At 39.3% G+C, this 72,089-nt stretch overlaps 3 long non-coding RNA genes across 4 annotated transcripts; 1 reads left to right on the top strand and 2 right to left on the bottom strand.

Moving 5' to 3' along the window:
* Window positions 1-12,172: 12,172 nt before the first annotated feature.
* LOC122968730 lies at window positions 12,173-15,961 on the bottom strand. Of its 2 annotated transcripts, XR_006398874.1 has the most exons (4): window positions 15,922-15,961; window positions 15,453-15,543; window positions 13,942-14,052; window positions 12,173-12,371 (listed from the first exon to the last, which is right to left on the bottom strand). It is a non-coding gene; the product is annotated as an uncharacterized LOC122968730 (long non-coding RNA). The 2 variants fall into 2 exon arrangements; XR_006398875.1 differs by lacking the exon at window positions 13,942-14,052.
* Window positions 15,962-41,042: 25,081 nt separating this feature from the next.
* Window positions 41,043-57,154, top strand: LOC122969031. Its single transcript, XR_006398918.1, has 3 exons — window positions 41,043-43,499; window positions 43,603-43,674; window positions 56,769-57,154. It is a non-coding gene; the product is annotated as an uncharacterized LOC122969031 (long non-coding RNA).
* LOC122969032 lies at window positions 51,524-60,741 on the bottom strand. Its single transcript, XR_006398919.1, has 2 exons — window positions 60,001-60,741; window positions 51,524-54,681 (listed from the first exon to the last, which is right to left on the bottom strand). It is a non-coding gene; the product is annotated as an uncharacterized LOC122969032 (long non-coding RNA).
* Between the last annotated feature and the right edge of the window lie 11,348 nt (window positions 60,742-72,089).

Here is a 72,089-nt window from a genome sequence, read left to right as displayed (position 1 = left end):
TGTTCATGCTAACATTAGCTAATCATCACTTAGCTGAGGCTGAGGGGAATGTCATTGGTATTTGCTATTGAACAAATAAAGTTTTGACCACATGAAGGGGCTACATGAACAGTCAGAGAATCACCAGATTTATTACATTCAGTTTATTAGCTCTGTATGTAGTAGTTTTCTCTGGATTCAACTTGACTTCACACACACACGAGATTTACAGAACATGTTATTCTGTTTGTCATTTGTTAGTGATGAACCTACAGAGAATTATCAGTGACTCTGCAGCTCCTCTCGGCTTTACAGAGCTTCATAGTGAGTTCATTGTTTATCTTTCCGGCTGCAACTTTACTGTTCTTTTTGTTTTCAGAGATAAAGCTGTAAAAAGCCACTGTACACTACCTGCTCAGCACCAAACAGACACAGTTAGCTGTAGACTAGCTGGTGAACATAGTGGAGCATTTAGCAGCTAAAGAGCCAGATATTTCCCTCAGGAGTTGGTAGAGAGTAAAAACAGAAGCTAAAAGAGAGTGAATATTGGACTCACATTCACCAGGTGGACAGAAACACGACTCCAAATGAATGATAATGTTGCTAAGTAACTGCTGGATGCGGAAATAAAGTCTTATTCACTACTTGTTTAGTGGACAAAACATCAGTGAATGCAGGTTTAAGTTATTCTGTTTATTTCTCATTAGTGGGAACCATCTTTGTGTTTAACTAAATTCGCTATTTGCATTCAGTCCAGTTTGTTGTGTGTTGAGTTTCACTAAAGTTTGTTATGAATTATTTAAAATAGTCTAAAAAGAGAATGATAATAGACTAGTTAAACTCTTTGTGGGATTGATATTCCTAAACTTATAAGTGGACGGTGGCTTTTATTGTGAAGCAGCCACACAGGAGACAAGATGTTTGTGTAATTATTCTGTTTTTTCAGGGACATAGTGAAGGTTAAGCCAATTAAAACTCACTTTACACAACTTCTTCTTTCAACTGTGGTGTTTACCTGCCTGCTCAGGACGACATGATTCATGAGTACATATAATAATAACAATAATGATAATAATAATAATAATAAGTAGCATTAAACAGGAAGTTGTTTGCCTCTGCTGCTCTCTGGGATTCTTCTTATGTAAAAAAACCAAACCGGGCTGAGCTGAAGTGATTACTGAAGCATCTCTTCAGACCCTGAGACGAGACAAATTAAAACTTTATGCTCTTTTTCTGGAACCCAGCCTCATTAACGGTAAATATTATGTTTGCAATGTAGAGATTCATCAGATGTAGGCCAGTGGCCAAATCCCCGAGGACACACACACACACACACACACACAGAGAAATCCTGTTTTAAAGAAGAACTACATTGTTAGGTGCATCAATCATAAATTGTTTTTAATTCAAAGATGAATCTTATTCAATTTGAAACTTTTCAGAAGCAAATAATAGATCAATACAGACTGATTCTCATTCAGAAGAAGCGTCATTGTCTGTTTTAATCAATAACTTTCATAAGTGCGACAATGTTCACAGATAAAATAAATTCAAGCAAACTCCAGGAAGTCTCAGTCTGAGAATCGACCTTTTTTTTTTCCCTGTTTCTGTGTTTGAAAACATTTCTAATAAATCCAATTAAAAAGTATAATTTATAAAAAGGAATCCGTCCTTTCATCAATATGGTGAATGTTTCAAACACAAAGCAAATTTCTTTGTATTTGTCACATATTGAAATAATAATAATAATTTTGTGTTGCAGTTATTGTTGGATGGTTTTATGATCAGTATAAAAACCCTCCAAAAATATTCAGTTCACTATCATCTAAAATTCTCATACTGGAGATGTTTCTTCTTTCAGTGATGTCTGCTTCAAAAATAATGAATTATTCTAAAAAGCCTAAAAGTTAATTATCAGTTTTAGATGTGAGTTCGTCTCTTCTTCATACTGGAAAAAACTGTACAGAGGAACAACAAACATTTGCCATAAAGGCTTATCTGACATATCGAAATATACGATATGATCATTAAAAAGCATTTTTTGTTTTAAAAAGGGGAATTAAATTACAGTTTAGTCCATAACAACAGAAAAGTGAGAGGAAGGCCGGGGCTCCTTCAAGGGTAAAAGATCAACTTCTTTATCAGACTAATAGACTAGTCCCCCCCCCCCCCCAAATCACAAGGAAAGTGGTTGCTCCCAGCTGTATACACATGAACATGAGGTAACTATGTGTTTATGTGGGTGCATGTTAACACCAAGCGCCAAAATGAAGGTGCTGTAAAATGAAGCCAATGCGGAAGTGCCAAAAACTGCAGTTCCTTGAACGGCCACTTGAGGCTCCAAAAGCGAGTCAATCCCCATAGACCTCCATGTTAAAATGTCCAACTTTACAACATGTTCACTAGGGATGTGCAGAGAGCCCAGTATTTGTATTTGTATTTGTTGAGGCAGCAAAATTATTTGTATTTGTATTCGAATAAAAGTGGAAAGAAAGAAAGAAAGAAAAATCCTGTTTTTGTTTTTATTACGCTTTTAATTTTAGGAAATTAAAGTGTTACAATAAGTGTTCATGAAGCGTGTGTCAGTAGTTCAGCTTTATCTCTGGGGAACACTCCCAACTCCGGGAGTGATGTCCAAATTAGGAAATGTGCGTCATGTAGCAGGTGGATGTGACTCCCCTCACTGAGACCTGCTGATAGACGTCACAGCGGAGCAGAGGAGAGACACTGAGATAGCGATGTAACCGACCTGCTCTCTGGTGTTTGACATGGTTTATTTTTCTTCCTGAAAACAAATAATTTTTGAAATATTTGTATGAAACAAATAAATATAAAAACCCACTATTTGTGCTTTGCCGAATAACGTATTTGTATTCGGGCACAGTCCTAATGTTTACAGCGTGGTACAAAAACGGTTTTGGTCTCTAAAGATAATTTCCTCTTTCATGACAACTGTACGGGGGGTAAATTATTTTATAACTCACCCGTTTAAATTTTATTAAGCAGTAAAGTTCTGCATAATGAAGGACATGGCTGCTTTCAGTGACAGGTCCGCCAGCCACTAGGTGGCTTGTTTCAGCCATTCGGCCCGCCTCTTTGCCCATTTTTGATTGGATGGGAGTTAGGCAACGTCACGCACTGCCAAGATGGCGACGGCCGGAGCGGCTCACTTTCAAAACCGCTCTTCAGAAACCAACGAGTGACGTCACGGCAACTACGTCTATATTTTTTATACAGTTTATGGTTTACACGCACGCTTGGTGAACTTGGTGCTTTTCTTTCACTACACATCCCTCCACAGACACCATGTTTGTTCACTACTGGTGTCACGAGTTCACAAAGGTTGTGTGTTTGTGCCGGCTGGTCCAGCTGTTGACATCTGCGTGGAGCATGTTAGAGGTCTTACCCCTTAAAGTATGATTCCAGTTTATTAGGAGTCATTATTAATACTCATTAATATCGACATTAAAGGAAAGGTTCACAGTTTTTCAAGTGTGTCTTACGTTACGACCCCTCCCTTTTCTGCCCGTAGTGGTTTACCTGGCCACTTCATGCGGGAGCTGGCAGTCAGGGAGGGTCGGGACACCTGGATCGGCCTCCTGTTTTGCTATATTTTTCTTTTGCATTCAACAGAAGCATTTACACATCTCACTCATCCACACTCTACACACACAACTGATGCAGTTACTCTACACACCACCTCATACCTTTTGTATATACTTATTTTAGTTTCAAATAAAACAAATAACTGACACCTGAACCTGACTTGCTTCCCGTCTTTGTCACACTCATTGAACCGGTTTGTGACACTTAAAACATCAGTCAGGTGTCCATGTGAACCGTTTCCTCGCTGTAATCATTCCTCTTGTGTTTGTCTGCACTCGGAAAACATTAAATCCTTCCAGAAACATGAGGAATCTTTACAAACGATGCGTCTATTTCTCATGTGTGTGCTGCTGCTGCTGCAGTTGTTTTTCTGTTTGGCCTTGAGTGAGTGAGTGAGACTGATCTGAGCCCGACTCTTATCTCAGATCGATCAGTTAGACAATAACGCAGCCTTGGCGACTATTGACGATAGTTTGAGCTTTTAACTCTCACTCGCTCTTTTCTTTCTTTCAACTTTTTGGTCATTTCTCTCTCTCTCTCTCTCTCTCTTTGTTGTCCACCATTATAACTCGGCCCTCGCTGTCGTCTCTCTCTCTTTCTCTCTCCTCCTCCTTCATCACTGCTCTCTGCCACTCGCCTCCTCGCCTCTTCTTCTTCTCTACTTATTTCTGACAGTTGGACAGGTCTGTAAGATGCTGCAGCGTTTCACACAATGATACCCATTTACAGTGTGGAGTGCTCATAATGACTTCAAATTGTCTATAATGGCTCATAATAGGCACTTCTATCCCACTTGTGCAGGCATTTCAGATGTGCACTGTATTCTCTTTTTTTTTTCTCTCTTTAACGGCATGTTAAGATGTGCATGTGTGTGTTCATACTGTATACACACACACACACACACACACACACGCTATCACAGTGTGTATATATACACATACATACCACATATGACACTTCTATATCTATTTTATTTCTCAATTAGCTTTGTATGAGGTTTACAAAGGTAGATAAGAAAGAGTAGTACTTTGTAAATAAACTTCAATGACTTGGCATGAAGGTTTCATGATTCAAGGTTCTTCCTTATTGTACATACTGTAACTGAACCCTGTGCTATAGGAGAGAGAACATTTATATCATGTCTTAACAACATTATATGATTGGATGAAGGCATGTGAGGTTGTGACATTGTTAAAACAGGAAATTAAAGCTGAAAAAACAAAAGCTTTCTGAAAAAGACATCAGACAATTAACATCCAAATGCTCGTGTGAACTTTTGAAAGGGTTAAAAATGCTCAGTGACAGTCATAGAAACCATGTTTGTGCGTGTGAACAGTTTCTTCCTGTGTGAAAGAGAAACATCTGTTCATGCTGAAGCAGATCCTGCCGTTGTCTGTAAGAGTTAAAACCACACATAGACCAATCACAACAACTCCTGGAGGCTGGTGTTAAAGAGATGAAAGACTCTTCTGGGCTCGCTCCTCTGCAGCAGCTTGTGTGTCTGTATCCAGTGTGAGTGAGTCTGACAATACTGTATTCAGAAGTTGTTTCTTTCCTCATTGAAGTGCGAGAGGTGGATCGCTACGACAGTTCACGCAAATATTTTGTCATTTTTCGTGTCATCAATCGAGCGCAACATCACAAATGTTTTTGAGGACTGACCGGCAGATCCACGGGAGGATACCCTGTCAGTGTCACGTTTGCCTCGCTTGGGCGTGAAAAGTGAATGCCTGTATTAGGGGTGTGCCCGAATACAAATAGGTTATTCGGCAAAGGACAAATAGTGGGTTTTATACTAATATTTGTTTCATACAAATATTTTTAAAAATATTTGTTTTTGGGAAGAAAAAAAAAAAAACCTGTCAAATACCAGTTTGCAGGTCGGTTACATCATCGTCTCAGTCTCTCTCCTCTGCTCCGCTGTTACATCTATCAGGGGTAAGTCCCAAGGGACTCTCCATAACCTGTTGTTCACCTTCTCCTTTCCACAAAGTTAGGTTGTTAAAAAAAAAAAGGCAATAAATGAAAAGTGCAAAGCAAGAATCACCTTTGAAGTTCTTCTACATGTCAAACGCTGTGCTGTCACTGTGTTATGAGTGTATAAATAGGTAGAGGTCTGTCTGCAATAAGTCGATGAGTAAAGTTTTATCTCAGTAGTCAGCGCAGTCGTCTACGATCTGGGAGACTCCAGTTCAAGACCTGATGTGTGGACTTCCTTCATAAGGTAGTTTATTCACAAACACTTATTGTAACACTTTTTATAAAATTAAAAGTGTCATAAGCCTCTTTCCACTTTTATTCGAATACAAATACAGATACAAATAATTTTGCTGCCTCAACAAATACAGATACAAATACAAATACTGGGATGTCTGCACATCCCTAGCCTGTATGACGGACGCCATGATAGTAATTATGACCCGGAGAAATGATGCAGCTCAGTTGACGTATTTAAGGTGACAGATTTCCTCATTAGGAGGCGGCAGGTTGGTGGATGGATCGATAGATAGATGACAAAGAGTGGACTTAGCTGCAGGAGACCACTGTTCACTCCCAGTTTCTAATCGTGAGTCGAGACAGCTTTTTTTAAATACGATTGTCATGGTGTTTACTGTTGCCATGACAATGAAGGTTGCCTAACTTGAAAGAGGCAACTTTAACCCAAACCATCTTTCCCTAAACATAACCAGACCTGAACCACAGCGTTATCACACCATAAAACATCATTATTTGCAGGCATCAAAGATACTCGCGTGTACTTTTCACTTTTTTACTTTAAATTAAGAGGCTCTAAATCGCCTCCACAGTTGCTACAGGTTGATAAATTATCTTTGCACAAATTCAGATTTTATTATGTAGTTTAATTTGAAGTTTCACAATTTCTTGACACTTTGAATAACTGATTTAAAAAGCAGAAACATAAACTGGCTCCAAAATATCTGATTTACAAATGTTATAAACACTTTTAGACGTTAAGATCTTTGTTTGTGTCTGGTAGTGTAGCGTCTCCTCTGCAAAATTTTCCAACAGTGACAACAAACAGCACTAATAATTATAGTTTTTTTATACACAAACCACATAGTTCGTTATTTTAAAACCACATTTTGTTTTACATTTTGCAAAATATCAGCACACAAGCAGCAATCTGGATGATCTGTTGGGAGTTAATGATAATAACCAGAAGTTAAAGCAGTTTTAATGGTATATTGTGACAGCTGCTTTGACTAAAAGTTGTTTAACTCACTGTGTATCACTATAAAACATATAACAAATCTAAAACTGAAGAGCATCAGAGGAGAAACAACATTGCAGATAACTTTTCATGTTCAGAAAGAGAGAGAAAGATGAAGGCGTTATAGACTCCCAGGGAGGCAAGACGGGATAATCTTAAAAACAGGAAAGCTTTGTCATGATGCGTGATGGGATCATGAAGGGATCAGTTACCAAAGCAGGAGGTAAACATGAGAGTACAGATCTACAGGTTAGCACAAAGAGTCTGCAGGTTCAAAGGCAGTAAATAAGTCTAAGAGGACGGAGCTTCTGCTCTCACTTTCGTAAAACCAGTGACTGTAAAACACTTCTGATCTGGTATTAGGCGTCTATTTTTGCTTCATCTGTGAGGTAAGAAACTGTTGGATGGATTGCCATGAAATTTTGTTCAGACATTTGTGCTCTCCAGTGGATGATGTTGATGATCCTCTGTGACTTTTCTTCTACCACTGTTGGGTCAAAGTTTCAATTTGCCAAATAAAGAGAAATAAAGTGTGAGATCCGTTAAAAAATTCAAATGAATGTTTGTTTCCATCCATTCCTGTTGTGTGAATATCAGCAGATAAACTAATTCTCCAGTCGGTGCCATTAACCTAGGGACGTGCAGAGAGTCCAGTATTTGTATTTGTATCTGTATTTGTTGAGGCAGCAAAATTATTTGTATTTGTATTTGTATTCAAATAAAACTTGAAAGAGGCTTAAAAATCCTGTTTTTGTTTTCATGACACTTTTAATTTTAGAAAATTAAAGTGTTACAATAAGTGTTCATGAATAAACTACCTTATGAAGGAGGTCCCCACACCGGGTCTCGAACTGGAGTCTCCCAGATCATAGACGACTGTGCTGACTACTGAGCTAAAACTTTACTCATCACCTCATGCAGACAGACCTCTACCTATTTATACACCCACAACACAGAGACAGCACAGCGTGTAACATGTAGGGAGGAACTTCAGAGGTGATTCTTGCTTTGCACTTTTCATTTATTGCCTATTTTTTACAACCTAACTTTGTGGAAAGGAGAAGGGGAACAACAGGTTATGGAGAGTCCTTTGGGAGCACTTTGCATGTGTCAGTAGCTCAGGTGGATGCTGGTGACTTTTTTTCCCCTTCCCAAATACAAATAATTCAAATAAAATATTTGTATGAAACAAATATTCGTAAAAAAAAACAAAAAAACAAAACACTATTTGTGCTTTGCCGAGTAATGTATTTGTATTCAGGCACACGCCTACATTAAACCGTTGCAGAAGAAGAAACAACCAGATGATGTCATTAAAACAGCGACAGTCAAAGCTCAAACGGTGGAAAACATGATGGAAATATGACATTTCTGTTAGTTTCATGTATTGATGTGAGGAAGGTTACAGTCTCCTCATCATCGCTCCACACAGATCTGATGTTTTCAGCTCTTCAGTCACATGATTCATGTACGTCATCATTTATTCACTCAGTCTGTTTATATTTGATTTTTATCCACAGTTACTGTTACACCTCAGACAAGTGTAAAAATGTTTATGCAATATTCCAAGATTATTTTTTTTTAATTTTCTGTCTCCATTCAAGTGTTTTTGCACATAAATTGAAAATGTAAATAGACATTACATTCTGCTAATTCTGCTTCCTCCCATCATCACCGTCCTCCAGCCTGTGATTGATCGTCACAGTCTGCCATCATCAAGGATGTTCCAATCACTTCAATGTGTCCCAGTAAGAGGAACCATCAGCTGTAATGGAAACAGCTTTAGTGTATTATTAATAATATCATATCATCTAAAAACTGTTGATTAATCAAACTACCTGTGGAGGAATAAATAAAATGAATAAAAGCACAAACTAAGCAGGTTTGAGGTTTTTCTTTCATAGTTGTTTTTATTTCTCCCTTACATCCGTTCTGTTTTATCAGTAATAAACATGTTTATGGAGCAGCAGTTATCAGCTGTTTTCCTTTGAAGCTGATCTTGTAACTTTATTATTTCTACATATTGTGCATCATGAGTAATTGTCTTCAACTCAAAATGATGCTGAAGTGAGCGAGGACTTCCTGTTTGTTGAGTTGAACTCCTCCATGCTGAATGAAGAACCTCGTTAGCACAAGTTATCTTAATGAAAAGTACTCTTGATTACTTGTAAGTGCATCTATGCACAATTAAGAAATCACATTTTTAAAAAAAGTGAAAGAAAATAATATTAATTGACTGACTTATCACTCTGATAGAGTGACATTTTAACACCAACTGCATCAGTGAAGTTAAAGGTTAATAACGGTGCTCATTTACACTCCCAAGAACAAACAGCCTACAAGCTTCCTGAAAACCTCCTGAGACGGAGCGAATCAACACCTCCAGTTACAGAGAAAGAAACTTCTTCATTAACACTCAAATCTGTGTGACGATTTACTGAACTGTTACTGAGCTGTTGCTTTGCACCTTAAAAAAAACAACAACTTAAAAAACAGACACAAAAGAAACATTTATAAAATTATAAACAAGTTCATAACCTTTTATGGGGTGATCAAAAATTGGATAGGGGTTAGGGTTAGGGTTTTTTAACACACAACTATTAGGATGAGAAAGGAAAATAAAATACCTGTTAATACATTATAATTTCTCTATATATATAATTGCAATAATAATACAAAAAAAAAAAGATACACATTAATTTATAATGTAATAAATAAAGTTATCATATCTCAGGTTGGTTCAGACACATATGTTTGTTTTTCATAATTAAACCACTTTTTCCATTTTCATTCATGTAATTCTTTCTCTTAATTGTTCTTAATTTAAATGTAATTTTCTTCATGGTTTGAATTTTCCTTGTTGTTTCCTCCCAGTCGTGGATGCACAGATATCTTTTCTGTGACAATAATTTAGTTTCAAAGCAGAAATCCTTAAAATTATAAGTAAATATATATAATTCTTACACAACATTTTGGTTGGTAATCTACCCAGTAAAACACATTCTAAAAAAATTAAACATTTTTAAAAATATAAACAAAAAAATCATCATAATTGATAGGCTTTACAATATTTTTTCACAGAATCACATTAAATATTGATTAAAGCAGAGAATAGACAGACTGCAGACATGTTCACCATCAGCAGCATCAACACACCAGTCTGCTCTTTGCTTCACTTTTACACATTTGTGACACGTTTTTACCAGCCGCAGAAGAAAAAAAAAAAAAAAAGCAATATGAAATAAATAAAGCGTTCTGACAATATTCATTAAGTGCATACACATTCACTGCCCATTACCTCCAGATTGGTTCAACTGTTCCCGCTGTGCCGACTCTCATCTCCTGTTTGTCCCTGTATTATAAACACACATCTTTAACACTCCCAGTCGTCCAGAAAACCATGAAGAAAAACTCACACAGGTCTTCTCATAAAGAAAAATAATCCACAGGGCCACAAAACCAGTGTTAAGAACAGATTTCATTTGGAATCATTTTCTATCAGCAGTGAAATAAATTAATTTCTACACCGTGTTTTGCTGCAACTAACAGTTATTTCCATTATTAATGAATCATTGTCTATAAAATGTGATAAATTAGTGAAAAATGCCCGTTATAAAAATACATACATAAATACATACAAACAGCATTTTATAAATGCACCAGGTTGTGAATACTGCTGATTTTTGTTTGTTTGTTTGTTTTTTTTTCTTTCTGTATTTGTGTTTGCTCTTGTGTCGTGGTTTTTGGTATGTCTTGTCTTAATTGTAGGTATTGGTAATGTATTATGTTGTTGAAAATTAATTTTAAAAAAAAGAAAATGGTGAAGGATGAGGAGATCATAAAAAAAGAAAAATGCCTGTTATAATTTAAAGAGTCAAATGCTACGTCTTTAAATGTTTACTTTGTCCAAACAACAGTCCAAAACCCAAATATATTCAGTTTATTATCATCTATCACCAAGAAAAATGTAAAATAATCACATTTGTTGGTACAAGATGATAATCAGAATAGTTGCCGATTAATTTTCTGTTGCTTGAATAATTGATTTATCGACTATTCGTTGCAGATCTACTGTTGAGTTTTCAAATATAACTTGTCAGTGACGTAAATACAACAAATGAAAGTCCATTACTGAGTTCCTTTGTCTTTCTCTTGGTTGTTGCCTTTGATCAGCAGGCTTCTTTATATGCAACGATTAACCATTATCCTCCATTGTATCAGAGTTACAGTAACGTATAGCTGTAAGGATTAGTCACTTAATTGATTTGTCAATTGAAAGAAAATTAATCACCAACTACTGTATAAAAGATGAATCCATTTGAATAATTTTGTGAGAGAAACTGATAAAAATTCTCTGGTTTCAGCTTCTTAAATGTGAATATTTTCTGGTTTCTTTAGTCTTCTGTGACAGTAAACTGAATATCTTTGAGTTGTGGACAAAACAAGACATTTTCAATTTAATCTTAAGGTTTTTTTCAAAGACTGATCAACATTTTTCACCATTTTCTGACATTTTATGGGCCAAACAACTAATCAGTTAATAAAGAAAATGATTAACAGATTAATCAATAATGAAAATAATGGTTAGCTTCATTAATAAACACACATGTGATGCATTGAAGGAGTTGCTCCTTTAAAAGGCCAAACACAGGCTGTAATAACGAGCGAGAAGACAAACTGAAGCATCAGCTGCAGATTGTCAGGGACATCAGATATCATGATGTATTTATTGGTATTTCTACTCACCTTCTTATTTTCAAATCCATCTCTATGTTCGATAAAACTTAATTTAAATGATCATTAATCAGCAGCGTCTGGGTTTTACTCTGACAGGTGTTTTGCTGAGCGGCAGTCTGTAATCTGTTTTTCATTTTCTGCCGATCGATTGCTCGCTCTCTCTCTCTCTCCCCATAATGTCTCTCGTCCTGTGTTTTAACAGTTTATCATCTGTTTATCGTCACCTCTCTGAGCGTCGCTGTCAGCCGGTTTAACGTGCACACACCTGATGTGATTTGATGGAAAAAATGTCTCCTGCGGGAGCTATGAAACAAACAACTCAAACTTACACCTTTACACCATGAAAAACAAGTTATCTCATCTTCATCTGTCTGCTCATATGAAACATTCCCAGAATGCCAAATACAGTCAACACATCCCTTTGAATTTCCTAGTAGCTCTAAAGGAATAGTTATACATTTTAGGAAATATGTGTATTTGCTTTATTGCTGTTACGTCCCTCTACAAACACCTCGCCAACAGAAGGCCCGACATAATTAAAAGCTGGTGAGCCGGCCAAAATTAACAAAAAGAAGAGGAGACACCCAGACCAGCCCACAAAGGGCACGTAGGATCCACATAACTAAACCTAACAGAAATAAAGCCACAAACTCACCAACCCAAACCAAGAAACTAACAAAGGCAACTGCAACATAACAGAACAAACATAAAAAAAACAAGCTGCTGCTGCTGATCAGGCTGGGAAAATGAGAAAGAGAGTCCAAGACCTTTGTTCCCTCTTTATAGGCTCTCCCCACAATTATCCACTCCGGGCCAGCTGGGAGAGAGAGCACAAACAAAAGGGTCAATAATAAGGTTATACATATCCCATCCAGCAGGGGGGGGGGGAGTATGTAACAATTGCTCAGAGTTAGATGAGAGGACTGATACTCTCTCATGTCTGTATGGTAAATATACTCAGTTGGCCTGCTGCTGTAGGTTGTCGCTGTTGTAACTAGGGGTGCACCCGAATACAAATACGTTATTCGGAAAAGCACAAATAGTGGGGGTTTTTTCTTTACGAATATTTGTTCCATACAAATATTATAAAAATGATTTGTTTTCGGGAAGAAAAATACAAACATATCAATCTCAGTGTCTCTCCTCTGCTCCGCTGTGACGTTTATCAGCAGGTCTCAATAAAGGGAGTCACATCCACCTGCTACATGACGCACATTTCCTAATTTGGACGTCACTCCCGGAGTCGGGGGTGTTCCCCAGAGATAAAGCTGAACTATTGACACACGTGAAGGGACTCTCCATAACCTGTTGTTCCCCTTCTCCTTCCTACAAAGTTAGGTTGTAACATCAATGGTGCTGGAACATGTAAGTTCTTTATTAAAGCAGGTTGATTACAATCAAATGTGACGAACAAATCCTCTGCATCTCTTATATGAAACCACAGGTGGTCAAAGATGTAGATCAGAGCTGAAATGATATTTTTGATAATTGATTAATTGTTTAAGTCATAAGGCAAAAATTGCCACTTTTCTCTGGTTTATATCACAGTAAACTGAGCATCTTTGTGTTTTTGACTGTTGGTGCGACAAAGCAAGACATTTTAAAAAGCATTTTTCACTATTTTCTGACATTTTATGGAAAGAGTAAACAATGAATTGAGAAACTAATCAACAGATTAACTGATAATGTGAATAATGAAGCCCTAATGTATGTTTATTTCACTCTGAAAGGAATGAAATGTTGGAGTTTGTGTGTCTGTAATTTAGGAATAAATACCTGTGATGACACCTGTGTACCAGCAGGTGTTTGTTGGATCTAAATGTATGTACGCACTCAATCTGAAGCCAGAAGAAATGAATAAATCTGATCAGTCTGTGTGTGTGGAAATGAGCGCACACTGGGTTGATAAATGATAAATGTCTCTGCTGTCATCGTTTGTTCAGGGTTTTTTTTTTTTTTTTTTTTTTGCGTGCACGTGCTAACAGGTTTACACAGGTGACACAGCGCAGAAAAGACGACAGACAACGAGGGAGAGAGGAAGATTGAGGAGGTGTGATGAGCTACTGTCAGCAGGAGATTGTGTTTGGCTTAGATCACCGTGTGTGTGTGTGTGTGTGTGTGTGTGTGTGTGTACATATGAGTTTGTTCATTTCCTCTCTCTTCTATGAGCTCATGCCAAAATAAGCTCATTACCATCACAGGAGCCAAGGCAGGAATTCAGAAATTCATTAGCTCAACGATTTGCATAGTCTCGCTTTCCTCTGCAACTGTGTGTGTGTGTGTGTGTGTGTGTTCCTTCTCCCCTGTTATATATATATATATAAATATATATGTGTGTGTATGTGTGTTTGGCAGCGCTCGCTGCAGGCACTCAAACCCACTCCTACCTGCTACTCTGTCATGGTTTCTCTTCCCCTTGTGTGGTTGAATTAAAATGTTCCCCCTCGCTCTGCTGAAGGTTTGAGCTCCAGCGCGATTCATGTTCAAAGAACTCCAGTCTGAGAAGCAGAGACTGACAATTACTGCAACAAAGGCATGACCGACAGGGAGAGAAGCTTTAATTGAGTTAAAATTGAGTTTCTGAATAGATCATTGTGTTAATTTTAGAATAAATATAGTTCTTTTCTAGCAGGGTGCACTCCGGCTCAGGAGAGGGAAGATATGAAATCTTTCTCATGGCCCTTTTTCTGCCTTTTTCATTTCTCTTCCGGCAGCGTATTCATTTTCTGTCCCGTGCTTATCTGCGATAATGCCGTGATCTATGCTTCGCCCCCAAGTACAATATCAAAGATTCAGCTGAGAGAGCTCTGCAGCAGGATATGTCCTGTTACACAGAGTCCGAGTTTGTTTTCATGACTTTATTAATACAAGCCAGAAATGTGGAAAGTGTTGCTCAATATGACATTAGAGTTTGAATCTATCATTGTTTACTGTTGTGATGAATAAAGAGGTTTCACTATAACCCTTTACATCTGCAGTAAGTACATATTATCAGCTTTTAAGTTGATATGTTGAACTTGTTAGCAAACAGTTGCTTATTTCCACATCCAGCAGTTATGGAGCAACATTATCATTCATGTGGAGTCATGTTTCTGTCCACCTGGTGAATCTAAGTCCAATATTCACTCTCTTTTAGCTTCTGTTTTTGTTCTCCACCAACTCCTGAGGGAAATATCTGGCTCTTTAGCTGTTAAATGCTCCACTATGTTCACCAGCTAGTCTACAGCTAACTGTGTCTGTTTGCCGTTTGGTGCTGAGCAGGTAGTGTACAGCAGCTTTTTACAGCTTTATCTCTGAAAATGACGCTATGAGACGCTGAGAGTGAACCAGAACAGTAAAGTTGCAGCCGGACAGATAAACAATGAGCTGAAACTCACTATAAAGCTCCATAAAGCCGAGAGGAGCTGCAGAGTCACTGATAATTTTCTGTAGGTTCATCACTACGAGCCAAACACATTACACACTGACACATCAGACTGTGGTGTAATAAAAATATCAACTATAGCAACGTTAAGATAACTTTAAATCACATATTTTAAAGTGAAAGAGAAGGAGAAATTTTAATATGGTAATTTAACTTGTTTTTGTGGAAAAAACACATCAAACAAGTTATTATTCAAAGCAGTGTTTATATCTTAAAACATGTCTGTAGATTAATGACTTATATTGATAAATATAAATACTAATAGTATAGAAACATTAACCGCTATGAATTATGAAATTACAGTTAAGAATTATTATATACAGTTTATTTTCCTAAACAAACTAGTTAAAGTGGAGAAAAAGCTGAAAAGGGCACATTGTGTTTGTAGTGTTTTCCATTCACACTCATTCACACTTACACAGCAATGTCTGATTTATACAGACTGTCCCTTTATCCTGGTGGACTTACGCTCACCTGAGGGACGTATAGAGACGTTGTGTTTGGACTGGATCACGTCCAGTCATTTGAAGCTCACAGCAGACTCCAAATCAAGCCGGACTCCAACCTGAGACATTCAAGGACATTCAAAGGATGCAGAGACGTGACATGTTTCCATGGAGAGTGTAGTTTAATCTTTAGCCAGAAACAATCACATCAAAGAGCACGACAAGAGAAAAGCAGTTGAACCATGTGTGTGTGAACTGTGTCATGTTATATATTTGGAAAATACACTTATTCTGTTTCTGTCTGAGAGAGAGAGAGATGTTCAGATGGATATTGTTCTATGTCTGGGTGTTGTGTACAGAGCTGTCTGGAAGCTAGGCTAGCTTAGCATTAGGGATGTGCCCGAATACAAACACATGACTCTGCAAAGCACAAATAGTGGGTTTTATACAAATATTTGTTTCATGCAAATATAAGAAAAAAACAACATGTCAAATACCAGTTTGCAGGTCGGTTACATTGTTATCTCAGTCTCTCTCCTCTGCTCCGCTGTTACATCTATCAGTGGTAAGTCCCAAGAAACTCTCCATAACCTGTTGTTCCCCTTCTCCTTTCCACAAAGTTAGGTTGTAAAAAATAGGCAATAAATGAAAAGTGCAAAGCAAGAATCACCTCTGAAGTTCTTCTACATGTTACACGGTGTGCTGTCTCTGTGTTATGGGTGTATAAATAGGTAGGGGTCTGCCTGCAATGAGGTGATGAGTAAAGTTTTAGCTCAGTAGTCAGCGCAGTCGTCTATGATGTGGGAGACTCCAGTTCAAGACCCGATGTGGGGACCTCCTTCATAAGGTAGTTTATTCATGAACACTTATTGTAACACTTTAATTTTCTAAAATTAAAAGCGTAATAAAAACAAAAACAGGATTTTTAAGCCTCTTTCCACGTTTATTCGAATACAAATACAAATACTGGGATCTCTGCACGTCCCTAGTTTAACAGCACCGACTGGAGAATTAGTTTATCTGCTAATATTCACACAACAGGAATGGATGGAAACAAGCATACAATTGAATTTTTTTTTAACGATTTTCTGGAAATTTGGTTCAAATTTGCACTTTTATTCAAATACAAATACAAATAATTTTGCTGCCTCAACAAATACAGATACAAATACAAATACTGGGCTCTCTGCACATCCCTACTTAGCATGCTTAGCATGTTGTTCTGGTCCTCCATCATGAAGAAACAGAGCTAAATGAGAGTGAATATTGGACTTACATTCACCAGGTGGACAAAAACACGACTCCACATGAATGATAATGTTGCTCTGTAACTGCTGGATGTGGTTCAACATATCAACTTAAAAGCTGATAATATGTCAGTGTTGTGTTCACTACTTGTTTCTGATGAAAACCAGTGATAACTAGGATGAAGACTAACTCAAACTCAGTCCAGATGGAGACCAGGATCTACAGTCAGCACAGTGTTTCCCAGCTACTGACTTTACACGTTTAATCATGAAGTCTAGTTGTAATTTACATTGTATTACAGACTTTAGATGATGGAAGCATTTCACTGTACTTCTCTATGTGTGTTTGCTTCAGCAGTGATTAAAAGAAGGCAGGAGCTCATGCAATCTAAGAGTTTTATATAACAGAGGAGGTGCTATCTTACTTTTTGTAGTTTGCAAAGGGAATTGTTGACATTAATAGAAAATAATGAGGTAAAACGCCTTTCAAAATGTACAAGTTTATTGCCTGATATTAAAATTCTGATGTAATGTTGCATAATGAGATCGTTAACTTCTCGTTCGCAGTGATTGATTGGTTATTAGGCTATTCAGGGTGATGGATCACTATTTAGTATTCAGCAGTTATTTAGTATTCAGAAAGTCTTTAAAGCTGTGATTCACAGTGACGGGTTGGAAAATAAACGTATGGTTCAAACATTGAGACGTGAACACCTCCGACGATTAAATGTTAAATATTAATTGATTAATATTACATATCAACTCACATGTTTGAGGATGTTTTGAAAGTGTGTTACAGCAACGGGTTTTGCATCCCGTCTGACTGCCTTGAAAATGTTTTTTTCCATTTCACAGTGAGGATTTTTGTCCTCGGCCGCCTCCCACACCCACCTGTTCCTGCAGGAGAAACCCTCTAATGGAGCTGAGTCACAGAGGCCACATTAACCTCGAAGCAGCAAAAAGATTGTTATTACATGATCTCTTTTTCCTCCACTTTGCCAAATAACTTTGCCCTCCATTAGTAGCTTTTCTCCTATTTCAGAACATTGACGCATAACCGCTGTGCCATTTGAGCTTAGCTACTCAAAACTTTAACCCTGTTTGGTCCAACAAGTTTTCATGAGCAATTTGAGTTTTCTAAAACTGTTTTGACTTCATGTTTCTCTACGGCAGAGTAGACGCCGCTGTAAATGTCATTGAATTATGTCATAATATTATGAGACAAAAGTTGTGATATTTTTAGAGTAAAGTTGGAATTTTTGTTAAAATGTTTCAGAAACTGGTTTCAGTTTCTTTGATAATAAGTTAAATTGCTTACTGGTGAAACCTGTAACTTCAGATCATCAACATCACTCTTTCACTGCTTTCACATCAATACTTTGTCTCGTAAAATTACAAATATTCTTGTAATTATGACTTTTTTTCTTGAAATATTATGACGTTCATTTCATAAAATTACAACTTTTTTCTTGAAATATTACTTTTTTGGCATAATATCACTTTTTTTCTTGAAATATTATGAGGTTAATTTCATAAAATTACAACTTTTTTCTTGAAATATTACTTTTTTGGCATAATATCACTTTTTTTCTTGAAATACAACAACTTTATTCACATAATTCAGATTTTTTCCTCATTAAATTACAACTTTGCTCTCATAATATTACAACTTTTTTTCTTGAAACATTATGACTTTGCTCCTGTAATAAAACTTTATTCTTGAAAAATGATGATTTTATTGTTATAATATTCAGATGTTTTTTCCTCATTAAATTACAACTTTCTTCTCGTAACATTATCACTTTTGTGTCTTGAAATATCATGACCATTCTCTTAATATTCTAGTTGTGTCTCAAATCACATACTTCTGTTAGTACACTTCTGTGTAGTACGCTGTGTACAATATGTACTTACTGGTGTAGTGCGCAAATTTTGACAGGGTAGTGTTGTCTCAAATCAAGCACAGCTGTTGTGCATTTACTGGAAATTAGCATTAGCTAGCGTTAGCATTCGCGTTATTGTTTACGCTACCAAATCATTACAGACTGCTAAATTAACCCAATAAACATACTGATGGCTTATATCCAACAACATTATAGTGGTGCTTAATGCTAAAAAACACATGTATAACATTTTTATAACGTGGCGATGTTCACTGTAGTTACAACGTACTCAGCCGCCATTTCCAGTTTGAAAAGTGGTCCCTCCCCTTCCGCTACATAGCCAAGATGGCGACCATTGAGGGCGAGAAGTGTCCATAGTTCCACACTCAACTTTTTGACCGTTTTGAGTGCACCATCCGGGTTCTCACAGCTCACTGCATTTTTCCATACTTCTCAGTGTGAACGCACTTATGCACTCAAAATGTTAAGCGTAAGTACAGAAGTATGCAATTTCAGACACCGTATCTGTGTTTTTTCTCTCAAAATATTATGATTTAATTTTTAGAATCAATGTGACCCTAATACTCCGTCATACTTCTTCACACATACAGTCCTTCCTCATCATACTTTTTGTTTTGTTTTGGCTGGAAACATAATTTTAAACATCTCCACTGTTTCAGATTTTGCATATAATGTGGACCTGTCCAGTCATTAATAAGACAGAGATCTGCAGTGACTAGTAATCAACATCTAACCTCAGCCCATCATCTGGAGTTGTGATTAAATGACACTAAATGACGTATTTGGGGCACATTCACTGTTTGTGGTTCTGCTTTGTGTTTGCTGAAAGCTAATGAATCTGTCAGAAATGAAAAGGTTATGAAAACATCTATTAAAGGTTCAATTGAGTGTAAATGTGACTCTGCTGAATTGCTCTGAGCTCTATATGAACATGTCTACCATGAAACATTTAACATTTGACATTATCATAATTATGAGCTTGTACTCATTCTGTGAGCTACTTGATCCAAACACTGAAGGTTCTGGTTCAAAACATCTTAAATGATTAAACTTCTTATCTAACTCTCTTCTCACTATTGAAACAAGAACCCCTTAAAGTACCATTAATTACTCCTTAATTTACCCCTGAAAACAAACTCAAGGTTAAATTCAAACCTCTTAAAACACCTTAATTTAAAAAGCACGATTGACAGGACACATAATTCTTAATCATCAATTTAAGGCATCATTAACTGTTTCTTAAAGGACAAATACTAAACCCATTTACACATTAATCTGCTGCTGCTAATACTAACATTTAACTTATACCTGCTCTTTGTTTTGTCTCCGTCTCCGACACACCAAAAAATGCAAGCTCATTTCATTGGACAGCAGACAAGTCATCACACCTGTGACTGGGGTTTCATTGGTCAGATCTTCTCTTCAACTTAATTAAGAAATTTTTGCCCCTTAAAAACCCCTCAAACCATGCAAATAATCCTTTAAAAATACCTTTATTTTTTAACCATCCATTAATTATCCCCTTAAAAGCCCATGAAAAACACCTAAATTCCATCATTATTAATTGATAAATCAATGGAATTTTAAGGTTAAAAAAATGAAAAAGGACATATTCTGCACATTTCAGGTGTATATTTCTATTCTGGGACTCTACTGGAATATCTTTGCATGATTTCCAGTTAAAACTCCTCATTTGTCTTATACTGGTCCTTTATGCAGCCCCTCAGTTCAGCCTCTGTCTGAAACAGGCCGTTTTAGCTCCTGTCTCTTTAAGGCCCGCCTCACTTCTGATTGGTCTGCTTCAGGAAGCTTCCTCCGGTTCCGGAGGCTACATAAACAAACTATAGTAGCAGGATTTCCCTTATTTTTCTCCTTTACTCAAAACGTCAACTTCTCAAATCCACCCGTACGTGTTGGAGCTGAAACAGATCTGAGATATGAGAGTGGACAACACATGGAAACACCTTAGCAACCACCTTAGCAACCAAGGCTACGGAACAGATGGCCATTTGTGGGAATGTGCAAACAATCTGATGTCATCACAAGGAGGAAGTAGAGGTAATGAAGCGTTCAGAGCAGGTTGAAGACCTCACTTTTGACAGGCAGCATTTCTACATACCAGGATTCAACATAACTAATGAGCCAGGGCCAGTAAAAGTTTATAAAGGGTAAGTTGATTGGCTAGTCACTGGCCAGTGACGGCCAATCAGGGTCATGGGTCAGTCCCTTCAAAAAACAGAGTATCCAATAGAGAAGCACCTGCAGCACATCGCTCTCCTCGCTTGTTGGAAGAGATGCCTTTTTCGGGGCCGAGAAGTGTTCTGCTGACGTTAGCTTGCTAGCTTTGGGAGATAACAGAAAATATAGTCGGTGTGTGTAAAGTAACCGACAGAGTCTCCTCAGCTTATGTTGTTTTGGGTTGCTGCACCAGCTGTGAGTTTAACTATGATGCTGCTACTGTGGGACATGAGCTCAGTATTACACCAAACTCAGCTGCAGTTGGTTTTTATTTTTGTCCCGTGCTTTTTGTACCTGGCTAACGTAACATGTTGTGTAACCAGCTGTCGTAGAGTTACTGTACCATGCACATAACCTGTGTGAAGCTGTAGCTCTGTGTTTCCTTGCTGCTTTGAATAACTGTTGGATTTTGGAAAGCGACACACTCAGCTACATTTAACCCTTTCGTATTACCATCGTCTGTGTTGCCACTGGACAGCGAGCTGTGGGGCTGTTTCAAAACACTCTTCAGTTTTTCTTAAGTTCATGTCAAGCTCGGTGTTTTTGTCCCTTCATTGTTATTTCAAACACAATGTCTCTGCCTTTGTGTGTTTAAAATGCTTTCTACCGTTTTGACAGGGTTACTGAAATGTAACTCCTTGTTGATGCAGTTATAATTATATTTATAGGCTGAAACAAATTTTTAAAACAATCCTAAATGAGTTCCCCTTTTACCCAGATTCCCTTTATAGAAGAGGACACTGTTGGCAGCAATGAATAACTCACTTCATTTATACACCATCATTTTGTGTAATATATCAACATTACTTGTCCTTAACTAAAAGAAAACAACTAAATGAAAAGGGAAACTTGCCTGTTGTATTATGTAAACAATGAATAAACCACCAAAATTATGGAAAAATTTGGTTTTTTCATTTTTTGGCTGCTGGGCCAGTGAAAATACACAAGGGGCCAATAAAACTCTGATCTACTGGCCAAGTGTGCCAGTGGGGAAAAAATGTTACGCTGGATCTTACATATGTTCACCTCAAGCTTTGGAACTTTGACCATGTTTAACAGGATATAAATAACAGAAAATCACAAAGAGCATAATACGTCCCCATTTTTACCCCCTAAACCATGCAAATAATACATTAAAAATACCTCAATTTATATCAGTCTGTTAATTTATCCATTAATTATCTCCCTAGAAGCCCATAACAATAGTCTATCAGTAACAAATAGGCTTATTTCACAAAAATATGAAACTTTTTTTTTCCTGCATGCCAGACAGTGTTCCCACATCATGTATTTCTCAAAAGTCTCAAAGAAAAGGGAAGAAACCTGTAGCATACCGCTAAATCTCACAGATACCAGTTGTGTAAAAGGAAACACGTTTAAATAAATCATGATCTTAAATAATTAATGTATTGTATAATGGGAGTAGGAATAACAGAGCTGTCTTTGAAGGAATATTCTGTTCTCCCTACACCTGGCAGCAGATTTTTAACTCACATGCGGATAAAAGCGAAGGCTAAATTATCTCTTCTTTTTTTTTGAGTTTGTACAGTTTTTTGAGTTATTGAATTATTTTACCGTAAGTTCTACTAAATACTTGATCAAAACCTTCACAGAGGTGTAAAGAAAACTGCAGAAATTCACACAGAAGAACAAATCATCATCATCGTCCTCGACAGTGTAACCATATAAGCTTTCATTCACACCGTCTGAATCCAGACTAGACAATGAACACACAAATACTGTACACACACAAAGCACTATCAAGGACATGAAACCCTTTGGTGGAGTTGACAAGGACTTTATCATTGAGAGGTAAGAACTTTTTTCTTTTGTGAGATTCAAAGCCCATTCGTTTTTTTGTTTAATTCTGTTGCCCACATCATTCAGCGCTGGTTTGAAAAGTGAAAGAAGGTACCAGTGCCAACAGGAACGAGAGGGTCCTTCACTGACTGCGGTGTAAGTGTTTCTATAACTTGACAGCTGATGTGTTATGTGCAGTACTGTGTGAAGAGTTAAACAACCAGCAATGTCGATATTTGTTGTAGGTTTTTATGTGTTTGAGTGTCACCAGGTGTTACGTCCAGCATGTTCAGCATGATTTATGTCCAGTGTCTAACATGGAATATGTAACATCGCTGGCTTCCTCTACCTGTTAAAATGATGGAGTTTTGTCATTATATAGACAGAGGAGTGTTTTATTTAAATGTTAATTTATTCAGACATGACAGGACATTTATGGCAAGAGACACAACGCTCATGTAATATTTGACAGAGAGAGAGTCGTAAAAAAAAAAGGTTTTATATTCGTTCACAGGCTGCATCATGGATGGATTTTAAAACTTATTTAGTTCTTGAAGTCTTAAAGTCCAACTGAGATGCGTTTTTATTTCTACAGCTACATATCTGCTCCGTAAATCTCTTGTCTTGTGTTCTCCTTTGAGAAAACATCAGAAACAAAAAAGAATTTTATATTTTAAAATCTTTAAACTTCATGATGGTGCTCCTTAGTTTTATATTATTTTTAATTAAATACCATTCCATCATCTGCTTACGTGGCTGGAGTCCTTGTTTCCATACAGTAAATCAGATCTTGCATAAAGCGATAACGTGTTGCTCTATCATAGACAGAACAGACGGTCACACTGAGCCTGACAGCATCCGGCTACACAACACAATAACCACAGACTCTGAACAACAACCTACATTAGCTATTCTGCTAAAGTCTCCTTCTCATCTAACTTACAACTGACTCATTCTCTCAAAAAATACTAAGTAATCAATTTTGTAAACAAGTCATTATTGCAATATTTCGCTATGTTTAAAGTTTCTTAATTACGATACCTGCCCTGTTAACACAATTTAGCTAAAATAGCTAACATTAGCTCAAGTGTGCAGTGCTCGGTATTCCACGTAAGCTAGCATTAGCCTCAGTCTGAGGTAGCGGGGTGTGATTCCAGACTGTGAAAGGCAAAACCCTGCACTCCTATTTGGAAGGTCCTGGCTCCAAATGGAAAAGATGGCGCTACACCTCGCTACGTCCAGCTGTATATCGAGTCTATGGCCTGATAGCATCCTGTTACACAACACAGAAACCACAGACTCTGAACAGCAACACACATTAGCTTTCCTGCTAAAGTCTCCTTCTTATCTGACTTCCCTAACTGTCCTGCAGCTTGTTGAACGAGCCACCAGACAAACATTCACCGGGAAAAAATGCACCGCTAACGTCAGTCAGGAAGCTAGATGTTAATAAGCTGCTCAGCTGCAGCACATTAAACAGCATATAAACATACCTGAAAATATCACTTTGAACTTGATAGATACTGATTTGGTTGTTGTTCTTCAAAATCCCTGTTAGCGACATGCTGTCTGTCCATGACGCTACAGCAGTACTTTGTGTTATTGATGTCATAAAAGTTCTCAGAGCAACTTCAATGGGGCTGACTTTTACAAAATGTCTGACTTGATACGGGAGACCAGAATCCATCTGTCGTCCAAGTGATGTCTAAACCCAACCAAACCTTAACCACAGACACAACAGATCAAACTATGTTTTCATTTTGGTATTTTTCACACTGGAGCTGAAACGAGTAGTTAATTAATGGATTAGCTGATAGTCAGCAACTATGTTGATAACTGATTAATTTGTTTTATTGGTTCTCTTTGTCGTATATGACAGAAAAGTGTTTGGGTTTTGAACTGTTCGGGGCATTTTTCACAGTTTTCTTACATTTTATTGACAAAGCAATTAATGTATTAATTGAGAGAATAATCGGCTCATTGATAATGTAAATACTTGTTAGTTGCAGCCCTATAAAACCACCCAGAGACAAGTTTTCACTGAGGCTGTAAAGTGACTCAAATACATTTACACATTTCAAAAGCAACATTCAAAAGCCCGTGGAGACATCACACTTAACAGTTTTGTTTACAGCAGACTGAAAATGGAGACAATTTGCTTCAAACTGAAATGACAGATGGATTACACTGCCATTATCACAAACTGTAATAACACAGCTCCTCTAAGACACAGTACATTTCATGGTGTGAAAATATACGGCTGTGAATGACTGACGGGCCTCATCATTGTCTCGCAGTCAATCCAAGCAGAAAGATGATGAATGACGGCTCGGGAAGGAAATCTGACTGAGAATAATCACCTGAAAGGTATCTGCTCGCCACGTTTATAACTTTGATCCTTGACTTCATATTTTGTGTTCAGCATTAATATGGATTTCTTCAGGATTTCTAACTTGCTGCCAAAAGGAGCCATCATGAAGTTTTCATTTGTGGTTTTAGTGAAATATCTCAAGAGTTAAGTCCACATTTCTGCCTGACTTTGCCTGAGGGAATTACCCACAGTTCATAGCGTTGTGATGTTAAATACGGGGGTTACCAGGGGAAGCCCAGAAGGTGAGGCAAGACAGTTTTATATATAAAGCACATCTTATACACAGGGGTAGATTTAAGGTGCTGTACAGAGAAGTTAAAACTACACAATTGGAAAAGAGCAAAATAAAAGAGATAAAATCTATATAGAACTAAAAAATTAAAAAATTAAGAAATAAAAGAGTAAAATAATAATAATGATAATAATAATAATAATAAAAAGCGTTAAAAAAACATTAAACAAACAAGGGAGGAGCAACTACAAGAAAAAAACATACGCCTAAATTTACACAGTAACACACATTAACAAGGATTTAAGAAGATACATAAAAAACACATGAAATCAGAGGAATGCAAGCATAGATTATATTACACACCTAGTTTATTCAGCTTTACTCATCAATCATTTCTTTTGATTTTTGCTTAATTATGCTGACGTTTTGACAAAAAAGGGTAAACTGATTATTTGACATTTACCTCTCGTCCACTCTGTAAGTCAAGAGCCTGGAAGACGTTCTAATCGGACAGAAGATAATAAAATAAAAAGTCCCAAACTCACAATCGTACATAACATGTTTTGGTTGTTTCCATGTGTTGTTCACTCTCATATTTCAGATGTGATTCAGCTCCAACATGTACGGATGGATTTGAGAAGTTGACATTTGGAGTAAAGAAGGAGAAAAAGAAGTGAAATCCTGCTGCTATAGTTTGTTTACGTAGCCTCCGGAGCCGGAGGAAGCTTCCTGAAAGCTGACCAATCAGAACAGAGTGGTCTCATCAGGAGGCGAGGCCTTAAAGAGACAGGAGCTAAAACGGCCTGTTTCAGACAGAGGCTGAACTGAGGGGCTGCATAAAGGACCAGTAGAAGATAAATAAGGAGTTTTTAATTGGAAATATTCTCTTTAACATCAGCATGTTAGCATTTAGCTCATAACACAGAGCTGTAGACTCTGGGATTTCACTTTTCAGCCTCGTTTTTAACCGATATTTGTTTACATTTAGTTAAATAGTCTCCATTAAAAGTGATATGAATCCGCTGTTTGTAGCTCCTGTTTGTACTGTAACATGGATGTACAGAAAACTGTAATCACTGGATTACTGTGATACTGAAGAAAACTTAAAAATGTGATGATTCTCAGGCAGGTTCTGCAGCCTCTTTTTTCTCTGGTTTCTAAGTGGATTTATGGAGGTTTATTGGTGATGGACATCAGAGATAACGATATCCTCAGGAAGTGTAAGTCACACTGAATGATATCAATAAGTGTTTCATGTCTGTGTGTCCAGATTTGACTGAGTTATGACTGTTACAGACCAGATCCTGTCATTTCTACAGGGTTAAAATGCTGTCAGGAACTATGAGGAGCACAGATAATATTTCATTCCCCTGTCTGAATGTTTTTTTCATCTAAATATGTTCCCTTGCTTATTTAGTTTTATTCTCAGCTAATATAAAAACCTTTGTGTGTCTGAGAGTCAATGCAAGTAAGTGTCTGTGTCAAAGCCCGACTGACTTCACATATTTAAAAGTCACCGGCAAAAGGAGGGAAATAACACTCAGCTGTCTCGCTGGATCCGAAAAGTAAACAACGAGAACTGCACGACAAATCCTCCCTCTCATCCTGACAGACTGCAGGTGGTTTGCATTTGCAACTTTCTCGCAGGTGCGCGCTTGTGTATGAATGCGCGTGTGAATGTATTTGCAGCTGTTACACAGCATGAGACAGCTTCTCAGTATCAGGAACCCTCCTCTCTCTCTCTCTCTCCTCTCCCCCTCCCCACCACGTCCCACCTGTGCTCGTCCTTATCAGTGGTTGAAAGCTGCCGTGGTATCGGCTCCGCTCTAAGGCTGTGTCTGTTTCTGCCTTTGTTCTCGGTCCCATCTCAGTCAGACAGGATTCTGCGTCTAATCACTTTCACCCTCCCGACCCGTCTCTGCTTAATACACCCTTCTCCTCCTCTGTCTGTCGTTGTCTTAAAACTGATCCCTGCTTCCAAATTCACCTCCACTCTTCCCCTTCAAAGGCAGAGCCAAACGTTGCTCCGTGTGCTTCCTGTGGATGGATGTGCGAGTTGTCATTGAAAAGATAATTAAAGTGAAAGGGTGACATGGTGTTTTCCAGAGTCACAGCCCCCCCTGCTCAAAGTTTTGGTAGCAGGACTAATAAAGTGCTATTTAAGAGTCTGTCTAAAGGACAATGATAAAGTTCTTTTCCCACAATGTGTCTAAAGCAGTGGACCAAACTTTTTATGCTTTGGCAGATATATTTTTATGTGGATATTTCGCAGCCCAACAACACTCACCGCTGTAGCTGACAACTAGCCAACTGGAGGACCTTGGATGGTAAGATGTTGGTATTTCACATCAGTTCTTCAAGAAGAAGATGCAATATGAATACCCTCCTACTCCAGAAAGAGAGAGTTTTTATATTTTCACTCTTCAGACTCTCATGCTGAGGTCTGAATCAAGAAAATACCTATGAAAAAGATGTTTGTAGCTTCTTGATTCTTTTCTGTTCCCAGATCTTGACACAAGTTTGTGGGTGAACAGGAATTTAAAGAGGACCTATTATGCTCATTTCAGCTCTAAATCTTTATTTCTGGACTCCACTAGAGTAGCTCTGCATGATTCAAAGTTCAAAAAACTCCTTATTTATCTCATACCGGCCCTTTATGCAGCAACTCAATATACACAGTTTCTCTTACACATCTTGTTGTATAACTTTACTGTCAACACAAACCAAACACTTCCTGCTTTACTGCGTCAAATTAAAAGCTTTTAAATGACTAATTAATGGGAGACTTTTATGGTGAAGAATTTACAGGAAGTAAAAACGTCACTGACTTAGTGGAGCTTCGTTAGCGGCGCTAAAGACGGGTCAAAGCAACACAACATATGGAAGCTATTTGTTAGTTAATAACGCAGGGAGGAAGAGTACAAACAGAAACAGGCACAGTGATGATGATGTTTTATGAAGAGCTGCAGACAACCAGCACACCTCCAACAGGTAAACTACTTATTTTACTTTGCTGTGCTGTGTAATGGAGTCGTGGCTTCGCGTAACTACTCACGGAGCGGAGCAGCGAACTCGTGCGCTGTGCACGTAGCAGATGTCCATTGTAGTGGAAATTCTGTGCTGCTGGTGAGGAGCGAAAAATAGACTTCTACCGGCCGACAAGGTTTTATTTTCTTTGCAAAGAAAAGGTCATTAAACATGCGAGCGGTTAATGAAGAAAGACCCCGAGCATGGGGAGATCTAAACATTTATACCTGAGGAGTGTTTTTACACCTTCTGGTCTAGGCATCATAATTAAAAACACAAAAGGGAAGGTGGGGTGTCTCAGGTAGACAAAGAAATGAAATTACAATTACACCATATAAAGAAATCCGTCACGAACTGACGTCAGCTCGAGCCGAAAGTAGAAAAAACGGTTGGAAACTTAGTGTTCAGAGCAGTCTGAAGATCACTGCTACATACGTTTACCTCGTTATTTGACACGTCGGCCACTTTTAACATGAACATCTGATATTGTGACATTATATATATATGTCTGAAAATAAGGAAAAGCATAAGGTTCCCATTTCCTCAAGCTTATTAAAGTATCTGTTGGACAAATGTGATGTTGAATCTGATGGTTAATATATGAGATATATGTTTTGATATTTGTGATATTTTTGATGTGTTGTTTCTCAGGTACGGCATCTGTATTCCTGAACTTTTGTATATTTAATTGAGATGTTTATCACTCTGGACGAGTTGATGGTTAATCACACCTGTCATCATGGAGCTTGTCAGCCTGTTGGTGTGTATGATCTATAAATATAGGTGTGTATTTTCTATTTTTTAAAAACAATTTGACCTGATGAAGAGTGAAGCAGGATGGAAACTTTGTCCTAACTGATTAAATGTTGTGGCTCTGTGGAGGAAGTGTGTAAGCATATTTCCATTAATGAATGATGTGAATATATTTACTGTTTCAGTGTCTGGAGCATCTGTTCTTCAACAGACACATTTCTAATATAGTTATGAGTTGTTTTTCCACCAATTTTCTTGTTTTTCAGCTTATTAAATACACGTCTGCAGCTGGTTTAATGGTAACAGATGCTCCGTGTCTGACGAACCCTTTTTTTAGTCTCCTACTTTTTCTCTGTGACTCATTTTAAATGTCACACAGCTGCCGTCATTAGCTATTTTGATCATCGATTAGTTGTTTTAATACGTTTTTTTAAGCAAAAATGCCAAAGAATTGCTGGTTTCAGCTTTTCAAATGTGAGGATTTCATGCTTTTCTTCGTAAATAATCATTAGTTGCAGCCTGACGTATTTCACACTACTTTACATATAATATATATATATGTATATAATAAATAAGAACAACTATATGGTGAATTCAGAGTTAATATGATAACAGAGACGAAGAGACTGAACTGTATCTAATTATAAACATGAAAAACTAGTTTTGCTGCATGTTAGTTAAGACTAAAACTTGATTTTAAAGTGTCACTGTCTGAGCTGTCTCATATATATGTTCTGTGTTACACTCGGAGACTAGAGACGCTCTTTTAACAGCAGCAGCTTCATTTATGGTGAAAACCTGCCTTAGAAAAGACATTTCTGCTCGACTCCCACCTGTGTTTTTGCAGAATAAATCTGTTCTGTATAACACAACTTTGGCTGTCTGACAAAAAAAAATCTTTATTCAATATTTATGTTTTTAGCTGCCTTTAATGAACATTGTTTCCCATAAGTCCTAGAGGTTTGTGGGTTGAATTTCACGGCTCACCAGAGGAGACGAGTCCATGAGTGAGCAGAGGGGTGACGGCGAGTTCACACATGTTCTTTAGAAGACGGAAGTCTTTACAGAGCTCTGATTACAGCTGCAAACAGAGAAAAGCTAAATAAGAGATTGCATTGAGTTACAGAAGCTAGCGGAGGAGGCTAAGCTAGGCTAACCACTTCCTGACTTCTAACACAAAGACATAAAATTAATATTCATGTCAACATCTCTCTCTCTCTCTCAGACAGAAGCAGAATCCAAATATTTAACATGACACAGTTCACACACACACGGTTCAACTGCTTTTCTCTTGTCGTGCTCTTTGATGTGATTGTTTCTGGCTAAAGATTAAACTACACTCTCCATGGAAACATGTCACGTCTCTGCATCCTTTGAATGTCCTTGAATGTCTCAGGTTGGAGTCCGGCTTGATTTGGAGTCTGCTGTGAGCTTCAAATGACTGGACGTGATCCAGTCCAAACACAACGTCTCTATACGTCCCTCAGGTGAGTGTAAGTCCACCAGGATAAAGGGACAGTCTGTATAAATCAGACATAACTGTGCAAGTGTGAATGGGTGTGAATGGAAAACACTACAAACACAATGTGCCTTTTTCAGCTTTTTCTCCACTTTAACTAGTTTGTTTAGGAAAATAAACTGTAATTTCATAATTCATAGCGGTTAATGTTTCTATACTATTAGTATTTATATTTATCAATGTAAGTCATTAATCTACAGACATGTTTTAAGATATATAAAACACTCTGCTTTGAATAGTTAAAGTTGTTAGAGTTAAATTACCATGTTAAAATGATTATAACATATTCTCCTTCTCTTTCACTTTAAAATATGTGATTTAAAGTTATGTTAAAGTTGATATATTTGATATTTATATCACACCGCAGTCTGATCTGTCAGTGTGTGATGTGTTTGGCTCGTAGTGATGAACCTACAGAGAATTATCAGAGACTCTGCATCTCCTCTCGGCTTTACGGAGCTTTATAGTGAGTTTCAGCTCATTGTTTATCTGTCCGGCTGCAACTTTTACTGTTCTGGTTCACTCTCAGCGTCTCATAGTGTCGTTTTCAGAGAGAAAAAACAGTAAAAAGCCGCTGTACACTACCTGCTCAGCACCAAACGGCAAACAGACACAGTTAGCTGTAGACTAGCTGGTGAACATAGTGGAGCATTTAGCAGCTAAAGAGCCAGATATTTCCCTCAGGAGTTGGTGGAGACCAAAAACAGAGCTAAAAGAGAGTGAATATTGGACTTACATTCACCAGGTGGACAGAAACACGACTCCACATGAATGATAATGTTGCTCCGTAACTGCAGGATGTGGAAATAAGCAACTGTTTGCTAACAAGTTCAACATATCAACTTAAAAGATGATGATATGTCAGTGTTGTGTTCACTGCTTGTTTCTGATGAAAACTAGTGGACAAAACATCAGTCAATGCAGGTTTAAGTTAACTTCCAATAAATACAGATATTTATATACATAAACATAGTCACCCTGTCTGTCCTTGCCGTCTCTTTTTCAAGCTTTTCTTGGTGACCATGGTAACCACGGCGACCACAGCGAGATAAACGACACACGGGAGCTTTTTTTTTTTTTTTTACTGTATCTGAGTCTCCTGAGTGATTCACCTGTTCAGCAGCAGCCAGAACAATGAGGATAAACTGTTCAACAGCAGGACCTTGGACTGAAAACACTTTACGAGTCAGAGCTAAATGCTCACAAAGATAAAACTACAAAATACTACAATAATAACCTCTATATAGAGAGATGATTACCGGTTGTAAAAACATTGAATGCCATCCGTTACTAGTAGCCTATATAAAATGCTGTATAACTTGTTCATGCATGCGGATTAAATCCTGTTCTGCTTATAGTCAAAAAAAGATCAAAAAAGAAGGAAAGCAGAACAGTTCATTGTTAAACACATTTAGTTGAGTTTACAGTGAGGTGGTGAAGTCTCAGTGTGGTTAATGTGAGTGAATTCATCTCTGTTACCAAACTGATCATATTCCACCAACACACACCCAACCTGGAACATTATTTTTTTAATTTTATCTTCTTTTTTTTTTTTTTTTTAGTAAAATACATATCCCACAGGTATGAAATTTTTTCTCGGGGTGTTTATCGCCTCACACAGCAGGACTTAATCAAAATCTCCACCCTGGCAGGATGCAATCATATTTCACTTTTTTTTTTTGCAGTTTGAAATGATTGGCTGCTGCAGTAATAGGCGGGACGTATTTTTGTAAAACTGCTGCAGTGACTGACCGCTAATGAGCTGTTACCCAAAAGTTGAACTCCCTCTGCTGACATGTGCGGAAACGAGGCAATTACTGAGTTATTGTGAAACAGAGATAAACACTGGACTGAGATAATCTCGTCCTACATTATGAATGAATCCCTGACGGGCTCCGAGTGTAAAAGCATCATGAATCTTTCACATATGCATTTATGTTCAAGACAACATGACACACAACCTTGTATAATAATATGCAATATTATAACTAGTGTCTTGCTTCTCATGTCAGATTTCAGTCATAGTTTAGCAAGTAACAGAAGATGTGTCAGTGTTTCTCCACATGTTGAAGAGGTGAACATGGAGCTGCAGTAAGAGAGATACTCTGTATATAAAGAGTCTGGAGATGGGAAAGAAGTCTAGATGAGAACAACTCCAGCAACACTTGTAGGGGTCATCCCTGATGAAGGCCACAAGCCGAAACGCGTCGGTCAACTAATAAAGTTGTTCTTCGTACTACGAGTGTTGCTGGAGTTCTCATCTCTAAAGAGTCTGGAGGGTTGTAGTCTGGAGATACCAAACCATCAGAGATCTGGGGATTTCTAAATGCACGGTAGTCAAACGGCAGCGAGAACGGCCACTTACACACCTATTATATCAAGGACACATCTTACAGGAAATATAAGACTCCCAGTGTCCTCCATAGTGATCTGCATGTCACCGCCCTTAAGACTGTGGATTGGTTCAATGCAGGGTTGTTTTTTTTTTAAACTCTCTAATTTTTTCCACACAGTTTTAACAACCAAACCTGAGAGATTGTCCTCAGTCACTATGAGCCAAGTGTTTAGACCTGTGAGTCTGGGAGAGTCCAGACTTTTTTTTTATTGTTTGCATATGTCAGCAGTTAGGTTCAACCATTGGAGGGGGGGGGGGGGAGTGTTAAGGCCTAAAAGCACTGGAAGCAGGTCAATTGATGCTCCTATGGCGCCCTGCAAGCGTCAGATTTAAAATTCCAACCACAGAACCAACACAGGTTTTTCATTTTGTTCTTTGTATTAACCGCTGCATTAGTTGGATGTAATGAATGAATGAAAAGGAGGAACGCAGAGGAAATGAAATGAAACTAAGAGCGTCTGTGTCCACAGTAAACCAGCTGTTGACTGGTTGATGGTTATTTATTTATGCTTTAATTGCTGTAAAATAATCAGAATATAACGTTTTATTTATCTCATTCGCTCTCCTTGCTCGACCACCGCCGCGCTGTCTCTCTCTCTCTTTCTCTCGCTCGGTGGTGCTCAGCTGACTTGTGTTATCTCTCTTTCTTTTTCAACTGCAGAGAAAACAGCTTTGGTCGCTGGGTCCTAATTTGACGCTTCAAAAACTGAAACAAGGTGGAGTAGACGCGTCAAACTGCCTTGACAGGCCTGCTCTGAACTCATGACGCTGCTAGTGCGCGTTCGGCCATTGAAAACAATGGGTGTACTTCAACACGCACATGTTAAACACTTCCAGTGCGTTTAGGCCTTTAACCGGCGCAGTGGAAACACAATCTGATATGTTTGGTTTATTTAAGGAGACACATTCAGCTTCTTGTGGTTTTCTGTTATTTATTTCTCGTTCTGATGTCGGATGTTAAAGTTGCAAAACTTGAGATGAACATATGTAGAAATGCCGCCTGCAAGTCAAAAGTCAGGGCTTCAACTTGATATGAACGCTTCATTTTACAGATGTAAAACTACCTGTCCGAGACGTGAGGCGGTCAGATCCATAAAGCATCTTTAAACTGTCAGAATTACAGAAGAAAACGGGCTGCAGTCCACTTCCTCCTCTGTGCGCCGCTAGCTGAGGGACGCAGATGAGAATCTAATAAAAGGCAGCAGCGAAAATGGCTCCACGTCTCTGTAATACATAGAGGTTAAATGGGAAGGAATTGGCTTTAGATTGAAATGATTTGTGTGTTTTAGCCTGCAGTTCCAACGCTACCGTCGCAATAATTGAATTACTTCAGAATCAGACCAGACTGAAGCTATTCCCACTCAACACACACACACACACACACACACACACACACACACACACACACACACACACAACAGGCGTTCCTCGGGAGATGCGTTCCCTCCCTTCATCTCTTTCATGAGCGAGAGGCTTCAGAGGATAAGCGTGAGATCAAACACAGTACCGGTTAAACCACAGCAATTACACCATCCACCTGAGGGAGGAAGAGGGAAGAGAGAGGGGGAGGCAGGCGGGGGAGGCGGGGGGAGGGGGAGGGGGAGGACAGATAAAGACGGAGAGTGTGAGAATAAGTGTAATGAGAACAGATTGCAGATCAGGAATTCAGAGCACTGGTGAATTAAATGGGTTTTGGGAGACAGGGATTGTTCAGGTAATGCGTTTTAATAAGATGCGACTGGTGGCGGCCTCCTCCGGTGTCTGTGCAGGTGTGTGTTGTTGTGTTTTGCACATTCTTAACTGGATGTTTTCTGACAGGAATGTTGTTTGTGTGGACTGTACGTTCTCTCTCCGCTCCGTCGTCGTCGTCGTTCCTTGATTTGTTGACGGCGCAACGACAAATTAATTTATGAATAATGGATTAAACACTCAAAGAGGGAAGCAGCGCGGCGCACTCAGCTGTGGATTGACATCAGTGTCTGGGGTTTGTTAAGTGTTTACATGTATGCGTAAAAGCAGCTGGAAAGTTTTGTGTGTGGCGCTCGGCAGTGGGCGAGTCGTTAGAATATATGAAGACAATAACCACACGGCAATAACAGCATCATGAGAGACTTCATTTAAATAATTTGTGTAAAACTGAATTAATAAAGGCGTCGTTACATTTCAGTGTCACGTGAATATTGTCATGTACAGTTTTAATCTTTCTGTGCACAGTGTAGACAGTTCATTTAAAGGAATAGTTCAACTTTTTCAGAAATGGAAGCTCCATTCAGACTGGAGGAACATCACAGGAGGAGCTGAGGGATGAAATAAATGAACTCATATTAACTCAGGTGGAAACAACATTCAGCAAGACAAAACCACAAACCTCCACAGGGGGGCGCCAGAGAGTTGAAGGTGAGTCAAAGATACTGCGTGAGGTGAAGAAGAGTTAAAAGTCGTCCTCTTTCTTTTAGTCATAACCATAGACTGTATAAAAACATGGACGTAGTTACCGTGACGTCACCTGTTGGTTTCTGAAGAGCGGTTTTGAAGCTCAAAGCGAGCCGCTCATGAAACTGCACTTTGTAAACACTGATGTTATAACGAGGCTCCTGCAGCCGACTACAGTCGTCCTGCTTGTCTTCACTACACACAGATATGGGTTTTACTTACTGTCACAATAATGTGAGTAGTGAGCAATCAGAAAAGTCAGAATAGAGACTCTCTATTCTATAATTATTCTATAGTTGAAAAGTCAAGATTTTGCTGCTCCAAGTCATAGTGATACTGAGGCCAAAATTGAATATATATATACAATATATATACAATACTGAAGCCTGAATGTCACCAGCTGCAGGATCACTACAGTATGTCTTGTATAGATTCGGTTAAAAACTATAGCAAACAATTCCTTGAAGTCCTCGCATCTATGACGAGAGCATGATGATGAGGCGTGTACCCAACCTCCAACCTCCTGTCACCTCCGGTACAGTGAACCCATCTGAAATAACTTACGATGTGTTCCAACCTGCGTTGAGTCTGGTTGAATGGGACTCTGGTTGGTTTTCCTCCTTAGTACAAATCGTTTGGGCAGATCTGAACACACAGAGACAATTTAGAAGACGTGATCCAACCTTCATCTGACCGACTACAAGGCTGCAAGTTTGAGCTAATTAATTTGTTTCTGTTCTTTTGTTCCCGCTTAATTTGAGTTCAACTCGACCTCGGCGTATAATTGGAATATTCTCACAATTCAGGATGATGCTCTGCTACATTATTGCTTAACTGTTATAAACTTACGATACCCAGTGATGTTTATTCTATGAGGAGAGGATGTCTGCTCTCAACCAATTAAAGACATTTTTATATGAGAAATAAACAGTACATGCATAGATGTGCTGCACACTTTGAGAAGTATTTGAAGGGTTTTTGAGGTCCAGGTGGATCTTTACTGAAAGTAGAAAGGATGAAACACCAGATCTAATATTCATTAGACATTATATCTGTATTCCAAATATGTGCACACGCCCACTTAGAGCTGCAACAATTAGTCGATTCAACAGAAAATTATCAATTATTATCAACTATTTTGATGATTGATTAATCATTTTGAGTCATTTTTTAAGAAACAAATTCTCATAAACATGAATATTTTCTGTTTTTTTTAGTCCTTTATGACAATAAACTGAACATCTTTGGGTTGTGAACTGTTGGTCGGGACAAAACAAGACATTCGATGTTGTTTCTTGGGCTCTTTCACTATTTTCTGACATTTCATGGACCAAACAACTATTCGATTAATCGCGAAAATAATCAACAGATTAATTGATGATGAAAAAAACATTAGTTGCAGCCCTACATCTGCTTAAAAAACAATTTGAGGGTTATTTGCCATCCGTGTTTGACTAGTGTTTGCTGTACAGCCTCACAGAGCTGCTGGCATGCTGTAGACCCTGAGTTATGTTTCAATAATGGATATTTCCTGCTGTAAGAAAGCAATCTTTGGTAAAACTGGCAGTTTCCACAGGTAGAAACACAGTTTTCCTAAAGCGATTCACACTGAATGATGCACAAACACTCGGCTGAACACTTACAATAATCACTAAAGTAAAGGATGAGTTGTAAAAATCTGTCTCAGATGTGACAAATCACTGCTGCGTCCACTCATCACTCTTCTTTAAAATAGAAGCAGAACAACAACAGCAACAGCAACAACTAAGTTTACAGAGAGAGAGAGATAGAGAGATTCAGAGAGGAGAGCGAGACTGAGCCGACAGGGATTGTGTCTCGCTGAGTTGTGTTATCAAAGTGATGGCTGCCATTTCTCCCAGCTGACACCTGTGTCTCATCCCTATCTCACACTGTGTGTATGTGTGTGTGTGTGTGTGTGTGTGTGTGTGTGTGTGTGGTTGCATGTGTGCAGCGAAACAGTGTGGGTGAGAATGACTTTCTGTACCTGACGGTGATGATTACAGGTTGCCAGGAATTTAAAGTCAGGAAACAGCACGAACGCTGAGCGCCGGTGTCAGAGAAAAAGGAAAAAAAAAAAAGGGAGTGATGAGTGAGGAGGGATACAACTCTGGGAGACAGTAAAATACAGCGTTACTGATTGATGTGACCGTGAGCGTTGATCAGAAGCAGTGAGCAGGAAGCAGTTCGCAAAACGTCAGAAACAACAAATACCTGTTTGCTTCCCAGTCGGGTGGTGATAAAATATGAGAAACAGGAGATGTGAAGGTTGAATCGTTCCAGCTTCACTCTGTGCAGAGAATTCATTATCACGTAAACAAAAACACAACAACAAAAAGAAACTGTTTGGTTTCCCAAAAACGTGACATCACAACATAACATAATAATAATAGAATGATGTCACTAAAGGTATTGATGGCTTCCATATTTTGTTTGTTTGGCACCATCGATACATTTTTGACATGACTAAGGCTCGACGAATTTGATAATTAATCGTTTTGAGTTATTTTTAAGAAAAAATACTCTGATTATAACTTCTCAAATGTGAATATTTTCTGGTTTCGAGAAAATAATCACCTGATTAATCGATAATGAAAATAATTGTGATTTGCAGCCCCAGTTCTTATATCTCCTCTGTCCATTCATATGTTCTATGGATTATTTGATTTAAAACAACTGGACATAAAGACAAAACAACAACATTTTAATTCATATTTTTAGTTTTTTTCCCCATAAAAAGTCACCTACAGCATGTATAATAATAATACTACTCATATGAAAACATGGTGGCATTTCTGAACAACCTAACTCTGCCATGAGACTATAAATTAAGGAAATTAAAAATGCCCATAAAAAAAAAACCTGCAGATCAAAATTTCTAATGTATTTTTTAGTGTAAATGTATTGATGGCTTCCATATTTTAAGGCTCAGTTCTTATTAGAGCTGCAATGATTAGTCAATCAACAGAAAATGAATCCCCGACGATTTTGATAATTAATTGTTTTGAGTCATTTTTAAGAAAAAAATGTTCAAATACTCTGATTATAACTTCTCAAATGTTTTGGAAAATAACTGCCTGATTAATCGATAATGAAAATAATTGTGAGTTGCAGCCCCAGTTCTTATATCTCCTCTGTCCATTCATATATCGTATTTCTAATGTATTTTTAGTGTAATTTCCCTTTACTTTGTTGACATGTTATGTAAGGGGTCAGGGGCAAAAATGAGAAAGGGACACTAAGTGAAATTTGAATTCTGTTTTTGTGTAAAGAGATATAAAGTATAATGATACCATTCATATATGTTCTATGGATATAACTGCACATAAAGACAAAACAAGTACAACATTTTAATTCATATTTTTTTATTTTTTTCCCATAAAAAGTCACCTACAGCATGTATAATAATACTACTCATATGAAAACATGGTGGCATTTCTGAACAACCTAACTTGGCATGCCTGGGTAACTCTGTAAATTAAGGAAATTAAAAACGCACATACAGAATCCTGCAGATCAAAATTTCTAATGTATTTTTAGTGTAATTTCCCTTTATTTTGTTGACATGTTCTGTAAGGGGTCAGGCGTAAAAATGAGAAAGGGACACTGAGTGAAATTTGAATTCTGTTTTTGTGTAAAGAGATATAAAGTATAATGATACTGCAGTTATTGTGGGTATTTTACTATTTTTCAAAAGAGGACATTTCTGTGGAAACGGTGTCTAATCGTTAAACCTTTGAGTGGTTGTTTCCCATAGCAACAGTTGACTGACAACTCCCGTGGTGCGCTGCTGACAGGTGAACCTTATATCTCTGTACAGCCTCTGAACAGTTACACCACAGTTTGAGTCTGAAGTCCCTTTAAGTTAACCTGACGTATGAGAAGTTGTCCTTGGAAACTGAAAAGGGCAGGCACTCAAAAAATACTTTGCAGGTGATTGGATGAACCGTCTGTCCATCGCTGTCTATCACAGTCGTACCTTGCGAGGCCTTGCAAGGTAACCTTAAAGTCCTGCTGACAGCCGCTACAGCTGCTCCAAATGATTCCCTTTCAGAAAGCATTAACATCTCTAGAAATACTGAGTCACTGTTTTCAATGAGTCATTCTGGTCTCAATCTCTAAATTCAGACCCTCTAATAAATGTGCTGGTGGTCATTTTGAAAATGACTGTTCCATTAATAAGATTTGAAGACTTACAGTAGCTTTGATGTCTATGTGAGCGTTGATTGACAGCTGTGATTGACAGTTGGCTCACCTGCTGCTCTGCCCGACTCTGTGACTCACACTGAGTCGCACTATGGTTGCAATATTTCACTAAGTTTAATGTTGCTTGATTAGTAAGCTAGCGTTAGCTTGGGTCTGAGGTAATAGCATGGATGTATAATAAGAGCTGGATAGGACGCCGCCGCCGCTCAGCCTTGCAGCCAATTTTTCCCAGTGGCTACTCGCAGTATTGCAGCCAAAAATCCCCCTACGGCCCAAAAAGGATTTTCCCCATAGACCACCATTGTAAAAGAGACGCCTGTAAAATTGTGGACAGGACACCTCGAACTGCAAACAACGTCAATTATGAACTTTTGATCCATGGAGGTTTTGTGTTTGTAAAACTTTCCTCAAGCCGAGAAAAGCGATTTAAAAATCTGTGACGTCATCACAATGTAAAGTCTGTGGGCCGAGCGGGATCTCGGGAACACTACTGCACATATTCAGTGGGCCGCACTACGCGGAAGCAAACCCAGAAGCTAGAAACTTTTTTTGGCGTATGCGCCAGGCGAGCAATTCCTATAGGAATGAATGGGCACCATTTTTAGTCCCGTATCCAGCTCTTATAATACATCCATGGGTAACAGGGTGTGTTTCCAGAGCATGAAAGGCAACATCCTGCACTCCTTATCTGGAAGCTCCTGGCTCTAAATGCCAAACATAAGCTCCAACTCTGGGCTTCAAACACCTGCTGAGTCACTGGTAGCTCCTGCACACTCAGGGCGAGGTTTATGAGGTAAATGGTGCAATGCAAATCTGAAATCACACAGCACAGCCCAGACTAGTTTCCTGTCATCCATATGTGTTAACCATTGATTAGTCATGTGTCTTAAATGTCTACATGCATGCTCTGCTTTTGTAAGTAGTCCATTTCTCCTAATGATTGACAAATGATCTAACATTTGATAAAATAAAAAACCTGCCTTTTCATCTTTGGGTAAAGATTTAAGACTCTTTCCAAAGCCTCAGACATCAGTTAATGTACATTTACAAATGAATGCTATTGTCTGTGAGCTGGACACCAACAGATACCGATACTGACCCGGAGCTGCTGACTGTGACGACACACTGAGCCAGACTGTGTTCAGCCACAAAGGAGGACACAATATCACAAGTGCTCAAGGACATACAGCTTATCCAGGAGAGCAGACACACACAAACACACAGGTTTGTTCTTCTATCATTGTTAGGACCGTCGCTGACATAATGTAGTCCTTCATGGGCAAACAGGCCTGTGTTAAAACAATGAATGGGGCTGTGTTGGTGGGAACGTGTTGGTACCAATGAGACAATGAGATATGATGCAGGAAGTCCAGTTGGAATAAGTGTTTAAAGACTTTGTAATACTCACAGACAGGATATAAATATCATGATGGCAACTGTTTTATCTTTTGTTGCAAAGATCATGAGACAAACAGTCGACTACAGCATTCACATTCCAAAGTAATCCACCAGGAATGTGCTGTTTCATGTACGGTATGTGATTGACCGAAGCAGCTTTGTTGAACGACGTCACGTTGCATTGCAGCAAAAGTTGAACCGGATTCAACTTTTTTTGTCTGACCATCGTGTTATTTTGCTGAAGCCCCTCTGCGTCCACGCACTGCCCCCATTCAAATGAATAAAAAAGGCTGCAGTTTTATCAGACAGAGCTCAAGTTTGGGCAAATTAATTTGTTTCTGTCCTTTTGTTCCAAACTCAACTCTCATCTCTAGTGGCGAGCTTGGTTTATACTTGATGTATTCTCAGCATATTCTCGCAAGGCTGGTGATGCTCTGTTCATATCAAACATGAATGAGACAAAATTATGAAGATAATAATAAATCCTGTGTAACTTTTATTAACACAGATAAAGCTCACATCATTTAAAAACTGTTAAAACCTATAATGCCCGATGACATTCTCATTCATCTCTTTAAGATGTCTGCCCTCAACCAATTAAAGACAAAATTAAATGTTTTGTATGAAAAATAAAAAAAACAAAATATGCTTAAATGTGTTGCACTGTGAAACTTTGAGAAGTATTTTTTTTTTTTTTATAGTTTTTATAGTCACTTTTCATTATTGAACATGGAAAAGACGACACTTGTGACTGAAAATTGGACCAAATCTAAGATTCATTAGGAGAAACACTTACACATGCATATATGTATTCCAAACATGGGCAACTTTATTAGCTCATGTTGGTCTAAACACAGCCTTAGCCTCTAAATGTAACATTAAACTCTAAAAAAATCCATTTGCAGGTCCATCCCAAAGGGAGGGCTGGCCAAACTGTCCTCACTCAAATTAGTCCTCACAAAGATAGACATACAAGTACACATACACACACACACACACACACACACACACAGAGATATACAATACATACACACTAGAGGTGTAAAAGTCAGAGTGTAGCAGATGGTCTTTAACAAAGCATGAGGGACTGCTCAGGGCCTTGGGGTGGTGTATATGTTTGCATGTCTGCCAACAGGTGCCTGCATCTGTTGACTCGTAATTCTACTTTGTGAGGACTGATTTCAGTTTGAAACCATCGTAGTGAGGATGTTTTAACATTATAGGGACATTTCTACATTGTGAGGACATTTCTGCATTATGGGGACATTTAGGCATTGTGAGGACATTTCTGCATTATGGGGACATTTAGGCATTGTGAGGACATTTCTGCATTGTAAAGATATTTCTGCACTGTGGGGAAATTTCTGCATTCTGAAGACATTTGTGCATTGTGAGGATTTTTCTGCATTATGGGGACATTTAGGCACTGTGAGGACATTTCTACATTTTGAAGATATGTTTGCATTTTGGGGACATTTCTACATTTTCTGAGGGTTAAGACATGGTTCTAAGGTTAAGGTTAGGTTAGGCCAAGGGGCTCGGGAATGCATTATATCAATGAGGGTCCTCACAAGTACAGAAAGACATGTTTATGTGTGTGTGTGTGTGGCTTCTCTTGCATACATGAATAAGGGGCCTTTTCATGAGCTCTAGATTGAGTCCTCGTGAGGCTTCATCCTTCTGTCAGTGTAAGTGTTAATGGAGTTCCTCAGTTTGCGGCTCCTTTAGTTACAGCGGAGTAATGACTGGAGGAGATGGAGATGCTGAAGGGGGAAAAAAAATAAAGAAAAAAGGACAGACAGAATAGAGCTTCTGCAGAAGGGAAAGAACAACACGGGGAGTTAATAATCTGAATAAATGCATTAGCTTGTTTGTTTGTGTGTGTGTGTGTGTGTGCATAGCATGGCAGAGTCTCCTCAGCTGTGGGATCCTCAGAGAGATGTGCATCGCTGATAACTTTGAGGTTCAGGAAATTAATATTTGGCAAGCTGTTAGGGTCTGCCGAGTGCTCAGCCTCATCTGTGTGCACAGGTTGTCTTCAGATTATATGAGGATGCTGAGTGGTGCCTGTTTTTCTCTGCATTCATGACTCACTTAAAGTCCAACTGAAATTAAATGTTTGTTTTTTTTCCCGCTGCTACAGCATTTATATCTGCTCGACTATAAAAAAAAGTTGCTGTGAATCTCACAGTAACTTACTGGCATCTGGACTGTGTTTTACCAGCTGTTCGTAAATCTGTCTCTTAACTTTTTGTTACAGCTTCGTCTGAACCCCAGCAGATTCCCCAGTGTTTCTCGTGTTTTCCCCCCTACTCTGTGTTTCCAGTGCTCCCGTCTGTCTCTCCCTGTATGTGTGTTGGTGTAGGTGTGGCTCCCTTTCCTCACTATTCTGGCTCTGTGCTCCACCTGCCTTCAATCGGACCATCTTCTCCCTCAGTCTACACGCCTGCGATCAATCATCTCACCTCCTTTCCAGTATATCAACCCCCGGTTCTTCACCCATTCTTTGCCAGATTGTTATTTCAACCTCAGTGGTAGGCAGTGGCCAATCAGTGGCCAATCAGTGGCCAATTTAGTGAGCAAAATCCTTGTGTCAAGCTATCTATTGAGTGCTCACCTGTTTTTCTTGTGTCCCAGGATCATCTCCCTTCTGCTTGCCATCCTGCCTGCCTGCCAGCCGCCTCAAAGCTTCCAAGCTACCCCTGCCAGGTACGCTTCCCCTCACTCCCTACTCACTGCCACGCACCTCCATTACCCCTCTCTCCACCTGCTGTCGCCAGATCCTTTTCCCCATCATTCATCCAAGCCCACTCTCCGGCAATAAGTCTTTTTTCTCAAATCAACACCACTCTGTCCTTGTCCTGAGTTTGGCTCCCTCTTGAGTTCTTAACAGAATAATCTGGCCAAGATGGACCCAGTGGCTCTTGCAGGGTCCATGTTGGCTGGAACAATTGGGCCAACATGGACCTGCCAGGCTCTCGCCAATTAAGGCACTCTCGTGGGCCAGCACGATCAGTCAACGTCACCCAGATCAGAACCCAACTCAACCTTGTCTCCGCTTATCTCGTCCCTTCACCACCTGAACCCCAGCCCAACCTCCCCATTCCTGCACCCTCGCCAGCTCCCCTGTCCAAAGAGCCCCAGATTCCCTCACCGGAGCATTACACTGGAGATCTGGGCACCTGCAGGGCTTTTGTCATGCAGTGTGCTCTTGTTTTTGAACAGCAGCCCCTCACCTACGGCATAGAAAAGTCTAAAATATCTTATATAATGGGTTTACTAGCTGGGTCAGTCTAGCTTTAGCTCCTCTTTTGATGATTTTGTTTCAGAAATTAGAGGTTTTTTGACCATCCTATCAGGAGAAGGGGCGCTCCTAAATGCCTCCTCTCACTTCCCACAGTGTAGCTGAATTCTCTGTGGAGTTTAGTACTATAGCTGCTGACTCAGGGTGGAGTGATGAGGCGCTTCAGTGGATATTTTTAAACAGGCCTAGTGACCCAGTAAAGGATGCATTAGTGGCCTGGGATGAATCTGCTAATCTTGATATATATATACGTATATATATATATATATATATATATATATATATGTATATATATATATATATATATATATATATACGTATATATATATATATATATATATATATATATATATATATATATATATCCCGTAGCCATCCCTGCCAACGTCCTGCTCCTTCCCTCTACTTCACACGAGAGCAGGCCCAGGCCCTTCCCCGGTCTCCCGTGTTTTCCCCAGCTCCAAGACTCCATCTTCCCAAGGAGAGGAAACCATGCAGCCTTTCAGTAGCCAAACATCTCCGGAGAATGAAGGCTGGGGAGTGCACTACTGTGGTCAAGCCTGCCATTTCCTCACCACCTGTCCCCGTCAACCAAAAGAATAGGCTTGCCGGTAGCAATGGGAGGGCTGGTGAGCCAAACTACCTCTTCCCTTGTCCCTCAACCCAGAATGCAGCTCGAGGCCATGCTATATTGGAGCCAACAGTCCCTGCCACTGTTTGCCTTAGTGAACTGATGAAAATTTCCTGGAAGTTAGTCTTGTGGCAAAACCTGGCATCACCAATGAACCATTAGCTGCTCCCCTGAATGCTAATACTCTCAACAGCAAGCTCCTCGCTAACATCACTCACCGTACCAAACCCCTGCATCTCATCCTCTCCAGTAACCATTATGAGTACATCCAGTTCCGCCTTATCTCTTCCCTTCAATCCCCTGTAGTCTTGGGTCACCCTTGGCTAAGATCACACAATCCTCACATACACTGGTCCACTGGCAAAGTTGTCAACTGGAGCTCCTTTTGTGATACTTCATGCCTGCTATCTGCCCTCATCTCTACATTGCCCTTATCACTGTGCCATTGACCTCCTCCCTGGAGCCCCCCTGCCATGCAGCCATCTGTTTAACCTGTCTCATCCAGAAAGAGAGGCCACGGAGAAATACATCCATGAGTCCTTGACTGTTGGAATTATCTGGCTGTCTTCTTCCCCAGTTGGTGCAGGATTTTTCTTTGTTTCCATAAAGGACTGCTCTCTTTGCTCCTGTATCGATTACTGAGGGCTCAACACTATCACAGTCAAAAATAAGTATCCTTTGCCCTTGATAAATTCTGCCTTTAAACCCATCCAGGAAGCCACCATTTTTCCAAGCTGGATCTCAGGAATGCCTACAATCTGGTCAGAATCTAGGAGTCAATGGCAGACGGCTTTCAAAACATCCCTTCACCATTTTGAGTATGTGGTCATGCCTTTCAGCCTGACCAATGCTCCTGCCAACTCCCATGCCCTGGTTAACAATGTGCTACAAGACCTCCTCAACTGATCTGTCTTTGTTCATCTGGATGACATTCTGGTTTTCTCCTGCAACCCAGAAGAACATGTCATGTACATCAGACAAGTGCTTCAGAGGCTTCACATCAACTTCTACCCCCTTCTAATGGACCCTCAAAGGAGATGTGGCCTTCTCTGAGCTGAAGAAACAGTTTACATCAGCACCTGTCCTCATTCATCCTGACCCCTTATGACAGTTCATTGTGGAGGTTGATGCCTCCAACTTCAGGGTAGGGGCAGTTCTCTCCCAGCACTCAGCCACCGACCAGAAGCTTCATCCCTGCACCTTCTTCTCCTGCCGTTTGTCCCCTGCATGGAATTATGATGCTGGGAATCGGGAGCTGCTGACTGTTAAGCTCATCCTGGAGGACTAGAGGCACTGGCCTGAAGGAGCCAAACTGTTTATTGTGTGGATGGGCCATAAGAACCTTGCCTTCATCCAAACTTCCAAGCGTCTCAACTCCTGTCAAGCCTGGTGGTCCCTGTTCTTTGGTCGTTTTAACTTCCCCCTCCCCTACTGGCCAAGCTACCGAAACATCAAACCTGACACCCTCTCTCGTCAATATGTCCCTTAAGGAACCCCGCCAACCTTGATACCATTCTCCTAGTCTCGTAAAATTTTATTGTGAAACCTTTGATAATACGTTCAATAGGAAAATATTAGCACCTAACAACCATGCAAGTTCTTAATCTGGTCGTTTCAGAGTTGGCAACAATGGGTTAGCCTTATCTGACCAGTTCACTTAAGGTGGACCAGCTACTCTCATTGTAATGACAATCGCAGGCACTCTTAAACAGAGCAGAGAAATGAATTTAGTGTATTTATGTAGTCTCACACAGCTGTTCTGATTAAATGTGTCAGCGCATGTAAACACCAGAACATAAATCACATCCCATATAAACAGTTGATCCGAAATCTTCAATCGGAATGGTTTCATCAGAATTTTAAAAAAAGTGTGCATGTAACCGCAGCTACTGTTCACCACTGCTCCTCCATATCCCTGCATGCTGACAAATATCTCTAAGAGCACATTAAACAACTTCAGCGGGGAAGTAATTGCTACCTTTCTCTTCCATACTCCACGCCACTCGGTGTACTGTATACTAGTTTGTTTTTGATTGCACTTGTGCATGCTAATGCACTAATGTTTGTCTCTCCAGGCATTTCATTCCACTGGGTTTCAGTTAAGCGTCATGGTTGAATTTTTATAATTGGCAAGAAATGGGGGGAAAAAAAACAAAACAATGGCGATAGTGAATGTGTGTGTTCCAGTGACCATCATTGTGTGTGTGTTCGTGTGAAGAAGTGGGTCACGGATGTTTGTGTAGTAGTGCTAGTTGATGTGATTAACCATTGTGAGATGAAACATGAATAAAACAACATGTTTGACTGTAGTTTGTAACGAGACAGCTCCAGTAACGAGCCCTAGATTCCACTAATGACTGTTGTGGGATATTATATATTCACACACACACACACTCTGTACCGCTGCTACACCAGGAGAGCTGAAAAATGCACTAAAGAGCTTTCTGTGTTACTCTACTTAACTGTAAAATTGTTTGGGGGGTTTACTGGAAAGTTCTTTCAGGTTAGTCAAATTGTTTATTTATGCTTCTAAAGCAGAGGCCATGTGCACTTTTCTAATTGGATCTATCTGAACATGCTGGGATGTCAAAGAATATTTCTCTAATTGGCTTACAAATGGTTGTTCTTTCCCCATTTCTGCCATGTCACCTCCATAAAAATATGGCAGCTGAAATATAACCACATGTTAACACCACAGCTCAACATCTGTTACACAGGATTTACTCTGCAGACTCTGTGTTTTTATTTTTAGTAGTTAGTTGGTTCTGAATATTTTTGCTAGATTCATATTCGAAGTGAAAAATTCATGAGGTGGGTTTCAATTTCTTCATTAAAAAAGAAAAAAAAAAATTAGTCTCAACCAGTAAGTTGTTTTTGCACAGATTTGATGGCACAAACATCCAGAGTCCTCACATGATGAATTGTAATAACTTTGCATTAGCAATTAAGTTGGCGAACAATAAACCTGCTTATCACCAGCGGTTTAGCATTATCATTGTGAGCATGTTAGCACACTGATGTTGGCATTAATCTCCTTAGCCTCAGCTGCTAGCATGGTTGTAGATTCTTAAAGATGGCATATTCTGCACATTTCCAGGTCTATAATTATGTTCCGGGGCTCTAATGTAATATCTTTGCATTATTTACAGTTAAAAACTTCTTATTTATCTTATTTATGCAGCCCTTCAGTTCAGCCTCTGTCTGAAACAGGCCATTTTAGCTACTGTCTGTTTAAGACCCCCCTTCCCGATGAGCCTACTCTGTCCTGATTGGCCAGCTTCAGGAAGATTCCTCTGGCTCCAGAGGCTACGTAAACAAACTATAGCATTAGCTTAATTGGATAGCTAGCAGCAACTGGTTAAATCTGCTTGTTGTAGTCAACAGTCACAAACTAAAACTGAGAAGCTGCTTTTGTCTACTTGTGTCTGAAGTCAAGCACCCACAGTGTCAAGAATTATTAGCAGTTTTGAATGTAAATACATGTAAACCGCATTTGTGCTACAATGAAAGGTTTGACAGACAGATAGCAACAGTAACTAAGGGACCACTGAGATCACAGCATGGGCTCAAGACATCAGTTAAGTGCTCACGATCACTCTGTTCCCTCCATCATTATCTATGCAGCTCTCTCGCTTTCTTTAAGAGGAAAGACATCCAGTCAGGTTGACAATTAGTGAGTGAAGCAGATGAAAGCAGCGTTCTGACTCATTCTTTTTCTTTTCCCCTTTTCTCTGATCTGACAGTTCAGCTGCTCTCTCTCCCTCTCTGGTATCCTCATGTCTTACGCTGATCTATTACTCTTCTGTTTAATTTTAATCTGGAATGTCTCTTTATCCTCCTAGTGCTCTCTCCACTTATCCCTCCTCACTCTGCCTGAAGAGATTCACTGCTATCAGCACCAGCTCCTGTTACTCTGTATGAAAGAGAGTAGAGCAAGACGATGGAAAAAAAGACTAATTCAAAAGGAGTCTCCAAGACTTCATAGTTTATAGCAATTACATCAAATTTCTAACCATGTCAACTTGAAAATACATTTATATATTACTTGCTTCACCAAATGCATTTTGAAGGACATGACGGATGACAAATCAAAGGAAAAAACCCAATAAATGAGTGTTGAAACATAAGATAAGTGCAGATGTTTCCATACAAATCCATACACATTCCATACATGAGAGATAGTTGTGAGTGTGAAAATGATATGAGGAGGAGCACTGAAGTCTGTCTGTACATTATTTACAGCACCTAAAGAAGGTTCTAATGGTACTTTAGGGGGTCCTAGTGGTCACTGAGGAGGTTCTAAAGAATAGGATAAGTTTGTGAAGTGTAGTGGTCCTTCAAGACATTCTAGGACTCATCATTGAGGGGGTTCTAGTGGACCCAGAAGAGGTTCTTGTCACTATGTACAGGTTTTAATGGTCATTGAGGAGCCTCTAGTGGACCTTAAAGACGTTCTAATATCCATTTAGAGGTTTTAGTAGTCATGAAGGCGATTCTACTTGTCCTTTAGGAGGTTCTATTGGACCTTAAAAGGGTTCTAGTGTCCATTTAGAGGTTCTAGTGGACACTGAGGGGGTTCTATTGGTTCTTTAAGATGTTCTAGATGTCCAGAAAATGTTTATGAGGTTTAGTGGTCCATTTAGAGGTTGTAGTTGTGCCTGAACAAGTTCTATGCATCATTTCATCATAGGTTTTATTGGTCACTGAGGACCTTGTAGTGCTCCATTTAGAGGTTCTAGTGGACCTTTAAGAGGTTCTATTTTCTAGAGGTTTTAGTGGTCAATGAAGAGGTTATACTGGTCCTTGAGGGGGTTCTGTTGATTCTTAAAGCTTCTACATATCTAGAAGAAGTTTAGGAGGTATAGTGGTCTATTTAGAGGTCGTATTGATCATGGAGGAGGTTCAACAGGTCCTTTAGGGGCTCTATTGGTTCTTTAAGAGGTTTTAAATGTCTAGAAGACCTTAAAGATGTTTAGTGGTCCATTTAGAGATTCTAGTGGCCACTGAGGAACTTCTATGGGTTCTTAACGTGATTGTAGGTGTCCTTAAAGAGATTCTAGTGGTCCACTACTTTGGTCCAGACTGAAATATCTTGGCTGGATAAAAATCCTACTGACTTGGGTGATTCTCTGACTTGTCCTCTTTGGTTCAGATATTCATTGTTTTTCCCTCAGGGTGAATTGTAATACATTTGGTGTTTCTCTGACTTTTCATCTGGCACCACCAACAGGTCAAAATTTCCATTTTTTGTTCAATACTTTGGTATATGATCAATTACCTGCACAACTAATAACATTCCCATCAGCCTCAGCTGTACTTTGTGTTTAGTGCTGATTAGCAACTGTTAGCATGCTAACATGCTAAACTAACATGATGAACATGGTAAATGTGTTTAGCACCAGCACTAGCATTGCCATCATGAACATGTTAGCATACTAATGTTAGAATATGGGGTTGGAGTTTAGTTCTTAGGAGGGTTTTGAAGAGTTTCATATGCAGGGACTCTGAAAATAAACATAAAAAAACTGTGTAATCATTTGTTAAACTGTTTATTTAAAAAGATTGTATGGTGGACTGCTGGGCATTAAAATGCATTTCAGCTCTTCAACTTTTCACATTTTAAGTAAACTCCATTTATGAGTCTAAAATTAAAAGCCTCTTTCTCTTCACGGTCTGTTTTGACGTTTGTGTCACTGAGTGCATTTACATTGACATCATTCTGAATATTCAACTATTCTGCTCATTACTTTTAATGAGAGACCCAAATATAATTACTGTTGATGCCAAAAATAAAATGCATGACACTAATGCATGAGAACATCTTATGTCAGTCACTGTTTTGTTTGTTTGTGTGCAGTTTGCGTCCATAAAATCTGAGAGAGAATCTGTGTTTATCCAAGTGTGATCTAAAGATAAATGGCATGTTTAGGTAAATATAAAATGCTTATATCAAATATGACTTCAACATGGATGTAATGGCATCATATATGACATCACAGGCAGGATATATGAGCTGCTGATGTGTATATGTTGCTCTCAAATACATTCATACACACTTTTTCTTCTGAATGTGCATGTATGGAGTGATAAATGACTCACATCCACCTTCTCCACCCTGCACTGCACTCTGGATGCAGCCAACTGTCTGAATAGACTCAATAAAGCAGAGAATGAGGAGGGATTACATTTTGCCTAATAGTTCACAGATTATTCTGTTATAAATTGAATATAGGGCAGACAAATAGAGCCGCTAGTATTTTAAATACATATTTATAAAGCTCACTGAGTAGTGGGATTTGCTCAACCACATATACTTAAACTGCATGTGCTTCCACACAATGAGGAAGGGAGAGAGAGAAAGCACAAGCAGACATGACCTTATTGTGGTGGCTAAGACTCCACAAATGAATTTCATCTCTTGTCACATTCAAAATTCATCGCCTTTGTGCAGCAGTAACGTGCTCTGAAAAAAAAAAACAGTTTATCGTCATTTCGGTTCATGATCTGAATTTACTGAACGAGAAAATGAGTCGAGATCCACTTAGGAGCCTCTTCCTCCCTCACGTGAGAGACTGCACAGACGCAAATTAACGTTAACACATGCACATTCACATTTGCATATGTGCACATGCAAACTTAGAGGGTTATATGGATGGATTTTTTTTTTTTTTTTTTTTTAAAGTTTTTCCTCAATTACTTACACGTGTTTTCTGAAAGCATACCTCATGTTCTCAGAACTCTACGCACATATCCAAAAACACACACACACACACACACACAAAAGGCAAAACTCCACCAATCTCCTGCAAAATGAAACTCTGCATTCAAAATATTAGGTCAAATGACACACACACACCATCATATGAAGATATTTCTAAGGAACAATTAATCACTGATGTGTATGAATGGAAACACTGGAGACTTCAGTTTAACACTTACTATGTATGTACAGTAGTCTGTTGTAAAATATTTTTTGTATAATGTTGTAACTCAAATATAAAACACAAATATATTGTAATACTAATAAAATATGTTCTTTTTTCCCGAAAATACTGCATACATCCCAACAAACACAAAGTTGTATGTGTAAAGTGTTTTAAATATATAACAAATAATAGAAAAATATACTGTTTACAAAAAAAAAGGCTGCGTCTTGTCTTGTGTTTTGTTCTGGTCACAGTACCTCATCAACATCGCAGGCCGTGTTCTCCGTGGCCAAGCAGTGGGGGAAGTATCGCCTAGCTTGGTGCATCCAGCCCTGAAAAGCTTCTTCAGCTGTATCTGCACATGCATCTTCCATAACTTGCAGAAGAGGTACACGAGTATGTGGATTGTGGTCATAGACCTTCTACCTCCAGGCAGGCAGATTGAGAAATGGAGAATATGGTGGGAGATAAACTACTGAAAAGCAAGAGGTGGTCAATGAACCAGCTGCAGACCGGAGCAGCCTGGTAGAAACTTTCGTTGTCCCAGATGAAAACGTACCTGAGCTGGTCTGGGCCATCTATCTGGTCCGGTGGAATGAGAATGTTGTGTATTGTGTCCAGGAATGTGATGAGATGGGTAGTGTTGTAGGGGCCAAGGGTGGCATGGTGATGGATGACACCGTGGTGGTTAATGGCTCCACACATAGTGATGTTCCCTCCTCGCCGGCCAGAGACTTCGACAACGGCACACTGGCCAATGACATTCCCTCCCGTTTCCTCATCTTTTCTCAAGGTTGAAACCAACCTCATCAGTGAAGATGAATTCATTCTCCACTGCAGCTGCATCCAGCTCAAGAACTCTCTGAAACAGGCAACATGACTGTCAGAAATAGACCTAGAACAGTCAATATTGTGAAGTGCAAATATTGGGATGACAATACTGTAATATGTATACAGTGCTGATAGTGTGCATCAATTATGGGAATGTATAGGACTTGAACATAGTCATAGCGCAATTCTTTGACTCTTTCTGTGTTAATTTGAAAAGACTGTAGACCTTCCTCATCCTCATCTGGTTCTAGCGAGACACGTTCAAGTGTTGATAAACTGTCAGTATTTTGGAATATGACATTATTTTCTGTGATTTTACTTTGTATTTGCTTTAGTGTTATGGTGTTGTTTACTAGAACTGTGTTGACGACAGCGGTCTCCTGTTCAGGAGACAGAAGACGTTTCCTACCACCTTGCTGTTGTTTTCTTACAGTTCTGCAAAGGATACAAATAAAGTAAAATACTGTAAATAATGTGTAAGTAGGAATAAAGTTCCTAATCTCATATATACATGAAACATACTTTCTGTTTACAGTACTACGGTCCACTTGCAATACTGTACAACAGTAATCACTGAGTACTGTGTGGATATGCAGTAATACATTACTGCAATGACATCAGATTTCTTACTTATTCCCATTTTGGAAAGTCTGAGCAATGGATGCTTCTGTGAACCTGCTCGAGTTTGGTTGTATTCTGCTCAGCCTCCCACATTGTTAGACCAGGGTCAACCAAAGTGGCCTGAATCTCATCAGAGATTATGGCTCTCCTCGGTCTTGCTCTTCCTTTTCATCGTCCTCCTCGTCCTCATCTCGGATGTATAAAGAGATCTGATTACAGCGTCTGAGGCGGGAACCCATTCATTCATACAGTTGCTCAATGGTGCATGAAGTCAAGAATTTCACTTCCCGCTGTAAAGAAATGACCCAGATGAAAACATACTGCACACACTCTATGGGCCCCATGCACCCATAGAGCATGCTCGCTACAGACATCCTCCTGCTAAGATGGCTAACTTCCAATTTAGACCTCCACCTACCTTGAATGGGGTAAAACCATTCATCTGTGATGCTGAAATGTTTTTGGACTGAATGGATTAAATTCTGATAGTGAAACGAGTCATTTCACCCGGGTTGTGATGCTCAAATCTCAGATCTACAGATGTCTCTTTCACAATGCAAGTCTATGGGAAAAAGTCTTTTTGGATGAATCACGTGACGGACATGGAAGTCGTAATTACACAGTTTGGCCACTTTGTCAAATTGGCTTTAAAGCCTGGCGCTGTTCCTGGGGGCCCAGTCATTCTCCTCTTGCTACGTTGGCATCCATTACTCCCAAACAGAAGAGCTCACCTGTGGCCCTTTTACTGCTAAAGCTCTGATTGTGTGAGGAGTCAGAGTGGATAGTAGGAAATTAAAGTTTGGCATTTGGCAGAGATTTATTGAAGATTTATGAAGACTGTGCCAAATGAAGAGAATTGTGTGTGGTGTTTTGAAATAAATGTGGTTTAGAACTGCAATCTGAATGTAAAGCAGCAGCTTTTGTTTTAGCAGAATTGGTTCAGGGAGTTTTGGTACATGAATTACAGGTTGTGGTCATTGTGTCTCAAGCACCAGTGTTAGTGTGTAAACACTTATTTTGTCCAGCAGAGAGGAACACACACCAGGAGGGTAAAAAAACAAAGGCCCGAGTCTCTGGTCGAAATGAACGATGTTGCCACAGTCACTCCTCAGTCCAGAGAGGCAAACACACAACCATTAGCATCTGCCATTGTGCATTCACATGGAAAAAATATGGAAAACACTGCTGAAATTGTAAAGAGCTGTTATGCAATCGACTGCACAAAGATTAAGAATTCAGAAGTTTCTACAGACCGCCAACAACTTAAGAAAAGAGGTCATAGAGTATAAACTAAAGTAACTATCCAAGCACACAGTTTTCTAAAGGAGACATTAAATCGCACATTTTTTTTTTGTCTCCTACAGCAACACATCTGCTCCGTCAGTCACTTGTCCTGTGTTCTCCTGTTGAGAAGAAGTCAGAGAGCAAAAGTGAGAAGATTTATATCTTTTGGTTTCTTGATTGTGATCTCAAGTTTTACATTCATTTACATACTGTTCCTGTGTAGCTGGAGTGATAACATGTTCTATCATCAGCACAGCAGATGGTCACACTGAGTCTAATATACATAAATACAGGCCTGGAAAATCGCAAAATATGTTGTCTTCAAAGATTAAAAAGGAGTATTCTTTAGTGTAATTCTAATAAGTTTGATAAATACAGTATCCTGCAGGATCCTAGAGCTGCTATACAGCCTTTGTTAATCTTATCATTTACACCTGTGTCTTTCCTGCTATGACATATCAAAATCAGGGCACCATCAGGCTCATGAGATGAGATCCAATCAGGCAGAATAAGTGAAAACACTTATGTTGATGTGTCATGGCTGTGCAGGAGTCTTTAAGTAAAGGATCTGAATATTTATTCCAGCTCTGGATGGAAACTTGGCGTGTCTGATTGCAGTGCATCTCCCGAGGCTGGGACTGCCAACAAAGTAGAGTACATTACAGTGTGTAGCAATCATGCTCCAGTTTGCTTCAGATATGTATTTATCATGCTCTTTTATAACCACAAGTGAAACGCTATCCCTGCTCATAGCACCGACTGGCTGCCTCGTTCCCTCGTCGTCTGTATTTAACGGCTGTTTTCTTCCTTTGATAAACATTGATCGCTTTTAGCTTTTCAAAGATGTTGGAATTCATCTGACTTATTCATTTCTTACCTATCCACCAGGTTTTAAGGCTTAAAGGCGTTCGTTTTTCATTAAAAATAATTTATCCATTTTTGGACAGAATTCAGTCATAAATTGCTGAATTTGTTCATGTAAATGTTGTGAGGGGGCTGCGTGCTGCATCTATAGGGCTGTAAGATTAAATCTCGATTATTTTTAAGCGTAATTTTTTTTATTTCCTGCATAATGAAGGATTGAAACAACATGTTTTTGGGACATCATGTGCAATACAGTTGAGCAAGAATAATAAAAGAAGCATGTTTTTATTTTTTGGCAGTTTGAATCCCTCCCTATTTGGTACCTGATGTGCTATATTTACCACCCGACACTTTGAGAGTCCAAATTCTTGGTGTTAAATTTAAACACCACATCAAATTCCTCCTATAAAACAAAACATCATTTACATTACTTTATGGCAAAATCAAAACCCCACAATGCAATGCTGTCCTTAGCTCCTGTCATGACAGATGTCTCCACCTGTCACCACCAAGCGGCAACCTCCAGGGCTGAAAAATGAAGCCAATGCGGAAGTGCTAAAAACCTGCATTCTCTCTAATGGCCAGCAGGGGGCGACTCCACTGGCTGCAGAAAGAAGTCCAATTGTATGGAAGTCTATGAGAAAATGACCCTACTTCTCTCTTGATTTATTACCCCAGTAAACTGTTTCCTAATGAGTTTCAAGTCTTCTTCAATACAGCATGATGTTCATTTTGTAAATTATGCTCCCATTTAATTTAAATTTGACGATAAAGCAGGGTATGCTTTAGGGTGTGGCTACGTTGTGATTGACAAGTCGCTACCATGGCGATAACATTGCTTATGTAACATAACCATTGCGTATAGGCGTAGCTGCTGCTGTTTCACAGTATATTTTCAGTTCACTGAAGTTAAATGTAACACTGTGGTCGCCTAAAAACAGTCTTGTTCAGCATTTGGTTTTAATAAAAGACCTATCAATGAGTCGGATGATCAGTTTTTCCAGTTTTAGGCCTGTTTTTCACTAGTGAAAATTAGCATTAGCATTAGTATTATCGCTGTTAATCATAGATTGTAAATGCACTGTGTTAACCACGCTAGCAGCTAGCGCTATGATCAGCTCCAACCTCTCGTCCAAATATGGACACTTCTGGCTCCAAAAATCAAACATGGTGACGGCCAAATCCAAGATGGCGATGGTCAAATCGCTACACTTGAGGCTTCAAAACGGCAGTTTGCAAACCAATGGATGACGTCACGGTGATTACGTCCATATTTTTTACAGTCTATGGTTGTAACAAATGACGATTCACATGTGTCTGATGATGATTCATGTCTAAACAGGAAAAAGAACAGTCGTCACAGAGGATGAATCAAACACAGAAGCGCTAAATTTTCATTCCCTCGTCTGGAGGTGAGATACCGCATGTGGGGAGTTAACGACGTTACACCTCAAATTAAGTCTTAATTAACCGTCACACATGTGCTGTGATTACAGTGTAATATATGTTGGTATATGTGCTGCAGTCTGTGAAGATTCTCAGTCATTCAGGTTTTAGTAAGAGCAACTGGACTTGTTTTAACACTGATAATAAAAATAAAAATATGATTCAACACGTATCGAGATGTATAATTTGATATGATTTGGCTGCAATTATAAATTTATATTTTTTTTACATTTTTTTGTAATAATTATGACTAAAATAAACATTATTTTTTAATTTCTTATTGCTAACACTAAATAATAAATACTAAAGACTGGGTAACTTTCAGCCACTAAAATGCTGCTGACTGCTGGTTTACATCAGTGTCTGAGTCAGTGTTCTCCATCTGAGTATGCTCTTCAATAACACTGTATAGACTCATGTCCCTGTGGTTTTAGTTTTTATCTTTATTTCTGTGTTATGCCGAACATCTGGCCCATCTCACATGGGATTACAAGATAGCGCTTTCTTACAAAACATGCATTTTCCATCAATATATACAGTAAAACATATTCAGAAGCAGGTGGAAAAAGAAGAGAAAAAACAAAAAAACAGAAGTTCCCAAATGAACTGCTCACAGAGAAGAACCATTAAATATCTACAGATTATCTCCATAAAGAGCTTTTCTTTGTCTTCTCCCAGACTTTCTCTAACTGGCTCATTTATGTTTCATGTGTGAACAGCCAACTCGGTCTTTGTGCATCATCCATATTCACAAAATCAATATGTATGTTTATCTTAGTAAACAAAGCACTGTGCAGTTCCCAGGACAGTAGAAAACACAGTGGAACTCACTCTCTAAATCATTCAGACAGCACATGTAAATAAAACAGCTTGTGGCTTCAGAAACAGTTTTGCCTTTAAGGAGCTCAGGGTCAGTTGGACATAGCATTAGCTGCTCACGCTAGCATTAGCTGCTCACGCTAGCATTACTCACCAAGTGTTGAAACTCCTTTCAGTTACTTTCTGTGCACACATTGTTTTTATATATTAGTAGGCAGATGTGTGTTTCCCCCGGTTTATTTTAATGTAAACATCAGGGGGAGTGCATAATTTGGCTCAACTGTGTATAGTCGAATCTCTGTTTCAGTTGATCTTTACACCCTTAATAGTAATACACAGAACAAGGTGCAAGTGTATTTGTTCTATTCCTTTTTCTAATTTATTTTACTAGGATCCAATACTTGTTGTGATCCTCTGACTTTTCATATAGAGCCATCAGTGTAAAATTTTGTCTGATACTTTGGTTGATGATGAAATACCAACCAGCAGCTCCCACATCTTGAGGCTGAAGGACGTTAAAGATCCACCAACGGCCGACGGATTGTCACAGTACACATTTTGCTAAGTTTAAAGGACGAGTTCCCAGTGTTTCCAGTGTGTCTTAAACCAGCAGTCAGGTGTCCATGTGAGCATTGAAAGAGGTTTTCCTCGCTGTAATCATTCCTCCTGTTCATACTGGATATTAAAAGATCCTTCAAATGTGCTTTCAATGGAAGTGATGGAGGCCAAAATCCACAGTGTGTCCACACAGTCATTTAAAAGTTGAGGTGAAGCTTCTATTCAGCTTCAGCAGTCTGAGTTAGTCATATCAAGTGGATATCTGACACATTTACAGTCTTTTTAGCATCAAATTCCCTCTTTGTGTTTCCTCGGACAGTGTTTCCCTGTTGAGCTGCAGGTGGAAGTATAGTAACAAAAAGAGGAACTTTAGCACTAAAAAGACTGTAACGTTGAAAGATATCTACTTGATTTGACTCATTTGGACGCTGAAGCTTCATATTAGCTTCAGATAAACTTCCAAATACATTTTTGCACAGAAGGAGGACTGTGGATTTTGTCCTCCATCACTTCCATTGTAAGGTCATTATGAAGGGATCTTCTAATGGTCAGTATGAACAGGAGGAATGATTACAGCAAGAAAAACAGCTTTAATGTTCATTTGGGATCCTGACTGTTGATTTAAGAAACGCTAAAAAAATGATTGAACCCGTCTTTTAATGTTAGTTGATTACAAATCCTGCCTTGTTTGCACAATTTGGCTAAAGTAGCTAACGTTAGCTAGTCCGGTAGCGGGACGTGTAATTTGGCTAAAGTAGCTAACGTTAGCTAGTCCGGTAGCGGGACGTGTACCCACAGCGTGAAAGGAAACACCTCACACTCCTTATTTGGAAGTTCCTGGCTCCAAACAGAAAATCTGCAACTCTGGACTTCAAACCAACTCCGGTGTAACCAACGGGTGACATCACACCTCGCTACGTCCAGCTTTATATATACATGCTATAATAATATATATAAAGACAAGTGCAGCCTCACGGAGCTGCTAGCGTGGCTGCAGACTCTCGGTTTTGTTAAATGTTCTCTAAAATACGCTTCTATGCTTAATGTGAAGCACTTTATGAATGATCTCTGTGTGGTTGTAAATAAATGAGCCTCTCCTGCGTTGGCCGGAGGAGGAGGAGAGGGAGAGAAAGGAGAACGGAGGAGGTACGGGGAAGAAAGATGGATCTCAAAAGGAGGAGAGAGGGAGTCTTCCAATGAGGAGATGAATGATCCTGCATTTCTTATCACGTTCTTGCACATGGTGTGTACATATGTGTGTGTGTGTTTGTTTGTGTGTGTGTGTGTGGCTCTGCGTCTAATTCTTTCTGTAAATCAGTTTTTTCTTCCCCTTCGGTCCAAACACACACACACACTCTTCCTCCTCCTGTCCTCTCCTCACAGGCTGATCTGGTCGTATTCACAGCGTATTGAATTGCTTTTGTGCGTCGTGTTAATGTTGTTGACAAATTACAACGTGTAAACAGCAGACTGTGTGAACGCGCTCCCTCGGCGGCGGCGGGATAATGGAGGAGAGATTCAGCTGTTTATTCAGTGTTTTTCATAGGATTGTAGCTCGCGGCTAGCTGTCCTCTCTTTTGTCATGGCTGTTGTGTTAAAGACAGTGTGTGAGTGTGTGTGTGCATACATCAGCGTGTTTCAGAGTGTGTGTGTGTGTGTATATAGCCAGAGGTAAAGGACGTGTCCTTTTGGAAGTGACTGTGTCTTATTTCTCAGCAGGTCTGGCTCTTTGTGTGCAGTATTAATCTTACCCAGGGTGGCAGAGATGCTTCTGTGGTTCAGATGAAAACGCTGGAAGAAGCAGAAGAGCACGCAGGTCATGTTTGTTTTTTAATCCGTCTCTTTCTGGAAAAAAGGAAGCAAGAACGATCAGGTTGACTCCACTGAGTTCATCTCATCAAAAAAACTACTAATATTCATTGATGACATTTTATTCCATGACGAAAACAACAATAACTTTTGAGAAACCGTGATGAAATTTACGTTTTTAACCAATAAATAAAAAGTAAATGAACAAATGAATGTTAACGTCCTGTTGAAGGAGCTGCGTGGAATCATACGTTCTTCTCGGAAGAAACAGATTTATGGACTGTTAGTATGATTTTTATCTGACCCTATGTATTTCACTGATTTTGGGTGTTGGACATGTGACATAAACAGTCCAGAGTCTGCATGTCACCTTAGGTAACATGGTATGGCCCTTCGGGGGGACCTTAGAGATACAAACAATGGATCCATGGTCAAGTTTGGAACTGTTCCAGATGTGGGTTGTTGTGACACATAATATGTTGTGAGGCAGCTGTCAATTACATGATTGGATGGCTCCCAACTGACCTAGTGCCCATGGAAAACCTATGTTATTCATGTGATAAGATACAGATGTGTAACCCCATATAAGCTATGCACCGACAGGGGTACGGTGCCCAGACCATCTTTATACATGGAATGGACCCGATGGTCCATCGTCTAATAAACGTCTACAAAATAAGAACTTCGTCAGCTCTTCCTTTGAACGATATCATCACACATCCTTCCTTTCATGGACTAAATTCATCTACAATCCACTGAGAATAAGACGAGAAGCAGCATGTGGATCAGGTTAAATTAGTTCTGAGACTCTTTTCACGCTCTCAGGTTGATAAATGCACGCTGGAAAACTCAGCTTTTCAGTGAATTCATGTGTAAAGATGCTTTTCTAGAAAGATTAAACAGCTCATCACTGTACGATTAGACGTATTGTTATGTCATTAGAGCTGAATATCAGCACTGATCTCTCACTAAATCCAGAATCCATTCAATTCAATTCTTGATTCGATGACATCAGATAAATATAATACTGTATTCAGATCTTCTCAGTTCATCCTGAGCAGCAGTGTTGTTTCCTTGAACTGTAAACAACATTTCCTGGTTATAAAACTACGGACTGATGATTTCTTTCTTGAGCAAATGCAGAAACACTTGACACATCTATATTTTTAGGTCTACATGTGCAAAACAAAAATAATAAAAGACCTGCAGCAAGGACTTCATCATAATGCTGTCCCATCCAGCTACACATGGACCGTCGGTACAAACATCTACTTTAATGATCAGTGTGAGGACAGACAGCAGAAACTGAGAATCTGCTCCTTAATTCATCTGCATTGTTGGAAGACATCAGTCTGATATCTGCAGACGGCTGCTGGCTGCTGTTAGAGCGACAGACTGAATACAGTAGAAACTGTTCAGTAGCAGCTTCACAGTCGGAGGTAATATCTCGTTAATAAACACAAACCGAGAGCTCAGACCAGTGTGTTGAGTCTTTTATCAGTCGAGTGCATGGATGTATAATAAGAGCTGGATAGGACGCCGCCGCTCAGCAGCCTTGCAGCCATTTTTTCCCAGTGGCCACTCGCGGTATTGCAGCAAAAAGCATTTCCCCCATAAACCACCATTGTAAAAGAGACGCCTGTAAAACTGTTGACAGGACGCCTCGAACTGCAAACAACGTCAATTATGACTCTTTCTATTATGAACATTTGATTCATGGAGGTTTTATGTTTGTAAAACTTTCCTTGAGCTGAGAAAAGCGATTTAAAAATCTGTGATGTCATCACAAAGTAAAGTCTATGGGCCGAGCGGGAACTTGGGGGCGGGGCCAGTGGGGGAAACACTACTGCACATATTCAGTGGGCCGCACAGCTAGCTAGAAACTTTTTTTGGCGTATGCGCCAGGCGAGCAATTCCTATAGGACTGAATGGACGCCATTTTTAGTCCAGTATCCAGCTCTTATAATACATCCATGGTTGAGTAAAACTCTTCACGTCACAGTTTACGGGACTGTCGTGACTCTAAAACAGCTAACGTAGCAGCTAGCAGCTACGTTACTTTTTAACTTAAAATAAGCTGTTAAGCTAAACCATTCACAGCGAGTAAAGTTGTGAATGCAAAGATCAATCGCTGGATTTTCAAGAATTAATAATGGAACATGCAAATAAAAATAAACTACTGTTGTTGTTAAATCTATAGACTGTTTATAAAGATATATGACTACTGTTGCTACGGCTACATGTGGACTTCTTCTTCTGCTGGAGCAACAGTCAGATCGTAACGAGACATCCAGGTGAATCTCTGCAGTGATCTATTAGTTGTGCATTATGAACAAACATTATAAGCTCAATATTTAACTAGTTGAACGCTCCGTGTTTTTCTTTGTAAATCTTGTAACACTTGTCGCCATTATTGAGACTCATTTCTATCTACAGTGGTAATACTCTGTCTGCTGGGATTACTCTCCATTCTCCACCATCATCCTTTCTACCATATTTACAGTTTTGTCCTGTGAGGGCTTCTTTAGCAAACAGAGGTATTACCCTGTGTGTGTGTGTGTGTGTGTGTGTGTGTGTGTGTGTGTGTGTGTGTGTGCAGGGGCTGGAAGCGTCTTGTTGCTCCAAGAAACAGAGCCAGCAGGAACAGCGCAGTCTCTGCTCAGTCAACAGGAACACATAATGATGGCATTATGATTATCCCGCTCAGCCTCTCTTTGTTGACCACAGCGCAGGCTTTGCACACAGGCCCGACGTGTCTGTGTGTGCTGTATGAATGAATGCAAGCACACACACACACACACACACACACACACACACACACACCTCACACCGAGAGAGGGTTTCTGTCTCTCTGTGTGGCAGGGACCGGACACAAAGCTGGTTCAGGTAAAAAAAAAACCTTTTCTGCAGTGCTTGGATTCCCACCAACACAAACTGGTCACAACATCAATGACAGGTTGTGCTATTTCACTGGAGCTTAGTGGTGGCATGATGTTTTGGGTAATTCTGCCACCAGAGGCACACCTGGATAGTTACAGGATGGGGATCAGGAGGAGCTGACATGACAAAGGGAATCTGCTGCTTTCTTGTCCTTGAAAAAGCAAATTCACTCTGTGCGACAATTTTTTTTTGTGAGGAAGAGGGGGGGGGGGACGGTCCAGTGTTGGATATGCCTTCCAAAAATCACTCCCAGCAGGAAGAAGATAAGCCTCTGGATAAAAGAGTGAATACCGGGAGAAATGAAATTCAGGTGTTTACTGAGAATTCTCACTGAAATCAACTCACGTTTCCCTGGAAAAAATAACCAGCGAGAGCCACTTTAATCTCTTTCATTTATATGTCAGAGTCACTATCTGTGTCACGCAGGCTGCCATGTATAGGTTTTGCTTGTGAGTGCATGCTCTAGGAGACTTTTAATGGAAAACTTACTAAATATGTGAATACAAACGTTTTTTGTCTTTATGTGCAGATGTTTTCAAAGCAGCACAAATCTCCATATCTGAATGTATAGAGGAGATTCCCGGGATATAAGAACCATGTTGATGAGACATTCTGAGTCTTAGTGATGTCAAAACAACATTTTCATTGATTTGTTGATTGTAATTGTTCCGTATCAGCCGGCCAGGATCGATACGTTTAGTGACATCAGAGTTACACGCAGCGTTTGCTTCTCAACACTTCTGGTTCACTCACAAGTCTGGATGTAGCTGTAAAAACTTTTACTGGAGAAAAAGTAAAATTAGATGATTCTGAACCAAAGATCTCAAGTTATTAGGAGCAACTTCTCTGATTCCTAACCTTAAAGAGGACACATATTCTGCATATTTCCAATATTATCAATAATTATAAATAATTGTCATAATAATTGATTTTGTTAGTGTAATGTGAGGGTTCAATAGGTGGTAATAGGACACTCTTCATCAGAGAAAATAGCAGGATGGAGACAACACTTCCTCATCTCTAAGGCACATGTGACTAAACCAACCAATCATAGGCTAGACTGAGGCAGATCTAACTGTAATGAAGGTAAAACCACAGAAGCAGATTCAATACTGTTTTAACCTTCACAGGATGCTGGTTTTAATATTTGAACCTGTGAATATGTCAATAATAAAGCACAGATATATGTACTTTCTTCCACCAATCTCTCTCCAAACGTGATGGTTCTCCATCCGTCTTTGCCAACCAATGTTTCAGGAGATCCGTATACAGCGGCGTTCTAGCCAGCAGCTATTTTTTGTCTGGATCTTGTCCGGCGTACGCAGCAGCTACCCCCCACTGCAGGGTTTTCACCAGGTCCTCCATCATTATCCAGACCGAGGGGGACACTACCAAAACCATGACATGTCTCTGTGTTTACTACGCCGGCACGTTGCAGACGATCAGCCGTGCTTGGAATATGAAACTTTTTCCATAACCAGTGGGAAAACATGCAAGAACGTCCCCGTTAGACAGCAAATGTAGTTAACATGTTATCTGTGTATCTTTACAAACGTTCACCAAAAGAATCAAGCTGGACTACCTTATTGCAGATCTTCATCAAAACCTGCTATTTTCATTTTATCTTCATTTCCTGTCAGTAGGATTCATCCTCAGGGGATCATGACTGTACAAATATTCATAGCGATCCATCCTGATACAGTGATGCTTCCAGTCATGCATTTAAAATGACATAAACATGTGACTTCCTCTTTGTCTCACCTATAATATGTAACTCATACTGCAGATGACACAATATCATGTTTATAGCAGAGTCTATATCCATATTTGGGATTTTGGGATCAGATTTGAGAGTCTGTTACAGAGCGGGCTTTCGGTGTGGTCTGGTTTAAGCTTTTCTGTTTGGGATTTAGTTTCGGGCCATGGTCCAGTTCATCCTGAGAAGTGCTGTTGTGTCTGGGTTTTAACAGCTCAGGCTGCAGGTCAAGGTCTGATCAGAGGCTGTAAATCCAGCGGCTCAGCCTCTCCTCTCTCTCTTTCTCTCTATAGTCACCTCTCCCACTCTCTTATTCTTCACTCTTCTTCACCTCTGTGTTTATCTGCAGCCTGCAGATTTGTCAATTCTCCCTCAGGATTTGCTTCTTCCCTCGTTTCATCAGAGGGAAACGTCTCCTCTCTCTCTCCATGGTAACGCCGGCTGTTTTCAACAGGTTGAATTTCATTACTGTGTGTGTTTGTGCATCTTAATAAACTGTGTGTGTGTGTGTGTGTGTGTGTGTGTGTGTGTGTAAGTGTGTGTGTGTGCGTGTGTGTGTGTGTGAGTGTGAGTGTGTGTGTGTGAGTGTGTGTGTGTGTGTGTCGGAGATGAAAAGGGTCAGCATTCTTTTGAAGCCTGAATTCTTCCATCAACTAAGAAAGAGAGAGCTGGGAGCGAGGGATGAGAAAGAACTGACAACAACCGAGGAGAAGGGGGAGAAGAGAGGAGCATTAAAGTGTGAAAACAAAAGCTTTTATAGAGACGTCTGAGAGGAAACGAGAGGAGAGGAAATAGGAGATGAGAGGAGAGAAAAGGAGACAGGATGAGAGGAAAGGAGAGGAGAGAGGAGAGGAAACAAAAAGAGAGGAGGAGGAACAAGAGGTGAGGAAATAAGAGGAAAGAAAATGAGACGTGAGAGTAAAGGAGAGGAAACAAGCAAACAAGAGGAGAGGGAGAGAAAAGGAGACAAGATAAGAGGAGAGGAAACGAGGAGAAGAAACAGGAGGAGAGAAAAGGAGACAAGAAGACAGGAGAGGAAATGGGAGGAGAGGAGAAAAGGAGACAAGATGAGAGGAAAGGAGAGGAAACAAGGAGACAGGAGAGAAAGGAGGAGAGGAAACAAGAGAAGAGGTAACAAGAGGAAAGGAAATAAGAGGAGAGGAAAGAAAAGAAGACATGATGAGAGGAGAGGAAACGAGGAGAGGAGGGAAAAAGAGACAAGTAGACAGGAGAGGAAACAGGAAGAGGAGAAATGAGAGGAGAGGTGAGAAGAGAGCAAAGGAGACAAGGTGAGGAGAGGAAACAAGAGGAGAGTCATAAACCATTTATAAACTTTTTATGGACTAGTTATTGATGATAAACGAGGAGAGTTAAAGTTGTTCCCTGAACAGATGAAAGTGCAGCTCTGTCTCGTTACTGTCGTTCCTCTTTCGGCAGCCATGTTTTCTGTGAGCTCTCTCTTCAGCAGCTTCTCTTCTTCAGGTGATGCATAAATATTCGCTCACAAACCTTTTTTTTTTTCCATCTTCAGTCTCAAACTCTCTTTTATCTCCTTTTATTTCAATGTCCACTCCCTCCTTCCCTCCTTCCTTCCTTCCTTCCTTCCTCCCGCCCTCCTCCTCCTCCTCCTCCCTCCTGCCCTCTGTTGTTGCAAATCGATGCAGCTTAACCTTTACTTCCCTGTCTTTAACCTTTTCAACTTTGTAGTCGTGCAGGTGTATAATGTGATTACCCACCGCTGGGCTCGGTTTGAAATGAAAGAGGAGACTCTGATCGTACTTATCCTGCTGCGGAGCTGCTGGATGTTCACGGTGGAGGTAGAAGGAAGCGTTTCCACCGCTGCTGTAAAAAAAAAAAAAAAAATGGTTCCACCTTTGAAGTTCAGGGAGGAAAACATAAATTAAAGCTGCATCACGGCAGAGAGACGGAGCTGAAATCTGACTTCATTAAACAGGAAGTCAGTGTGGCCACATCAGAACAGTAATATACTGTGCAGTAAATTAATATAGTTTTAATAAGCATCTCTAAAGATGTTATTATAGTCTAGCAGTGGTCGTTACTGATAGTTATGACGGGAGCAAAGAGGGAAATCAGGTCACGTTATTATAGTGTCAAGGCTCAGGAGATGCAGGAGTGGACCCAAACGCAGAGGCCGGAATGCAGATATGACGAAAAACTCTTTAATTGTGGACGGTCACGGACAGGTAAACAGGGCTGAACAGAACTCGCAGAAGGAACAACACAAAACGATCCAACAAAGACTGAACAGAAAACCAGAACTTAAAGAAACTGAACTAACAAGGAGATGAGGTGCAGGTGGGGAGATGGGTGGAGAACTCGAGAGGGGAATGAACATACAGGGAGCTGATTGGCTGAGGACACACAGGGAGCAGGGCAGGGCTGACGAGGCTAACACAGGGCAGGTGTGGAGGAGCACATGAACACACAAATGAAACAGAACAAAAACCCAGAAAACAAACCCAACGCCATCTACACTAACCCATCCAAAACCAACCACAAACACAAACCCAAGCACACAACCCAACAAACCAATGATGCAGTGATGAACCGAGGGACTAAACAAATGTGCAAAACCAGGAGACCATACAGAACACAACATAAGACCAAAAAAACCACCTTAAGTCCGGGCAAGATGTGACATATAGAATTACAAAGTCCAAAGTCAGGATGGATGAATCAACAAAATATCAGATTTTAACACGAAAGAAAGAGTGAAAATTTTTGGCGTTCATCAGTTTTCTTGTACTTAGAATTTTCTCTGAGGTTACGAACAAAATTTCGACGGCCGAAGCGCAAAACCTGTATTACACAATCACTGAACATTCATCATCTCCAGCGGACGAGGAAGCAAATACACTGAATTTACTACAATGTAGTAACTATTACATTTACTACATCTGTTTACCTGAAAACAAACTTAATTCTATTTTTTATTTAATTTTAATTATTAACTTAATTTAGAGCATCGTTTTGTAGAACCTCTTCCAACTGAGGCACCAAGTGCAAAAGCCCCTCTCTGCACTTTACAATGCATTAATATCTATAACACATCATGTAATAAAATAGTCCAAAAACAGTGTATTATGTGTTGGGTATCCTTAACAAACAGCATTCTGCAAGAAAACAAGTTTTTTTTAGTTTTCTCAATAAAGTGCATTTTTCAGATCGAAGGTTTTGCTCTTCAGAGTTGTCATACGAGTCTGGAACAGACAGTCTGACTTTCCTCACAACACTGGGTTGACGTTTAAATATGGCATCCTGAAATCAACTAAAGGCTCAGCTGGTAAATGGTCGAGTCGGCAGGAAGATGGTTTATTTAGCTTAGTTAGAACAGCGACTATGTGAGACCGGTTATATGAATAAATATGAATTTGGTTGAACAGGTTCTGCAGGAGGAGCTGGAGATGAAGAGTGTTGTATCTAATCAGATTGATGCAGCAGCTTTACTTCAACGCAGTCGACTGTTAATATTTGCAATACTGTAGTGGATGGAAACGCACATTCATTTGTATTTCCTTCTATTGATTCTCTGAAATTTCAGTTAAAATTTGCACTACGTTTGGATGGAAACCTGAATACAGTTACAAAGAGAAATCTGGGATTGTGTTTATTGCTTGTATTTCAATAAACATTCGTGCCGAGAGAGCGAAAAATTTGGGTTTTCACCATTTACGTTCCAGTTTCCTGCAGGTCTGCTTCAGAGAACCAGGCCGTATATCAAGTTTTGTTAGTAAGAGGTGCAGATGAATCCAGGACACTAGAAGGAGCTGGATTATTTAAATCTCCGGTGAGACTTAAGATGACTGTTGACCGAGTGCAGCTACAGTAGACGGACCAATGTGGTGATTGGTCACATGACAGGCCAGTGATGCTTCACAGTTAATGAGTTCAGCATTTTTTCATCATCAAGATCATCATCATCATCGTCATGGCTGCCAGTTTCCTGATGTGATGATGTTTATGTCAGTCGTAGTAAACAGCAGCTGACGGTGTAACATCAGCTACTGTAGGCTGTAACATTCTCTCCTCTAATATCTCTGTGACGTCACATGACGCCTCTCATATGAGTCACGGAGCGTTTCGCTTCAGAAAGACGTTTTTTAGCATCTAACTTCATGTCAAAGCTCTTTATTTCTGTCACAGTGCAGCTGCTGCTCCGATGGATTCATGTTCTCTAATAGTTTCAGCTCCTCTGATACGATGACTGACGCTGATAAACGTGTCTGCTGGTTTCTGATTCTTCTTTTCACGCTTCTGGGAACATTTTTGTGAATGAAAGTTGCCCACAAACGGAGCAGAACAGGTCACTCGTATGAACAAAACCTCACACGGAATAAAATCAAGAAAATGTTCTTCCATGACAGCTGATATGATTTCAGGTCAAATGAGTGTTTTTTTCCTCTTGTGAAGACAGTCAGACTGTCTGTTCACGACTCGCACAACAGCTCTCTGTTGCTCTCTTAAATCCCTCGTACATGCAACTAAAGAACAAATCTGTTTGACAAGAAACAATATATACATGCACGCTCTTACATTTCATGTATTTCTACATGAAAACAGTCAAACAGAAGTTTCTCAGATGTCCCACGTTTGAACCGTGATAATAAACTGGTTGCTGGAAGTGTGACTAAACAGAGATATTAAACTACATGCAGCCTCACTGATGCTCCTGCAGCATCGAATGAAAACCCGCCGGCATTAAAAGGTGACAAAGAAAGTAATTTTTTTTCTCTGTTGCTTCCTTTTGTTTCAGTTTTTTACGTCGAGGTTCATCTTTCTAGATTGAATTCACTAAACGTGTTTTCTGTGATGAAGGTGTTCAGACGTCACTGCTTTCATTACACATAATATTCTCTTCATGATGTTTAGGACATAAAACTGATACTTTTACACATGTTGTTCTGTTTTATCACTGATTTTATTGTTTTATTCTAATTTAAAGTTTAATTTCATTCTGTTTTGTATAATAACAAACCAGTCAGGTTTCTATGTGAACATTCAAACAGTCTTTGTGGTGTTTTTTTTATTTGTGTGTATTTATTTTTGCACAAATAATAAGAACAAAATGAACAAAAACTGATAAATTAAAGAATTAAATTGTTATGAAGACATGTCACCAATAAGAGAAAAGAATAAACTTAATTAACAATTAAATCTAAAATTGAAGTTTATCAAAGAAATATAAACACCTGTTAATGGAGATTTATAGAATAGAATAACCAGTAACTGAAATATACAGTATGTGTCAACAATATATTAGTAGAAATAAAGAATCCACAGCAGAAAATCAATTAGTTTGTCTCAACAAATAAACTCTAAACATAAATGTAAAGTGAAATGTTTGTATTACTGTTTATCTTTCTACAAGGTCGTTCACATTAAACAGAAAAGGTTTAAATACAAGAATGAAATGAAACTCCAGACAATATAAAAAGACGCATAAATCTGATTTATGAACAGAGACATAAATGTTGTGTAGTTTATAATCTGAAATGTCTCCACGTTAGATTTACCAGGTTTTTAAAGACTCTGAGGACCAAATCTGCAGTTTCAACACTGATAACGTGTAGCCGCCATGAAAATCTACTTTACCTGCAGAATCATGAAAACACACAAACACACAGTTTTTAAACCAGCGCTGGACCTCTGGGCAGCTCCAGAGCACGATACATGCTGATATTACAGTCCTGTTCCTGTGTGTGTGTGTGTGTGTGTGTGTGTGTGTGTGAGAGAGTTAATGATAGGCGAACAGCTGAGCTTATTGAACAGTTTATGCTGACCATCTGCAGAGCAGCACCCTGGGAAATTAAGCAAGCAAACACTGTTAATTAGTGGAAGATAAATACACAGACAGCTCCGAGCTTCCTCTGCTCCGTCAACTGCTGGACACTGGAAATAAAAATCATATTATTGATAATAACTGCAATGAATGAATGTAAAAATACAACATATGTACATGCAATAAAAATCCTACATGACACAAGTATTATGAGCTTGATGTAGTTAAAGTATTGCAGTAAAAGTACATAAGTATTATGAGCTTGATGTAGTTAAAGTATTGCAGTAAAAGTACATAAGTATTATGAGTTTCATGTAGTTAAAGTATTGCAGTAAAAGTACATAAGTATTATGAGTTTGATGTAGTTAAAGTATTGCAGTAAAAGTACATAAGTATCATGAGCTTGATGTAGTTAAAGTATTGCAGTAAAAGTAGTGGTTTGGTCCCTCTGACTGATATATTATTATATATGACATCATTAGATTATTAATAGTGAAGCATCAGTGTTAGAGCAGCATGTTACTGTTGTAGCTGCTGGAGGTGGAGCTAGTTTACACTACTTTATATACAGTTAGCTAGTTTAGTCCAGTGGTTCCCAACCTAGGGGTCGAGGCCCTCCAAAGGGTCAGCAGATAAATCTGAGGGGTGGTGAGATGATTAATGGGAGAGGATGTGAGAAAAAGGCCAGAAAAAGTCAAAATATCTAAAAAAAAAAAAGTGTTTCCTGTTGTCTGAGGTGTAACAGCAGCTGTGTTGACTGAGTGAATAAATGATGACATCATGAATCATGTGACTTAAACGTCACTGAAGAGCTGAAAACATCAGATCTGTGTGGAGCGATGATGAGGAGTAACAGAAACGTCATATTTCCATCATGTTTTCCATCATTTCAGCTTTGACTGTCGCTCTTGTAATGACGTTGTCTCGTTGTTTCTTCTTCTTCTGTGACGGTTTAACGGCACCGACTGGAGGATTAGTTTATCCGCTGATATTCACACAACAGCAGCGGATGGAAACAAACATTCACTACATTTTCTTTTGCTGACATTCTGGAAATTTGGTGAAAATTTGAGCTAATAAAAATAATAAATGTGACTTACAGAACCAAGGGAGCCCAAAATAATATACAATATATATAATATACAGTACAGCAGCAGTAAGAGCTCTGCTTGGCCTGACGAAGGAAGTTGAATTACAGTGAAATATATGAGCAGACTATAAACCTGCTGTTTGCTGTGTGTGTGTGTGTGTGCGTGTGTGTGTGTGTGTGTGTGTGTGCGTGTGTGTGTGTGTGTGTGTGTGTGTGTGTGTGTGTGTGTGTGTGTGTGTGTTGAGTGTAATGAAATGGTGACCTTTTGTTAGTGGAGCTGTAATATGCCAAATCAGCAGAGGTTTTCCCACGCTCCACAAAACACAATTCACTGGATTTACTATCAGTGCTGGTGCGCACGCACACACAGACACATACACACACACACACACACACACACACACAATGATGTTTCCATCACTTCGGAGGACATTACATTGACTCA

The sequence above is a fragment of the Thunnus albacares genome, chromosome 18 (assembly GCF_914725855.1).
Source record: "Thunnus albacares chromosome 18, fThuAlb1.1, whole genome shotgun sequence".
NCBI lineage: Eukaryota > Metazoa > Chordata > Actinopteri > Scombriformes > Scombridae > Thunnus > Thunnus albacares.
The sequence above is the reverse complement of the archived record's forward strand: the minus strand, read 5'-3'. Positions and strand labels throughout refer to the sequence as shown.